The sequence below is a fragment of the Orbicella faveolata genome, unplaced genomic scaffold, assembly GCF_042242905.1.
Source record: "Orbicella faveolata isolate gen_17 unplaced genomic scaffold, um_ofav_v1 contig_48, whole genome shotgun sequence".
NCBI classification, from domain to species: Eukaryota; Metazoa; Cnidaria; class Anthozoa; order Scleractinia; family Merulinidae; genus Orbicella; species Orbicella faveolata.
Genome location: NW_028301578.1, coordinates 17,415,406 through 17,485,743, shown reverse-complemented (window position 1 = coordinate 17,485,743; position 70,338 = coordinate 17,415,406).

The following is a 70,338-nucleotide window of genomic DNA, read 5'->3' as shown; positions in this document are numbered from 1 at the left end:
GTCTGGAAAATATCCCCCAAGTTCCGGGAAATCGAGGTGTAGTTTGTCAAAATCACGATTCGCATAAGGCGGTCTCGGCTACTCTTTCAGTCTTAAAGTGAAGTGGGGCTAAACTTTTGGGCCCAGAAGCTGGAAAGTCAGCGTTCAAAAAGTTTTGCTGTTTCCATTTCACTCCAAAGCAAGACAAGCAGGAGTTAGTTTAGAGTCCCCGGGACTGGAAAATATCCCCCAAGTTTCCGAAAATCGAGCTTAAGCTTGTCAAAGTTACGATGCGCGTAAGGCGGCCTCGGCTACTCTTTCAATCTTAAAATGAAGTGGGGCTAAACTTTTGGGCCCAGAAGCTGGAAAGTCAGCGTTCAAAAAGTTTTTCTGTTTCCATTTCACTCCAAACCAAGACAAGCAGGAGTTAGTTTATAGTCCCCGGGACTGGAAAATATCCCCCAAGTTCCGGGAAATCAACCCGAAGTTTGTCAAAATCACGATGCGCGTAAGGCGGTCTCGGCTACCCTTTTAGTGTTAAAGTAAAGTGGGGCTATATTTTGGCGCAGAAGCGCGAAATTGAGCTTTCAAAAAGTTTTGCTGTGTCCATTTCACTGCAAACCAAGGCCATCAGGCGTTAGTTTAGAGTACGCGCAAGTAGAAAAGATTCCCCCAGTTCCGGGAAATCGAGCCCAAGTTGGTCAAAATCACGATGCGCGCAAGGCGGTCCGGGCTACTCTTTCAGTCTTAAAGTGAAGTTGCGCTATATTTGGGCCCAGAGGCTCGAAAGTGCGCATTCGAAAAGTTTTGCTGTGTCCATTTCACTGCAAAGCAAGGCCATCAGGAGTTAGTTTAGAGCCCTTGGGACTAGAAAATATTTCCCAAGTTCCGCCAGATCGAGCCGAAGTTGGTCAAAGTCACGATGCACGTAAGGCGCTCTCGGTTAGTCTTTCAGTCTTAAAGTGAAGTTGGGCTATAGTTCGGCCAAGAAGCTCGAAAGTGCGCGTTCAGAAAGTTTTGCTCTTTCCCTTTCACTGGAAGCCAAGGCCATCAGGAATTAGTTTAGAGTCCCCGAGGGTGGAAAATATTCTCCAAGTTCCAGGAAATCGCGCCGAAGTTGATCAAAATCACCATGCGCGTAACGGGCTCTCGGCTATTCTTTCAGTCTTGAATTTAAGTAGGGCTATATTTCGGCCCTGAAGCTCGAAGGTGAGCGTTCAGAGTGTTTTGCTGTGTTCATTAAACTGCAAACCAAGGTCATCGGGAGTTAGTTTAGCGTCCCCGGGACTTGAAATTATTCGCCAACTTCCGGGAAATCGAGCAAAAGTGGCCCAAAATCACGATGCGCGTAAGGCGGTCTCGGCTACTCTTTCAGTCTTAAAATTAAGGGGGGCTATATTTCGACCTAGAAGCTCGAGACCGGGCGTGCGCTAATTTTACCTGTGTCCATTTCACTGACATCTTAGGCGATCAGGTGTTAGTTTAGAGTCCTTGGGACTGGAAAATATTTCCCAAATTCTGGCAGATCGAGCCAAAGTTGCTCAAAATCACGACGCGCGTAAGGCGGTCTCGGCTACTCTTTCAGTCTTAAAATGAAGTGGGGCTATATTTCGGCCGAGAAGCTCGACACCGAGCGTGCGCTCCTTTTGCCTGTGTACATATCACTGAAAACTAAGTTCATCATGAGTTAGCATAGAGTCCTCGGGACTGGAAAATATTGCCCGAATTCCGGCAAATCGAGCCAAAGATGCTCAAAATCAAGATTTGAGTAAGCCGGTGTGGGCTACTCTTTCACTCTGAAAATGAAGTTGGGCCATATTTCGGTTCTACAAGCTCGACACCGAGCGTGCGGTCATTTTGCCTGTATCCTTTTCACTAAGAACTAAGTCCATCAGGAGATACTTTAGAGTCCTCGAGACTGGAAACTATCCTCCAAGTTTCGGCAAATTGAGCCATAGTTTCTTAAAATTACGATAAGCGTACGGCAGTTTCGTTTACTTTTTCAGTCTTAAAATGAAGTGGGGCTTTATTTCGACCTAGAAGCTCGACAGGGAGCGTGCGCTCCTGTTACCTGTGACCATTTTACTGAAAACTAAGGTTATCAGGAGTTAGCTTAGAGTCCCCGGGACTGGAAAATATCCCCCAGGTTTTGGGAGATGGAGCCATAGTGGCTAAAAATTTCGATGGGCTTAAGGCGGTTTCGTCTACCCTTTCAGTCTTAAAATAAAGTGGGGCTACATTTCGGCCTACAACCTGGAAACCTAGCGTGCGCTCCTTTTACCTGTGTCCATTTCACTGAAAACCAAGGCAATCAGGAGTTAGTTTAGAGCTTCCGGGACTGGAAAATATCCCCCAAACCCCGAGAAATCAAGCCGAAGTTGAACAAATTTACCATGCGCGTAAGGCGGTCTCGGCTACTCTTTCAGTCTTAAAGTGAAGTGGGGCTATATTTCGGCCCAGAAGCTCGAAAGTGAACGTTCAAAAAGTTTGGCTGTGTCCATTTCACTGAAAACCAAGGCAATCAGGAATTAGTTTAGAGTGCCCGGGACTGGGAATTATTTCCCAAGCTCCGGGAAATCGAGCCGAAATAACCCAAAATCACGATGCGCGTAAGGCAATCTCAGCTACTCTTTCAGTCTTAAAGTGAAGTAGGGCTATGCTTCGGCCCAGAAGCTCGAAAGTGAGCGTTCAAAAAGTTATCCTGTGTCCAATTCACTGCAAACCAAGGCCATCAGGAGTTAGTTTAGAGTCCCCGGAACTGGAAAATATATCCCAAGTTCCGCGAAATCGAGAGGAAGTTGGTCAAAATCACGATGCGCGTAAGGCGGTCTCGGCTACTCTCTCAGTCTTAAAGTGAAGTAGGGCTATATTTCGGTCCAGAAGCTCGAAAATGAGCGTTGAAAAAGTTTTGCTCTCTCAATTTCACTGAAAACCAAGGCAATCGCGAGTTAGTTCAGAGTCCCCGGGACTGAAAAATATCCCTTAAGATCCGGAAACTCGAGCCGAAGTTGGTCAAAATCACGATGCGCCTAAGGCGGTCTAGGCTACTCTTTGAGTTTTAAAGTGAAGTGGGGCTATATTTTTCCCCAGAATTTCGAAAGTATGCGTTCAAAACAATTGGCTGTGTCCATTTCACTGCAAACCAAGGCCATCAGGAATTACTTTCGAGTCCTTGGGACTGGAATATGTCCCCGAAGTTTCGGGAAATCTAGCCGAAGTTGGTCAAAACCACGATGCGCGTAGGACGGTCTCGGCTAGTCTTTCATTCTTAAAGTGATGTGGGGCTATATTTCGGCTCAGAAGCTCGAAGGGGAACGTTCAAAAAGTTTTTCTGTGTCCACTTTACTGCAGACCAAGGATGTCGGGGGCCAGTTTAGAGTCCCCGGGAATGGAAAATATCCCCGAAGTTCCGCGAAATTTAGCCAAAGTTGGTGAAAATCACGACGCGCGTACAGCGGTCTCGGCTACTCTTTCAGTCTTAAAGTGAAGTGGGGTAATATTTCGGCCCAGAAGCTGGAAACTGAGTGTTTAAAAAGTTTTGCTGTCTCAATTTCACTGCAAACCAAGGCCATCAGGAGTTAGTTTAGAGACCCAGGGAGTGGAAAATATCCCCCAAATTCCTTGAAATTTAGCCGAAGTTTGTCAAAATCATCAGGGCGTAAGGCGGTCTTGGCTAATCTTTCAGTCTTAAAGTGAAGTGGGGCTATATTTCGCCCCACAAGCTCGAAAGTGAGCGTTCAAAAAGTTTTCCTGTGTCAATTTCACTTCGAACCAAAGCCATCAAGAGTTAGTTAAGCGTCCCAGGGACTGGAAAATATCCCGTAAGTACCGAAAAATCGAGACAAAGTTTGGCAAAATAAACAAGCGCGTAAGGCCGTCTCGGCTACTCTTTTATTGTTAAAATAAAGTGGGGCTCTATTTCGGCCCAGAAGCTCCAAACTAAGGGTTCAAAAAAAATTGCTGTGTCCATTTCACTGGAAACCAAGGCCATCAGGAGTTAGTTTAGTGTTGCCGGGACTGCAATATATCCCCCAGGTTCAGGGAAATCGAGCCGAAGTTAGTCAAAATCACGATTTGCGTAAGACAGACTCGGCTACTCTTACTCTTAAAAAGAAGTGGGGCTATATTTCGGCACAGAAGCTCGAAGGTGAGTCTTCACAACGTTTTCCTCTGTCAGTTTCAATGTAAAGCAAGGCGATCAGGAGTTAGTTTAGAGTCCCCGAGATTGAAAATATCCCCCAAGTTCCGGGATATCGATCCGAAGTTGGTCAAAATCACGATGCGCGAAACGCGATCTCGGCTATTGTTTCAGTCTTAAAGTGAAGTGGGGCTATATTTCGGCCCAGAAGCTCGAAAGTGACCGTTTAAAAAGTTACGCTTTGTGCATTTAACGGCAAAAAAAGGCCATCAGGAGTTAGTTTAAAGCTCCCCGGACTGGAAAATATCCGCCAAGTTCCGGGAAATCGAGCTGAAGTTGGTCAAAATCACGATGCCTGTAAGGCGGTCTCCGCTACTCTTTCAGTCTTAAAGTGAAGTGGGGATATATTTCGGCCCAAAAGCTGCAAAGTGATCGTTATAAAAATTTGTGCTCTGTGCATTTCACTTCAAACCAAAGCCATCAGGAGTTAGTTTAGAGTCCCCCGGACTGGAAAATATCCCCCAAGTTCTGGGAAATCGAGCTGAACTTGGTCAAAATCACGATGCGCATAAGGCGGTCTCGGCTACTATTTCAGGGTTAAAGTGAAGTGGGCTTCTATTTAAGCACACAAGCTAGAAGGTGAGTGTTAAAAAAGTTCTGCTCTGTCCATTTCTCCGAAAACCAAGGCCATAAGGAGTTAATTTAGAGCTCACGGGACTCGAATATATCCGCCAAGCTCTGGGAAATCGACCCGAAGTCGGTCAAAATCATGATTCGCGCAAGACGGTTTCGGCTACTCTTTCAGTCTTAAAGTAAAGTGGGCTATATTTCGGGCCAGAAGCTCGAAAGTGACCGTTTAAAAAGTTACGCTTCGTGCATTTAACTGCAAAAAAGGCCATCAGGAGTTATTTTAAGGTCCCCCGGACTGGAAAATATCCCTTAAGTTCCGGGAAATCGAGCTGAACTTGGTCAAAATCACGATGTCTGTAAGGCGGTCTCGGCTATTCTTTCAGTCTTCAAGTGAAGTGGGGCTATATTTTGGTGCAGAAGCTCGAACATGAGCGTTTAAAAAGTTTTGCTCTGTCCATTTCATATCAAACCAAGTCCATCAGGAATTAGTTTAGAATCGACAGAACTGGAAAATATTCCCTAATTTCCGGCCAATGGAGCCGAAGTTGGTCAAAATCACGATGCGCGTAAGGCGGACTCGGCTCATCTTTCACTCCTCAAGTGAAGTGGGGCTATATTTCGGCCCAGAAGCTCGAAACTCTGCTTTCAGAAACTTTTGCTGTTTCAATTTCACTGCAAAACAAGGTCATCACGACTTAGCTTAAAGTCCCCGGGACTAGAAAATATCCCCCAAGTCCCGGGAAATCAAGCCGAAGATGGTCAAAATCACGATGCGCGTAAAGCGGTCTCGGCAACTCTTTAAGTCTTAAAGTGAAGTGGGGTTATATTTCGGCCCAGAAGCTCCAAAGTGAGCGTTCAAAAAGTTTTGCTGTGTCCATTTCACTGCAAAGCAAGGCCATCAGGATTTAGTTTAGAGTCCCCGGGACTGGAAAATATCCCCCAAGTTCCGGAAAATCAAGCCAAAGTTGGTCAAAATCACGATGCGCGTAAGACGGTCTCGGCTACTCTTTCAGGCTTAAAGTGAAGTGGGGCTATATTCGGCTCAGAAGCTTGAAGGTGAGCGTTGAAAATGTTTTGCTCTGTCCATTTCAATGCAAACCAAGGCGATCGGGAGTTAGTTTACAGTCCCTGGGACTGAAAAATATCCCACAGGTTCCGGCAAATTGAGCCAGAGTTGCTCAAAATCACGATGCGCGTAAGGGCGTTTCGTCTATTTTTTCAGTCTTAAAATGAAGTGGGGCTATATTTCGACCTAGAAGCTCGGCACCGAGCGTGCGCTAATTTAATCTGTGTCGATTTCACTGAGAAGTAAGGCAATCAGGAGTTAGTTTAGAGCTCCCAAAGCTGGAAACTATCCCCCAAGTTCCGGGAAATCGAGCCATAGAGGCTCAAAATCACGATGCGCGTAAGGCGGTCTCGTCTACTCTTTACCCCTTCAAATGAAATGGGCTATATTTCGGCCCAAAGGCTCGAAAGTGAGCGTTCAAAAAGTTTTCCTGTTTCTATTTCACTGCAAACCAAGGCCAAGAGGAAATACGTTAGAGTCCGCGAGACTCTAAAATATCCCCCAAGTTCCAGGAAATCAAGCGGAAGTTGGTCAAAATCACGTTGCGCGTAAGGCGGTCTAGGCTACTCTTTCAGTTTTAAAGTGAAGTGGGGCTATATTTCGACCCAGCAGCTCGAAAGTGAGCGTTCAAAAAGTTTTCCTGTGTCCATTGCTCGGCCAACCAAGGCAATCAGGAGTTAGTTTAGAGTCCCCGGGACTGGAAAATATCCCCCCAGTTCCGGGAAATGGAGCCGAACTTGGTCAAAATCACGATGCGCTTAAGACGGTCTCGGCTACTCTTTAAGTCTTAAAGTCAAGTGGGGCTATGTGTTGGCCCAGAAGCTTTAAAGTGAGCGTTGAAAAAGTTTTGCCGTTTCCATTTTACTGCAAACCAAGGCAATCAGGAGTTAGTTTCAAGTTCCCGGGTCTGGAAAATATCCCCCAAGTTCCAGGAAATCGAGGCGTAGTTTGTCAAAATCACGATTCGCATAAGGCGGTCTCGGCTACTCTTTCAGTCTTAAAGTGAAGTGTGGCTATATTTTGGCCCAGAAGCTCACACAAGAGCGTTAAAAAAGTTTTCCTGTGTCCATTTCACTGCAAAGCAAGGCCATCAGGAGTTAGTTTAGAGTCCCCGGGACTGGAAAATATCCCCAAGTTTCCGAAAATCGAGCTTAAGTTAGTCAAAATTACGATGCGCGTAGGGCGGCCTCGGCTACTCTTTCAATCTTAAAATGACGTGGGGCTAAACTTTTGGGCCCAGAAGCTGGAAAGTCAGCGTTGAAAGAGTTTTGCTGTTTCCATTTCACTCCAAACCAAGAAAAGCAGGAGTTAGTTTAGAGTCCCCGGGACTGGAAAATATCCCCCAAGTTCCGGGAAATCAACCCGAAGTTTGTCAAAATGACCATGCGCGTAAGGCGGTCTCGGCTACTCTTTAGTCTTAAAGTCAAGTAGGGCTATATTTCGGTCCAGAAGCTCGAAAGTGAGCGTTCAAAAAGTTTTCTTCTCTGAATTTCACCGAAAACTAAGGCCATCATGAGTTAGTTTACAGTCCCCGGGACTGGAAAATATCTTTGAAGTTCTGGCAACTTAAGCCGAAGTTGGTCAAAATCACGATGCGCCTAAGGCGGCCTCGGCTACTCTTTCAGTTTTAAAGTGAAGTGGGGTTCTATTTAGGCCCAGAAGCTCCAAAGTGAGCGCTGCAAAAAATTTGCTGTGTCCATTTCACTGCAAACCAAGGCCATCAGGACTTAGTTTAGAGTCCCCGGGACTGCAATATATTTCCCAAGTTCCGGAAAATGGATTCGAAGTTCGTCAAAATTACGATGCGCGTAAGGAGGTCTCATCTACTCTTTCAGTCTTAAAGTAAAGTGGGGATATATTTCGGCCCAGAAGCTTGAAGGTGAGCGTTCAAAAAGTTTTGCTGTCTCCATTTCACTGCAAACCAAGGCCATCAAGAGTTAGTTTACAGTCCCTGGGACTGGAAAATATCCCCCAAGTTCCGGAATATCGACCCGAAGTCAGTCAAAATCACGATGCGCGCACGCCGGTCTCGGCTACTCTTTAAGTCGTAAGTGATATGGGACTATATTTCGGCCTAGAAGCTCGAAAGTGTGCGTTCAAAAACTTGTGCTGTGTGAATTTCACTGCAAACCATGGCCATCAGGAGTTAGTTTAGAGTGCCCGGGACTGGAAAATATTCCCCAAGTTCCACGAAAGCGAGCAGAAGTTGATCAAAATCACGATGCGCGTAACGCGGTCTCGGCTACTGTTTCAGTCTTAAAGTGAAGTGTGGCTATATTTAGGCCCACAAGCTCGACAGTGCGCGTTCAAAAAGTTTCGCTGTGTCCATTTCACTGCAAACCAAGGACATCAGGAGTTAGTTTAGAGTCCCCGGGACTGGAAAATATTCTCCAAGTTCCAGGAAATGGCGCCGAAGTTGATGAAAATTACCATGCGCGTAACGTGCTCTCGGCTATTCTTTCAGTCTTAAATTTAAGTAGGGTTATATTTCGGCCCTGAAGCTCGAAGGTGAGCGTTCAGAATGTTTTGCTGTGTTCATTAAACTGCAAACCAAGGTCATCGGGAGTTAGTTTAGCGTCCCCGGGACTTGAAATTATTCGCCAACTTCCGGGAAATCGAGCAAAAGTGGCCCAAAATCACGATGCGCGTAAGGCGGTCTCGGCTACTCTTTCAGTCTTAAAATTAAGGGGGGTTATATTTCGACCTAGAAGCTCGAGACCGGGCGTGCGCTAATTTTACCTGTGTCCATTTCACTGACATCTTAGGCCATCAGGAGTTAGTTTAGAGTCCTTGGAACTGGAAAATATTTCCCAAATTCTGGCAGATCGAGCCAAAGTTGCTCAAAATCACGATGCGCGTAAGGCGGTCTCGGCTACTCTTTCAGTCTTAAAATGAAGTGGGGCTATATTTCGGCCGACAACCTGGAAACCTAACGTGCTCTCCTTTTACCAGTGTCCATTTCACTAAAAACCAAGGCATTCAGGAGTTAGTTTAGAGCTTCCGGGACTGGAAAATATCCCCCAAGTCCCAGGAAATCAAGACGAAGCTCGACAAAATTACCACGCGCGTAAGGCGGTCCCGGCTACTCTTTCAGTCTTAAAGTGAAGTGGGGCTATATTTCGGCCGAAAAGCTCGAAAGTGAACGTTCAAAGAGTTTGGCTGTGTCCATTTCACTGAAAACCAAGGCCAGCAGGAATTAGTTTAGAGTGCCCGGGACTGGGAATGATTTCCCAAGTTCCGGGAAATCGAGCCGAAGTAGCCCAAAATCACGATGCGCGTAAGGCGGTCTCGGGAAGTCTTTTAGTCTTAAAGTGAAGTAGGGCTATGCTTCGGCCCAGAAGTTCAAACGTGAGCGTTCAAAAAGTTGTGCTGTGTCCATTTCACTGCAAACCAAGGCAATCAGGAGTTAGTTTAGAGTCCCCGGTAGCGGAAAATATCCCCCATTTTCCGGCAAATCCAGCCAAAGTTGGTCAAAATCACGATGCGCGTAAGGCGGTCCCGGTTACTCTTTCATTCTTAAAGTGAACTGGGGCAATATTTCCGCCCAGAAGCTCGAAAGTGAGCGTTCAAAAAGTTTTGCTGTGTCCATTTCACTCCAGAGCAAGGCCATCAGGAGTTACTTAAGAGTCCGCGGGACTGATAAATATCCCCCAAGTTGCGGGAAATCGAGCCGAAGTTGGTCAAAATTACGATGGGCGTAAGGCGGTCTCGGCTACTCTTTCACTCTTAAAGTGAAGTGGAGCTATATTTCGGCCCAGAAGCTCAAAAGTGAGCGTTCAAAAAATTTTGCTGTGTCCATTTTACTGCAGACCAAGGACGTCGGGGGTCAGTTTAGAGTTCCCGGGACTGGAAAATATCCCCCAAGTTCCGGGAAATTTCACCGAAGTTGGTCAAAATCACGACGCGCGTACGGCGGTCTCGGCTACTCTTTCAGTCTTAAAGTGAAGTGGGGCAATATTTCGGCCCAGAAGCTCGAAACTGAGTGTTTAAAAAGTTTTGCTGTGTCCATTTCACTGCAAAACAAGGCCATCACGACTTAGTTTAGCGTCCAAGGGACTGGAAATATCCCCCAAGTTACGGGAAATCCACCCGAAGTTAGTCAAAATCACGATGCGCTTAAGGGGGTCTCGGCTACTCTTTTAGTCTTAAGGTAAAGTGGGCTTAGATTTAACTCCAGAAGCTCGAAAGTAAGGGTTCAAAAAGTTTTGTCTCTATTTCACTCACATCTTAGACAATCAGGAGTGAGTTTAGAGACTTTGGAACTGGAAAATATCTCCCAAGTTTCGCCATATCGAGCCGAAGATCCTCAAAATCACAATGCGCATAATGGGCTCCCGCCTACTCTTTCAGTCTTAAAAAGAAGTAGGGCTATATTTCGGCCAGCAAGCTCGAAAGTGCGCATTCAAAAAGTGTTCCTGTGTCCATTTCACTTGAAACCAAGGCCATCAGGAGTTAGTTTAGAGTCCCCGGGACTGGAAAATATCCGCCTATTTGCGGGAAATCCAGCCGAAGTATCCCAAAATCACGATGCGCGTAAGGCGGTCTCAGCTACTCTTTCAGTCTTAAAGTTAAGTGGGGCTATATTTCGACCAATAAGCTCGAAATTGAGCGTTCAACAAGTTTTGCTGCGTCCATTTGACCGGAAACTAAGGCCATCGGAAGTTAGTTTAGCTTCCCCGGGAATTGAAAATATTGGCTAACTTCCGGGAAATCGAGCCGAAGTTGGTCAAAATTACGATGCGCGTAAGGCGGTCTCGGCTACTCTTTCAGTCTTAAAGTGAAGTAGGGCTATATTTCGGCCGATAAGCTCGAAAGTGAGCGTTCAAACAAATGTGCTGTGTCCATTTCACTGCAAACCAAGGCCATCAGCAGTTAGTTTAGAGTCCCCGGGACTGGAATATATCCCCGAAGTTCCGGGAAATCGAACGAAAGTTCGTCAAAATCACCATGCGCGTAAGACGGTCTCGGCTACTCTTTCAGTCTTAAAGTAAAGTGGTGCTATATTTCGGCCCAGAAGCTCGAAAATGACCCTTTAAAAAGTTACGCTTTCTGCATTTAAGTGCAAACCAAGGCCATCAGGAGTTAGTTTAAAGTCCCCCGGACTGGAAAATATCCCCCAAGTTCCGGGAAATCGAGCTGAACTTGGTCAAAATTACGATGCTCGTAAGGCGGTCTCGGCTACTATTTCAGTCTTAAAGTGAAGTAAGGTTGTACTTCGGCCCAGAAGGTCGAAGCTGAGCGTTCAAAAAGTTTTCCTGCGTCCATTTCACTGCAAACCAAGGCCATCAGGACTCAGTTTACAGTCCCCGGGACTTGAAAATATCGCCAAAGTTCTAGAAAATCGAGCGGAAGTTGCTCAAAATTACGATGCGCGTAAGGCGGTCTCGCCTACTCTTTCAGTCTAAAAGTGAAGTGGGGCTATATTTCATCCCAGAAGCTGGAAAATAAGCCTTCAAAAAGTTTTACTGTGTTCATTTCACTGCAAACCAAGGCCATCAGGAGTTAGTTTAGACTCCTCGGGACTGGAAAATATCGCCCAAGTTCGGGGAAATCGAGCCGAAGTTTGTCAAAATCACGATGCGCGTAAGGCGGTCTCGGCTACTCTTGCATTCTGAAAGTGAACTGGGGCTATATTTCGGTCCAGAAGCTAGAAAGTGAAAGTTCAAAAAGTTTTGCTGTGTTCATTTCACTGCAAACCAAGGCAATCAGGAGTTAGTTTAGAGTCCTCGGGACTGGAAAATATCGCCCAAGTTCGGGGAAATCGAGCCGAATTGTGTCAAAATCACGATGCGCATAAGGCGGTCTCGGCTACTCTTTCATTCTTAAAGTGAACTGGGGCTATATTTCGGCCCAGAAGCTAGAAAGTGAAAGTTCGAAAAGTTTTGCTGTGTCCATTTCACCGCAAACCAAGCCACATCAGAGGATATTTAACAGTGTCCGTGACATCAAAATATCCCCCAAGTCCCGGGAAATCGAGCCGAAGTTTGTCAAAATCACGATGCGCGTAAAGCAGTCTCGGCTACTCTTTTAGTCTTAAAGTGACGTGACTGTATATTTGGGCCCAGAAGCTCGAAAGTGAGCGTTCAAAAAGTTATGCTGTGCCCATTTCACTGCAAAGCAAGGCCCTCAGGAAGTAGTTTACAGTGCCCGGAACTGGAAAAGAGCCCCCAAGCTCCGCGAAATCGAGACGAAGTTGGTCAAAATAACGATTCGCGTAAGGCGGTGTCGGCTACTCTTTCAGTCTTAAAGTGAAGTAGGGCTATATTTCGGTCCAGAAGCTCGAAAGTGAGCGTTCAAAAAGTTTTCCTCCCTGAATTTCACTGAAAACCAAGGCCATCATGAGTTAGTTTAGAGTCCGCGGGACTGGAAAATATCTTGTAAGTTCTGGCAGATGAAGCCGAAGTTGGTCAAAATCACGATGCGCCTAAGGCGGCCTCGGCTACTCTTTCAGTCTTTAAGTGAAGTGGGGCTCTATTTAGGCCCAGAAGCTCCAAAGTGAGCGCTGCAAAAAATTTGCTGTGTCCATTTCACTGCAAACCAAGGCCATCAGGACTTAGTTTAGAGTCCCCGGGACTGCAATATATTTCCCAAGTTCCGGAAAATCGAGAAGACGTTGGTCAAAATCACGATGCGCGCAAGACGGTCTTGGCTAGTCTTTCAGTCTTAAAGTGAAGTGGGGCTATATTTCGGCCCATAAGCTCAAAAGTGAGCCTGAAAAAGTTTTGCTGTATCCATTTCAATGCAAACCAAGGCCAGCAGGGGTTACTTAAGAGTCTTCGGGACTAGAAAATATCCCCAAAGTTCAGGGAAATTTAGCCGAACTTGGTCAAAATCACGGTGCGCGTTAGGCGGTATCGCTTACTGTTTCAGTCTTAAAGTGAAGTGAGGCTTTATTCCTACCCAGGAACTTGAAAGTGAGCGTTCAAAAAGTTTCCCTGTGTTTATTTCACTGCAAACCAAAGCCATCAGGAGCTAGTTTAGAGTCCCCGGGACTGGAAAACATCCCCCAACTTCCGGGAAATCGAGCCGAAGTTGGTCAAAATCACGATTTGCGTAAGGTAGTCTCGGCTACTCTTTCAGTCTTAAAGTGAAGTGGGGCTATATTTCGGGGCAGAAGCCCGAAAGTGAGCGTTCAAAAAGTTTCCCTGTGTTTATTTCACTGCAAACCAAAGCCATCAGGAGCTAGTTTAGAGTCCCCGGGACTGGAAAATATCCCCCAAATTCCGGGAAATCGAGCCGAAGTTGGTCAAAATCACGATTTGCGTAAGGTAGTCTCGGCTATTCTTTCAGTCTTAAAGTAAAATGGGGCTATATTTCGGGCCAGAAGCCCGAAAGTGAGCGTTCAAAAAGTTTTGCTGTGTCCATTTCACTTCAAAACAAGGCCATCAGGACTTAGTTTAGCGTCCAAGGGACTGGAAAATATACGCCAAGTTCCTGGAAATCCATTCGAAGTTCGTCAAAATGACGATATACCTAAGGCGGTTTCGGCTACTCTTTCAGTCTTAAAGTAAAGTCGGGCTATATTTCTGTCCAGAAGCTCGAAAGTGAGCGTTCAAAAAGTTTTGCTGTGTGCATTTCACTGCAAACCAAAGCTATCAAAAGTTAGTTTAGGGTCCCCGGGACTGGAAAATATTCCCCAAGTTCCGAGAAATCGATCCGAAAATGGTCAAAATCACGATGCGCGTAAGGCGATCTCGGCTACTGTTTCAGTCTTAAAGTGAAGTGGGGCTATATTTCGGCCAAGAAGCTCCAAAGTAAGCGTTCAAAAAGTTATGCTGTGCGCATTTCAGTGCAAACCAAGGCCATCCGGAGTTAGTTTAGCGTCCAAGGGACTGGAAAATATACGCCAAGTTCCAGGAAATCCATTCGAAGTTCGTCAAAATGACGATGCGCGAAATGCGGTCTCGGCTACTGTTTGAGTCTTAAAGTAAAGTGTGGCTATATTTCGGCCCACAAGCTCGAAAGTGAGCGTTCAAAAAGCTTTGTTGTGTCCATTTCAATGCAAAGGAAGCCGATCAGGAGTTAGTTTAGAGTCCCCGGGACTGGAAAATATGCCCCAAGTTCCGAGAAATCGATCCGAAAATGGTCAAAATCACGATGCGCGTAAGGCGATCTCGGCTACTCTTTCAGTCTTAAAGTGAAGTGGGGCTATATTTCGGCCCAGAAGCTCCAAAGTGGGCGTTCAAAAAGTTATGCTGTGCGCATTTCAGTGCAAACCAAGGCCATCCGGAGTTAGTTTAGAGTCCCCCGGGCTGGAAAATATCCCAAAAGTTGCGTGAAATCGAGCTGAACTTGGTCTAACTCACGATGCGCGTGAGGCGGTCTTGGCTACTATTTCAGTCTGAAAGTGAAGTGGGATTCTATTTCGGCCCAGAAGCTACAAAGAGAGTGTTCAAAAAGCTTGCCTTTGTCCATTTCACTGAAAACCAAGGCCATCAGGAGTTAGTTTAGAGCCCGCGGAAATGGAATATATCCCCCAAGCTCCGGGAAACCGACCCGAAGTTGGTCAAAATCACGATTTGCGCAAGACGGTCTCGGCTACTCTTTCAGTCTTAAAGTAAAGTGGGGCTATATTTCGGTCCAGAAGCTCCAGAGTGAGCGTTCAAAAACTTTCGCTGTGTCCATTTCACTGAAAACCAAGACAATCAGGAGTTAGTTTAGAGTCCCCGGGACTGGAAAATATCTCCCAAGTTCCGGCAAATCGAGCCGAAGTTGGTCAAAATCACGGTGCGCTTAAGGCGGTGTCGGCTACTCCTTCAGTCTTAAAGTGAAGTGGGAATATATTTCGGCCCACAAGCTCAAAGCTCAAAAAATATTACTGTGTCTATTTCACTGCAAACCAAGGCTTTCAGGAGTTAGTTTAGAGTCCCCGGGAGTGGAATGTATTTCCCAAGTTCCGGAAAATCGAGAAGACGTTGGTCAAAATCACGATGCGCGTAAGACGGTCTCGGCTACTCTTTCAGTCTTAAAGTGAAGTGGGGCTATATTTCGGCCCAGAAGCTCAAAAGTGAGCGTTCAAAAAGTTTTGCTGTATCCATTTCAATGCAAACCAAGGCCATCAGGGGTTACTTAAGAGTCCCCAGGCCTCGAAAATATCTCCCAAGTTCCGGTAAATCGAGCCGAAGTTGGTCAAAATCACGATGTGCGTAAGGTGGTCTCGGCTACTCTTTCAGTCTTAAAGTGAAGTGGGGCAATATTTGGGCCCAGAAGCTCGAAAGTGAGTGTTTAAAAAGTTTTGCTCTGTCACTTTCAGTGCAAACCAAGGCCATCAGGACTTAGTTTAGCGTCCAAGGGACTGCAAAATATCCCCCAAGTTCCGGGAAATCCATTCGAAGTTCGTCAAAATTACGATGCGCGTAAGGCGGTCTCATCTACTCTTTCAGTCTTTAAGTAAAGTGGGGATATATTTCTGCCCAGAAGCTCCAAAGTTGTGCTCTGTCCATTTCACTGAAAACCATGGCCATCAGGAGTTACTTTAGAGTCCCTTTGACTGGAATATATCCCCCAAGTTTCGGGAAGTAAAGGCGAAATTGGTCAAAATCACGATTCGCTCAAGACGGTCTCGCCTACTCTTTCAGTCTTAAAGTAAAATGGGGCTCTATTTCGGCCCAGAAGCTCGAGAGTGAGCGTTCAAAAACTTTCGCTGTGTCCATTTCACTGCAAACCAAGACAAGCAAGAGTTAGTTGAGAGTCCCCGGGAGTGGAAAATATCCCCCATGTTCCGGGAAATCCACCCCAAGTTTGTCAAAATCACGATGCGCATAAGGCGGTCTCGGGTACTCTTTCAGTGTTAAAGTAATCGGGGAGCTATATTTTGGCCCAGAAGCTCAAAAGTGAGCGTTCAAAAAGTTTTGCTGGGTCCATTTTACTGCAAACCAAGGCCATCAGGAATTAGTTTAGAGTCCTCACAAATGGAATATATCCCCTTAGCTCCGACAAATCGAGCCGAAGTTGCTCAAAATCACGATGCATGTAAGGCGGTCTCGGCTACTCTTTCAGTCTTCAAGTGAAGTGGGGTTCTATTTCAGTCCAGAAGCTCGAAAGTATGCGTTGAAAAACTTTTTCTGTTTCCGTTTCACTGCAAGCCAAGACCAGTACGAGTTAGTTTAGAGTCCCTGGGACTGGAAAATATTTCGCAAGTTCCGGGAAATCGAGCCGAAGTTGATCAAAATCACGATGCGCGAAACGTAGTCTCGGCTACTGTTTCAGTCTTAAAGTGAAGTATGACTATATTTTGGCCCACAAGCTCCAAAGTGAGCGTTCAAAAAGCTTTGCTGTGTCCATTTCACTGCAAAACAAGGACATCGGCACCTAGTTTAGCGTCCAAGGGACTGGAGAATATCGCCCAAGTTCCGGGAAATCCACCCATAATTTGTCAAAATCACGATGTGCGTAAGGCGGTCTCGGCTACTTTTTCAGTATTAAAGTAAAGTGGGCTATATTTCGGCCCAGAAGCTCAAAAGTGAGCGTTCAAAAAGTTTTGCTGTGTCCATTTTACTGCAGACCAAGGACGTCGGGGGTCAGTTTAGAGTCCCCGGGACTGGAAAATATCCCCCAAGTTCCGGGAAATTTAACCGAAGTTGGTCAAAATCACGACACGCGTACGGCGGTCTCGGCTACTCTTTCAGTCTTAAAGTGAAGTGGGGCAATATTTCGGCCCAGAAGCTCGAAACTGAGTGTTTAAAATGTTTTGCTGTGTCTATTTCACTGCAAAACAAGGCCATCACGACTTAGTTTAGCGTCCAAGGGACTGGAAATATCCCCCAAGTTACGGGAAATCCACCCGAAGTTAGTCAAAATCACGATGCGCTTAAGGGGGTCTCGGCTACTCTTTCAGTCTTAAGGTAAAGTGGGCTTAGATTTAACTCCAGAAGCTCGAAAGTAAGGGTTCAAAAAGTTTTGTCTCTATTTCACTCACATCTTAGACAATCAGGAGTGAGTTTAGATACTTTGGAACTGGAAAATATCTCCCAAGTCTCGCCATATCGAGCCGAAGATCCTCAAAATCACAATGCGCGTAAGGCGCTCCCGCCTACTCTTTCAGTCTTGAAAAGAAGTAGGGCTATATTTCGGCCAGCAAGCTCGAAAGTGCGCGTTCAAAAAGTGTTCCTATGTCCATTTCACTTGAAACCCAGGCCATCAGCACTTAGTTTAGAGTCCCCGAGACTGGAATATATCCCCGAAGTTCCGGGAAATCGAACGAAAGTTGGTCAAAATCACCATGCGCCTAAGACGGTCTCGGCTACTCTTTCAGTCTTTAAGTAAAGTGGGGCTATATTTTGGCCCAGAAGCTCGAAAGTGACCCTTCCAAAAGTTACGCTTTCTGCATTTAAGTGCAAACGAAGGCCATCAGGAGTAAGTTTAAAGTCCCCCGGACTGGAAAATATCCCCCAAGTTCCGGGAAATCGAGCTGAACTTGGTTAAAATCACCATGCTCGTAAGGCGGTCTCGGCTACTATTTCAGTCTTAAAGTGAAATACGGTTGTATTTCGGCCCAGAAGCTCGAAACTGAGCGTTCAAAAAGTTTTCCTGCGTCCATTTCACTGCAAACCAAGGCCATCACGAGTTAGTTTAGAGTCCCCGGGACTTGAAAATATCGCCAAACTTCTAGAAAATCGAGCGGAAGTTGCTCAAAATCACGATGCGCGTAAGGCGGTCTCGGCTACTCTTTTAGTCTTAAAGTGAAGTGGCACTATATTTCATCCGAGAAGCTCGAAAATAAGCGTTCAAAAAGTGTTACTGTGTTCATTTCACTGCAAACCAAGGCCATCAGGAGTTAGTTTAGAGTCCATGGGACTGGAAAATATCCCTTAAGTTCTGGCAACTTAAGCCGAAGTTGGTCAAAATCACGATGCGCCTAAGGCGGCCTCGGCTACTCTTTCAGTCTTAAAGTGAAGTGGGGCTCTATTTCGGCCAAGAAGCTCCAAAGTGAGGGCCGAAAAAAATTTGCTGTGTCCATTTCACATCAGACCAAGCCCATCAGGGGTTAGTTTAGGGTCTTTGGGACTTGAATATATCCCCGAAGTTTCGGGAAATCGAGCCGAAGTTGGTCAAAATCACGATGCGCCTAAGGCGGCCTCGGCTACTCTTTCAGTCTTAAAGTGAAGTGGGGCTCTATTTCGGCCCAGAAGCTCCAAAGTGAGCGCTCCAAAAAAATTGCTGTGTCCATTTCACAGCAAACCAAGGCCATCAGGAGTTAGTTTAGAGTCCTCGGAACTGCAATATATTTCCCAAGTTCAGAAAATGGAGAAGACGTTGGTCAAAATCACGATGCGCGCAAGTCTTTCAGTCTTAAAGTGAAGTGGGGCTATATTTCGCCCCAGAAGCTCAAAAGTGAGCTTCAAAAAGTTTTGCTGTATCCATTTCAATGCAAACCAAGGCCAGCAGGGGTTACTTAAGAGTCTTCGGGACTGCAAAATATCCCCCAAGTTCAGGGAAATTTAGCCGAACTTGGTCAAAATCACGGTGCGCGTTAGGCGGTATCGCTTACTGTTTCAGTCTTAAAGTGAAGTGAGGCTTTATTCCTCCCCAGGAGCTTGAAAGTGAGCATTTAAAAAGTTTCCCTGTGTTTTTTTCACTGCAAACCAAAGCCATCAGGAGCTAGTTTAGAGTCCCCGGGACTGGAAAACATCCCCCAACTTCCGGGAAATCGAGCCGAAGTTGGTCAAAATCACGATTTGCGTAAGGTAGTCTCGGCTATTCTTTCAGTCTTAAAGTAAAATGGGGCTATATTTCGGGCCAGAAGCCCGAAAGTGAGCGTTCAAAGAGTTTTGCTGTGTTCATTTCACTGCAAACCAAGGCCATCAGGAGTTAGTTTAGCGTCCCCGGGACAAGAAAATATGCCCCAAGGTCCGGGAAATTCTTTGACTGAAAAAGAAGGTCATCACGAGTTAGTTTAGCGTCCTTGGGACTGGAAAATATTCCCCAAGTTCCGGTAAATCGAGGTGAAGTTGGTCAAAATCACGATGCTCCCAAAGCGGTCTCGGCTACCCTTTCAGTCTTAAAGTGAAGTGGGGCTATATTCCTGTCCAGAAGCTTGAAAGTGAGCGTTCAAAAAGTTTTGCTGTGTGCATTTCACTGCAAAGCAAAGCTATCAAAAGTTAGTTTAGGGTCCCCTGGGACTGGAAATATTCTCCAAGTTCCGGGAAAGCAAGCCGAAGTTGATCAAAATCACGATGCGCGAAATGCGGTCTCGGCTACTGTTTCAGTCTTAAAGTAAAGTGTGGCTATATTTCGGCCCACAAGCTCGAAAGTGAGCGTTCACAAAGTTTTGCTCTGTCCATTTCAATGCAAAGCAAGGCGATCAGGAGTTAGTTTAGAGTCCCCGCGACTGGAAAATATCCCCCAATCTCCGAGAAATCGATCCGAAAATGGTCAAAATCACGATGCGCGTAAGGCGATCTCGGCTACTCTTTCAGTCTTAAAGTGAAGTGGGGCTATATTTCGGCCCACATGCTCCAAAGTGGGCGTGCAAAAAGTTATGCTGTGCGCATTTCAGTGCAAACCAAGGCCATCCGGAGTTAGTTTAGAGTCTCCCGGACTGGAAAATATCCCAAAAGTTGCGTGAAATCGAGCTGAACTTGGTCGAACTCACGATGCGCGTGAGGCGGTCTCGGTTACTATTTCAGTCTGAAAGTGAAGTGGGATTCTGTTTCGGGCCAGAAGCTACAAAGAGAGTGTTCAAAAAGCTTTCCTTTGTCCATTTTACTGAGAACCAAGGCCATCAGGAGTTAGTTTAAGGCCCGCGGAAATGGAATATATCCCCCAAGCTCCGGGAAACCGACCCGAAGTTGGTCAAAATCACGATTTGCGCAAGACGGTCTCGGCTACTCTTTCAGTCTTAAAGTAAAGTGGGGCTATATTTCGGTCCAGAAGCTCCAGAGTGAGCGTTCAAAAACTTTCGCTGTGTCCATTGCACTGAAAACCAAGACAATCAGGAGTTAGTTTAGAGTCCCCGGGACTGGGAAATATCCCCCAAGTTCCGGCAAATCGAGCCGAAGTTGGTCAAAATCACGGTGCGCTTAAGGCGGTGTCGGCTACTCCTTCAGTCTTAAAGTGAAGTGGGGCTCTATTTCGGCCCACAAGCTCAAAGCTCAAAAAATACTACTGTGTCTATTTCACTGCAAACCAAGGCTATCAGGAGTTAGTTTAGAGTCCCCGGGAGTGGAATGTATTTCCCAAGTTCCGGAAAATCGAGAAGACGTTGGTCAAAATCACGATGCGCGTAAGACGGTCTCTGCTACTCTTTCAGTCTTAAAGTGAAGTGGGGCTATATTTCGGCCCAGAAGCTCAAAAGTGAGCGTTCAAAAGGTTTTGCTGTATCCATTTCAATGCAAACCAAGGCCATCAGGGGTTACTTAAGAGTCCTCGGGACTGGAAAATATCCCCCAAGTTCCGGTAAATCGAGCCGAAGTTGCTCAAAATCACGATGTGCGTAAGGTGGTCTCGGCTACTCTTTCAGTCTTAAAGTGAAGTGGGGCAATATTTGGGCCCAGAAGCTCGAAAGTGAGTGTTTAAAAAGTTTTGCTCTGTCACTTTCAGTGCAAACCAAGGCCATCAGAAGTTAGTTTAGAGTCCCCGGGACTGGAGAATATCCCCCAAGTCCCGGGAAATCGAGCCGAAGTTGATCAAATTCATGATGCGCGTAACGTGGTCTCGGCTACTGTGTCACTCCTAAAGTGAAGTGTGGCTATATATCGGCCCACAAGCTAGAAAGTGAGCGTTCAAAAAGTTATGTTGTGTCCATTTTACTTCAAAACAAGGCCATCAGGACTTAGTTTAGCGTCCAAGGGACTGCAAAATATCCCTCAAGCTCCGGGAAATCCATTCGAAGTTCGTCAAAATTACGATGCGCGTAAGGCGGTCTCATCTATTCTTTCAGTCTTAAAGTAAAGGGGGGCTACAATTCTGCCTAGAAGCTCCAAAGTTTTACTCTGTCCATTTCACTGAAAACCAAGGCCATCAGGGGTTACTTTAGCGTCCCTTTGACTGGAATATATCCCCCAAGTTTCGGGAAATAAACGCGAAATTGGTCAAAATCACGATTCGCTCAAGACGGTCTCGCCTACTCTTTCAGTCTTAAAGTAAAATGGGGCTCTATTTCGGCCCAGAAGCTCGAGAGTGAGCGTTCAAAAACTTTCGCTGTGTCCATTTCACTGCAAACCAAGACAAGCAGGAGTTAGTTGAGAGTCCCCGGGTCTGGAAAATATCCCCCATGTTCAGGGAAATCAACCCAAAGTTTGTCAAAATCACGATGCGCGTAAGGCGGTCTCGGCTACTCTTTCAGTGTTAAAGTAATGGGGGGCTATATTTTGGCCCAGAAGCTCGAAATTGAGCGTTCAAAAAGTTTTGCTGGGTCCATTTTACTGCAAGCCAAGGCCATCAGGAATTAGTTTACAGTCCCCGGGACTGGAAAATATTTCGCAAGTTCCGGGAAATCGAGCCGAAGTTGATCAAAATCACGATGCGCGAAACGTGGTGTCGGCTACAGTTTCAGTCTTTAAGTGAAGTATGGCTATATTTCGGCCCACAAGCTCGAAAGTGAGCGTTCAAAAAGCTTTGCTGTGTCCATTTCACTGCAAAACAAGGCCATCGAAACCTACTTTAGCGTCCAAGGGACTGGAAAATATCGCCCAAGTTCCGGGAAAACCACCCGAAGTTAGTCAAAATCACGATGCGCGTAAGGCGGTCTCGGCTACTTTTTCAGTATTAAAGTAAAGTGGGCTATATTTTGGCCCAGAAGCTTGAAGGTGAGCGTTCAAAAAGTTTTGCTGTCTCCATTTCACTGCAAACCAAGGCCATGAAGAGTTAGTTTAGAGGCCCTGGGACTGGAAAATATCCCCCAAGTTCCGGAATATCGACCCGAAGTTGGTCGAAATCACGATGCGCGCACGCTGGTCTCGGCTACTCTTTAAGTCGTTAGTGATGTGGGACTATATTTCGGCCTAGAAGCTCGAAAGTGTGCGTTCAAAAACTTGTGCTGTGTGAATTTCACTGCAAACCATGGCTATCAGGAGTTAGTTTAGAGTGCCCGGGACTGGAAAATATTCCCCAAGTTCCACGAAAGTGAGCAGAAGTTGATCAAAATCACGATGCGCGGAACGCGGTCTCGGCTACTGTTTCAGTCTAAAAGTGAAGTGTGGCTATATTTAGGCCCACAAGCTCGAAAGTGAGCGCTGAAAAAGTTTTGCTGTGTCCATTTCACTGGAAACGAAGCCCAACATGAGTTAGTATAGAGTCAACGGGACTGGAGAATATTGTCCAAGTTCCAGGAAATGGCGCCGAAGTTGATGAAAACTACGATGCGCGTAACGGGCTCTCGGCTATTCTTTCAGTCTTAAATTTAAGTAGGGCTATATTTCGGCCCTGAAGCTCGAAGGTGAGCGTTCAGAATGTTTTGCTGTGTTAATTAAACTGCAAACCAAGGTCATCGGGAGTTAGTTTAGCGTCCCCGGGACATGAAATTATTCGCCAACTTCCGGGAAATCGAGCAAAAGTGGCCCAAAATCACGATGCGTGCAAGGCGGTCTCGGCTACTCTTTCAGTCTTAAAATTAAGGGGGGCTATATTTCGACCTAGAAGCTCGAGACCGGGCGTGCGCTAATTTTACCTGTGTCCATTTCACTGACATCTTATGCCCTCAGGAGTTAGTTTAGAGTCCTTGGGACTGGAAAATATTTCCCAAATTCTGGCAGATCGAGCCAAAGTTGCTCAAAATCACGATGCGCGTAAGGCGGTCTCGGCTACTCTTTCAGTCTTAAAATGAAGTGGGGCTATATTTCGGCCGAGAAGCTCAACACCGAGCGTGCGCTCCTTTTGCCTGTGTACATATCACTGAAAACTAAGTTCATCAGGAGTTAGCATAGAGTCCTCGGGACTGGAAAATATTCCCCGAATCCGGCAAATCGAGCCAAAGATGCTGAAAATCACGATGCGCGTAAGGCGGTCTCGGCTACTCGTTTACTCCGAAAATGAAGTGGGGCTATATTTCGGTTCTACAAGCTCGACACCGAGCGTGCTCTCCTTTTACCTGTGTCCATTTCACTAAGAACTAAGTCCAGCAGGAGATAGTTTAGAATCCTGGAGACTTGAAGCTATCCTCCAAGTTTCGGCAAATTGAGCCATACTTTCTTAAAATTACGATAAGCGTACGGCAGTTTCGTTTACTCTTTCAGTCTTAAAATGAACTCGGGCTACATTTCGGCCTAGAAGCTCCACACCGAGCGTGCGCTCCTGTTACCTGTGACCATTTGACTGAAAACTAAGGCCATCAAGAGTTAGGGTAGAGTCCCCGGGACTGGAAAATATCCCCCAAGTTTTGGCAGATCGAGCCATAGTGGCTAAAAATTTCGATGCGCTTAAGGCGGTTTCGTGTACACTTTCAGTCTTAAAATAAAGTGGGGCTATATTTCGGCCTACAACCTGGAAACCTAGCGTGCGCCCCTTTTACCTGTGTCCATTTCACTAAAAACCAAGGTATTCAGGTGTTAGTTTAGAGCTTCCGGGACTGGAAAATATCCCCCAAGTCCCAGGAAATCAAGCCGAAGCTCGACAAAATTACCATGCGCGTAAGGCGGTCCCGGCTACTCTTTCAGTCTTAAAGTGAAGTGGGGCTATATTTCGGCCCAGAAGCTCGAAAGTGAACGTTCAAAGAGTTTGGCTGTGTCCATTTCACTGAAAACCAAGGCCATCAGGAATTAGTTTAGAGTGCCCGGGACTGGGAATTATCTCCCGAGTTCCGGGAAATCGAGCCGAAGTAGCTCAAAATCACGCTGCGCGTAAGGCGGTCTCGGCTAGTCTTTCAGTCTTAAAGTGAAGTAGGGCTATGCTTCGGCCCAGAAGCTCAAACGCGAGCGTTCAAAAAGTTGTGCTGTGTCCATTTCACTGCAAACCAAGGCAATCAGGAGTTAGTTTAGAGTCCCCGGTAGCGGAAAATATCCCCCATTTCCCGGGAAATCGAGCCAAACTTGGTCAAAATCACGATGCCCGTAAGGCGGTCCCGGTTACTCTGTCATTCTTAAAGTGAACTGGGGCAATATTTCCGCCAAGAAGCTCGAAAGTGAGCGTTCAAAAAGGTGTGCTGTGTCCATTTCACTCCAGAGCAAGGCCATCAGGAGTTACTTTAGAGTCCGCGGGACTGGAAAATATCCCCCAAGTTGCGGGAAATCGAGCCGAAGTTGGTGAAAATTACGATGGGCGTAAGGCGGTCTCGGCTACTCTTTCAGTCTTAAAGTGAAGTAGGGCTATATTTCGGCCGAGAAGCTCGAAAGATAGCGTTAAGAAAAATGTGCTGTGTCCATTGCAGTGCAAACCATGGCCATCAGCAGTTAGTTTGTAGTCCCCGGGACTGCAATATATCCCCGAAGTTCCGGGAAATCGAACGGAACTTGGTCAAAATCACGATGCTTGTAAGGCGGTCTCGGCTACTATTTCAGTCTTAAAGTGAAGTACGGTTGTATTTCGGCCCAGAAGCTCGAAAATAAGCGTTCAAAAAGTTTTCCTGCGTCCATTTCACTGCAAACCAAGGCCATCAGGAGTTAGTTTAGAGTCCCCGGGACTTGAAAATATCGCCAAAATTCTAGAAAATCGAGCGGAAGTTGCTCAAAATCACGATGCGCGTAAGGCGGTCTCGCCTACTCTTTCAGTCTTAAAGTGAAGTGGGGCTATATTTTATCCCAGAAGCTGGAAAGTAAGCCTTCAAAAAGTGTTACTGTGTTCATTTCACTGCAAACCAAGGCCATCAGGAGTTAGTTTAGACTCCTCGGGACTGGAAAATATCGCCCAAGTTCGGGGAAATCGAGCCGAATTTTGTCAAAATGACGATGCGCGTAAGGCGGTCTCGGCTACTCTTGCATTCTGAAAGTGAACTGGGGCTATATTTCGGTCCAGAAGCTAGAAAGTGAAAGTTCAAAACGTTTTGCTGTGTCCATTTCACAGCGAACCAAGCCACATCAGCATATTGTTTACAGTGTCCGGGACATCAAAATATCCCCCAAGTCCCGGGAAATCGAGCCGAAGTTTGTCAAAATCACGATGCGCGTAAAGCAGTCTCGGCTACTCCTTTAGTCTTAAAATGACGTGGCTGTATATTTCGACCCAGAAGCTGGAAAGTGAGCGTTAAAAAAGTTTTGCTCTCTCAATTTAACTGAAAACCAAGGCCATCATGAGTTAGCTTAGAGTCCCCGGGACTGGAAAATATCTTTTAAGTTCTGGCAACTCAAGCCGAAGTTGGTCAAAATCACGATGCGCCTAAAGCGGCCTCGGCTACTCTTTCAGTCTTAAAGTGAAGTGGGGCTCTATTTCGGCCCAGAACCTCCAAAGTGAGCGCCGGAAAAAATTTGCTGTGTCCATTTCACTGCAAACCAAGGCCATCACCAGTTAGTTTGGGGTCCTCGGGACTGCAATATATTTCCCAAGTTTCGGAAAATGGAGTAGACGTTGGTCAAAATCACGATGCGCGCAAGACGGTCTTGGCTAGTCTTTCAGTCTTAAACTGAAGTGGGGCTATATTTCGGCCCATAAGCTCAAAAGTGAGCTTAAAAAAGTTTTGCTTTATCAATTTCAATGCAAACCAAGGCCATCAGAAGTTACTTAAGAGTCTTCGGGACTGCAAAATATCCCCCAAGTTCAGGGAAATTTAGCCGAACTTGGTCAAAATCACGGTGCGCGTTAGGCGGTCTCGCTTACTGTTTCAGTCTTAAAGTGAAGTGAGGCTTTATTCTTGCCCAGGAGCTTGAAAGTGAGCATTCAAAAAGTCTCCCTGTGTTTATTTCACTGCAAACCAAAGCCATCAGGAGCTAGTTTAGAGTCCCCGGGACTGGAAAACATCCCCCAACTTCCGGGAAATCGAGCCGAAGTTGGTCAAAATCACGATTTGCGTAAGGTAGTCTCGGCTACTCTTTCAGTCTTAAAGTGAAGTGGGGCTATATTTCGGGCCACAAGCCCGAAAGTGAGCGTTCAAAAAGTTTTGCTGTGTCCATTTCACTGCAAACCAAGGCCATCAGGACTTAGTTTAGCGTCCCCGGGACAAGAAAATATGCCCCAAGGTCCGGCAAATTGAGCCGAGGTTGGTCAAAATCACGATGCCCCTAAAGTGGTCTCGGCTACTCTTTCTGTCTTAAAGTGAAGTGGGGCTATATTTCGGGCCAGAAGCCCGAAAGTGAGCGTTCAAAATGTTTTGCTGTGTCCATTTCACTGCAAACCAAGGCCATCAGGGGTTAGTTTAGAGTCCCCGAGACTAAAAAAGATTGCCCAAGTTCCGGGGAATGGAACCGAAGTTGATCAAAATCACGAAGCGCGAAATGCGTTATCGGCTACTGTTTCAGTCTTAAAGTGAAGTGGGGCTATATTTCGGCCCCGAAGCCCGAAAGTGAGCGTTCAAAAAGTTTTGCTGTGTCCTTTGACTGAAAAACAAGGCCATCATGAGTTAGTTTAGGGTCCCAGGGAGTGGAAAATATTCCCCAAGTTCCGGTAAATCGAGCTGAAGTTGGTCAAAATCACGATGCTCCCAAAGCGGTCTCGACTACCCTTTCAGTCTTAAAGTGAAGTGGGGCTATATTTCTGTCCAGAAGCTCGAAAGTGAGCGTTCAAAAAGTTTTGCTGTGTGCATTTCACTGTAAACCAAAGCTATCAAAAGTTAGTTTAGGGTCCCCGGGACTGGCAAATATTCCCCAAGTCCCGGGAATTGGAGCCGAAGCTGATTAAATTCATGATGCGCGTAACGTGGTGTCGGCTACTTTTTCAGTCTTAAAGTCAAGTGTGCCTATATTTCGGCCCACAAGCTAGAAAGTGAGGGTTCAAAAAGTTTTGCTTTGTCCATTTCACTGCAAAACAAGGCCATCAGGACTTAGTTTAGCGTCCAAGGGACTGGAAATGTTCCCCAAGTTCCGGGAGATCCACCCGAAGTTTGTCAAAATCGCAATGCACGTAAGGTGGTCTCGGTTACTCTTTAAGTTTTAAAGTAAAGTGGGGCTTTATTTCGGCCAGGAAGCTCGAAGGTGAGCGTTCAAAAAGTTTTGTTCTGTCCATTTCACTGCAAACCAAGGCCATCAGGAGTTAGTTTAGAGCTCCTGGGACTGGAAAATATCCCCCAAGTTCCGCAATATCGACCCGAAGTTTGTCAAACTCACGATGCGAGCAAGGCGGTCTCGGCTACCCTTTCAGTCTTAAGTGAAGTGGGGGCTATATTTTGGCCCAGAATCTCCAAAGTGTGCTTTATAACAATTGTGCTGTGTCCATGTCAATGCAAACCAAGGCCATCAGGAGTTAGTTTAGAGTCCCCGGGACTGGAAAATATCCCCCAAGTCCCGGGAATTGGAGCCGAAGCTGATCAAATTCATGATGCGCGTAACGTGGTGTCGGCTACCGTTTCAGTCTTAAAGTCAAGTGTGCCTATATTTCGGCCCACAAGCTAGAAAGTGAGCGTTCAAAAAGTTTTGCTGTGTCCATTTCACTTCAAAACAAGGCCATCAGGACTTAGTTTAGTGTCCAAGGGACTGGAAAATATCCCCCAAGTTCCGGGAAATCCATTCGAAGTTCGTCAAAATGACGATATACGTAAGGCGGTTTCGGCTACTCTTTCAGTCTTAAAGTAAAGTCGGGCTATATTTCTGTCCAGAAGCTCGAAAGTGAGCGTTCAAAAAGTTTTGCTGTGTGCAGTTCACTGCAAACCAAAGCTATCAAAAGTTAATTTAGGGTCCCCGGGACTGGAAAATATTCCCCAAGTTCCGGGAAAGCGAGCCGAAGTTGATCAAAATCACGATGCGCGAAATGCGATCTCGGCTACTGTTTCAGTCTTAAAGTAAAGTGTGGCTATATTTCGGCCCACAAGCTCGAAAGTAAGCGTTCAAAAAGTTTTACTCTGTCCATTTCAATGCAAAGCAAGGCCATCAGGAGTTAGTTTCGAGTCCCCGGGACTGGAAAATATCCCCCAAGTTCCGAGAAATCGATCCGAAAATGGTCAAAATCACGATGCGCGTATGGTGATCTCGGCTACTCTTTCAGTCTTAAAGTGAAGTGGGGCTATATTTCGGCCCACAAGCTCCAAAGTGGGCGTTCAAAAAGTTATGCTGTGCGCATTTCAGTGCAAACCAAGGCCATCCGGAGTTAGTTTAGGGTCCCCCGGACTGGAAAATATCCCAAAAGTTGCGTGAAATCGAGCTGAACTTGGTCTAACTCACGATGCGCGTGAGGCGGTCTCGGCTACTATTTCAGTCTGAAAGTGAAGTGGGATTCTATTTCGGCCCAGAAGCTACAAAGAGAGTGTTCAAAAAGCTTTCCTTTATCCATTTCACTGAGAACCAAGGCCATCAGAAGTTAGTTTAGAGCCCGCGGAAACGGAATATATCCCCCAAGTTCCGGGAAACCAACCCGAAGTTGGTCAAAATCACGATTTGCGCAAGACGGTCTCGGCTACTCTTTCAGTCTTAAAGTAAAGTGGGGCTATATTTCGGTCCAGAAGCTCGAGAGTGAGCGTTCAAAAAGTTTCGCCGTGTCCATTTCACTGAAAACCAAGACAATCAGGAGTTAGTTTAGAATCCCCAGGACTGGAAAATATCTCCCAAGTTCCGGCAAATCGAGCCGAAGTTGGTCAAAATCACGGTGCGCTTAAGGTGGTGTCGGCTACTCCTTCAGTCTTAAAGTGAAGTGGGGCTCTATTTCGGCCCACAAGCTCAAAGCTCAAAAAAAATTACTGTGTCTATTTCACTGCAAACCAAGGCTATCAGGAGTTAGTTTAGAGTCCCCAGGAGTTGAATGTATTTCCCAAGTTCCGGAAAATCGAGAAGACGTTGGTCAAAATCACGATGCGCGTAAGACGGTCTCGGCTACTCTTTCAGTCTTAAAGTGAAGTGGGGCTATATTTCGGGCCAGAAGCTCAAAAGTGAGCGTTCAAAAGGTTTTGCTGTATCCATTTCAATGCAAACCAAGGCCATCAGGGGTTACTTAAGAGTCCTCGGGACTGGAAAATATCCCCCAAGTTCCGGTAAATCGAGCCGAAGTTGGTCAAAATTACGATGTGCGTAAGGTGGTCTCGGCTACTCTTTCAGTCTTAAAGTGAAGTGGGGCAATATTTCGGCCTAGAAGCTCGAAAGTGAGTGTTTAAAAAGTTTTGCTCTGTCACTTTCAGTGCAAACCAAGGCCATCAGAAGTTACTTTAGAGTCCCCGGGACTGGAGAATATCTCCCAAGTCCCGGGAATTGCAGCAGAAGTTGATCAAATTCATGATGCGCGTAACGTGGTCTCGGCTACTGTGTCACTCCTAAAGTGAAGTGTGACTATATTTCGGCCCACAAGCTAGAAAGTGAGCGTTCAAAAAGTTTTGTTGTGTCCATTTTACTTCAAAACAAGGCCATCAGGACTTAGTTTAGCGTCCAAGGGACTGCAAAATATCCCCCAAGTTCCGGGAAATCCATTTGAAGTTCGTCAAAATTACGATGCGCGTAAGGCGGTCTTATCTACTCTTTCAGTCTTAAAGTAAAGTGGGGCTATATTTCTGCCCAGAAGCTCCAAAGTTGTGCTCTGTCCATTTCACTAAAAACCAAGGCCATCAGGAGTTACTTTAGAATCCCTTTGACTGGAATATATCCCCCAAGTTTCGGGAAATAAAGGCGAAATTGGTCAAAATGACGATTCGCTCAAGACGGTCTCGCCTACTCTTTCAGTCTTAAAGTAAAATGGGGCTCTATTTCGGCCCAGAAGCTCGAGAGTGAGCGTTCAAAAACTTTCGCTGTGTCCATTTCACTGCAAACCAAGACAAGCAGGAGTTAGTTGAGAGTCCCCGGGACTGGAAAATATCCCCCAAGTTCCGGGAAATCAACCCGAAGTTTGTCAAAATCACGATGCCCGTAAGGCGGTCTCGGCTACTCTTTCAGTGTTAAAGTAATGGGGGGGCTATATTTTGGCCCAGAAGCTTGAAATTGAGCGTTCAAAAAGTTTTGCTGGGTCCATTTTACTGCAAACCAAGGCCATCAGGAATTAGTTTAGAGTCCTCAGAACTGGAATATATCCCCTTAGTTCCGGCAAATCGAGCCGAAGTTGCTCAAAATCACGATGCATGTAAGGCGGTCTCGGCTACTCTTTCAGTCTTCAAGTGAAGTGGGGTTCTATTTCGGTCCAGAAGCTCGAAAGTATGCGTTCAAAAACTTTTTCTGTTTCCGTTTCACTTCAAACCAAGACCAGCACGAGCTAGTTTAGAGTCCCCGGGACTAGAAAATATTACGCAAGTTCCGGGAAATCGAGCCGAAGTTGATCAAAATCACGGTGCGCGAAACGTGGTGTCGGCTACTGTCTCAGTCTTAAAGTGAAGTATGGCTATATTTCGGCCCACAACCTGGAAAGTGAGTGTTCAAAAACCTTTGCTGTGTCCATTTCACTGCAAAACAAGGCCATCGGCACATAGTTTAGCGTCCAAGGGACTGGAAAATATCCCCCAAGTTCCAGGAAAGCCACCCGAAGTTTGTCAAAATCACGATGCGTCTAAGGCGGTCTCGGCTACTATTTCAGTCTTAAAGTGAAGTGGGGCTATATTTCGGCTGAGAATTTCGAAAGTAAGCGTTCAAAAAGATTTGCTGTGTCCATTTGAATGCAGACCAAGGCCATCAGGGGTTAGTTTTGGGTCCTTGGAACTTGAATATATTCCCGAAGTTTCGGGAAATCGAGCCGAAGTTGGTCAAAATCACGACGCGCGTAAGAGGGTGTCGGCTACTCTTTCAGTCTTAAACTGAAGTGGGGCTATATTTCGGCTCAGAAGCCCGAAGGGGAGCGTTGAAAAAGTTTTGCTCTCTCCATTTCAATGCAAACCAAGGCAATCAGGAGTTACTTTAGAGTCCCCGGTACCGGAAAATATTCCCCATTTCCCGGGAAATCGAGCCAATTTTGGTCAAAATCACGAAGCGCGTAAGGCGGTGTCGTCTATTCTTTCATTCTTAAAGTGAACTCGGGCTATATATCGGCCCAGAAGCTCCAAAGTGAAAGTTCAAAAAGTTTTCCTGTGTGCATTTCACCGCGAACCAAGCCACATCAGGAGATAGTTTACAGTATCCGGGACATCAAAATATCCCCCAAGTTTCGGGAAATAGAGCCGAAGTTTGTCAAAATCAGGATTTCCGTAAAGCAGTCTCAGCTACTCTTTGAGTCTTAAAGTGAAGTGGGGCTATGTTTCGGGCCAGAAGCCCGAAAGTGAGCGTTCAAAAAATTTTGCTGTGTTCATTTCACTGCAAACCAAGGCCATCAGGAGTTAGTTTAGCGTCCCCGGGACAAGAAAATATGCCCCAAGGTCCCGGAAATTGAGCCGAGGTTGGTCAAAATCACGATACCCCTAAAGTGGTCTCGGCTACTCTTTCTGTCTTAAAGTGAAGTGGGGCTATATTTCGGGCCAGAAGCCCGAAAGTGAGCGTTCAAAAAGTTTTGCTGTGTCCATTTCACTGCAAACCAAGGCCATCAGGGGTTAGTTTAGAGTCCCCGAGACTGAAAAATATTGCCCAAGTTCCGGGGAATCGAACCGAAGTTGATCAAAATCACGATGCGCGAAATGCGGTATCGACTACTGTTTCAGTCTTAAAGTGAAGTGGGGCTATATTTCGGCCCAGATGCCCGAAAGTGAGCGCTCAAAAAGTTTTGGTGTGTTCTTTGACTGAAAAACAAGGCGATCACGAGTTAGTTTATTGTCCCTGCGACTGGAAAATATCCCCCAAGTTGCGGTAAATCGAGCTGAAGTTGGTCAAAATCACGATGCTCCCAAAGCGGTCTCGGCTACCGTTTCAGTCTTAAAGTGAAGTGGGGCTATATTTCTGTCCAGAAGGTCGAAAGTGAGCGTTCAAAAACTTTTGCTGTGTCCATTTCACTGCAAAACAAGGCCATGAGGACTTAGTTTAGCGTGCAAGGGACTGGAAATGTTCCCCAAGTTCCGGGAGATCAAAGCGAAGTTTGTCAAAATCGCAATGCGCGTAAGGTGGCCTCGGTTATTCTTTAAGTCTTAAAGTAAAGCGGGGCTTTATTTCGGCCAGGAAGCTCGAAGGTGAGCGTTCAAAAAGTTTTGCTCTGTCCATTTCACTGCAAACCAAGGCCATCAGGAGTTAGTTTAGAGCTCCTGGGACTGGAAAATATCCCCCAAGCTCCGGAATATCGACCCGAAGTTTGTCAAACTCACGATGCGAGCAAGGGGGTGTCCGCTACTCTTTCAGTCTTAAGTTAAGTGGGGCTATATTTCGGCCCAGAATCTCGAAAGTGTGCTTTCAAAAAATTGTGCTGTATCCATTTCAATGCAAACCAAGGCCATCAGGAGTTAGTTTAGAGTCCCCGGGACTGGAAAATATCCCCCAACTCCCGGGATTTGGAGCCGAAGTTGATCAAATTTATGATGCGCGTAACGTGGTCTCTGCTACTGTTTCAGTCTTAAAGTCAAGTGTGCCTATATTTCGGCCCACAAGCTAGAAAGTGAGGGTTCAAAAAGTTTTGCTGTGTCCATTTCACTTCAAAACAAGGCCATCAGGACTTAGTTTAGCGTCCAAGGGACTGGAAAATATCCCCCAAGTTCCGGGAAATCCATTCGAAATTCGTCAAAATTACGATATACGTAAGGCGGTTTCGGCTACTCTTTCAGTCTTAAAATAAAGTCGGGCTATATTTCTGTCAAGAGGCTCGAAAGTGAGCGTTCAAAAAGTTTTGCTGTGTACATTTCACTGCAAACCAAAGCTACAAAAAGTTAGTTTATGGTCCCCGGGACTAGAAAATATTCCCCAAGTTCCGGGAAAGCGAGCCGAAGTTGATCAAAATCACGATGCGCGAAATGAGGTCTCGGCTACTGTTTCATTCTTAAAGTATGGCTATATTTCGGCCCACAACCTCGAAAGTGAGCGTTCAAAAAGCTTTGCTGTGTCCATTTCACTACAAAACAAGGCCATCGGCCGCTAGTTTAGCGTCCAGGGGACTGGAAAATATCGCCCAAGTTCCGCGAAATCCACCCGAAGTTTGTCAAGATCACGATGCGCGTAAGGTGATCTCGGCTACTTTTTTAGTATTAAAGTAAAGTGGGCTATATTTCGGCCAAGAAGCTTGAAGGTGAACGTACAAAACGATTTGCTGTCTCCATTTCACTGCAAACCAAGGCCATCAAGAGTTAGTTTAGAGTCCCTGGGACTGGAAAATATCCCCCAAGTTCCGGAAAATCGACCCGAAGTTGATCAAAATCACGATGGGCGCACGCCGGTCTCGGCTACTCTTTAAGTCGTAAGTGATGTGGGACTATATTTCGGCCTAGAAGCTCGAAAGTGTGCGTTCAAAAACGTGTGCTGTGTGAACTTCACTGCAAACCATGGCCATCAGGAGTTAGTTTAGAGTGCCCGGGACTGGAAAATATTCCCCAAGTTCCAGGAAAGCGAGCAGAAGTTGATCAAAATCACGATGCGCGTAACGCGGTCTCGGCTACTGTTTCAGTCTTAAAGTGAAGTGTGGCTATATTTAGGCCCACAAGCTCGAAAGTGAGCGTTCAAAAAGTTTTGCTGTGTCCATTTCACTGCAAACCAAAGCCATCAGGAGTTAGTATAGAGTCCCCGGGATTGGAAAATATTCTCCAAGTTCCAGGAAATGGCGCCGAAGTTGATGAAAATTATCATGCGCGTAACGGGCTCTCGGCTATTCTTTCAGTCTTTAATTTAAGTAGGGCTATATTTCGGCCCTGAAGCTCGAAGGTGAGCGTTCAGAATGTTTTGCTGTGTTCATTAAACTGCAAACCAAGGTCATCGGGAGTTAGTTTAGCGTCCCCGGGACTTGAAATTATTCGCCAACTTTCGGGAAATCGAGCAAAAGTGGCCCAAAATCACGATGCGCGTAAGGCGGTCTCGGCTACTCTTTCAGTCTTAAAATTAAGGAGGGCTATATTTCGACCTAGAAGCTCGAGACCGGGCGTGCGCTAATTTTACCTGTGTCCATTTCACTGACATCTTAGGCCATCAAGAGTTAGTTTAGAGTCCTTGGGACTGGAAAATATTTCCCAAATTCTGGCAGATCGAGCCAAAGTTGCTCAAAATCACGATGCGCGTAAGGCGGTCTCGGCTACTCTTTCAGTCTTAAAATGAAGTAGGGCTATATTTCGGCCGACAAGCTCAACACCGAGCGTGCGCTCCTTTTGCCTGTGTACATATCACTGAAAACTAAGTTCATCAGGAGTGAGCATAGAGTCCTCGGGACTGGAAAATACTCCCCGAATTCCGGCAAATCGAGCCAAAGATGCTGAAAATCACGATGCGCGTAAGGCGGTCTCGGCTACTCGTTTACTCCGAAAATGAAGTGGGGCTATATTTCGGTTCTACAAGCTCGACACCGAGCGTGCTCTCCTTTTACCTGTGTCCATTTCACTAAGAACTAAGTCCATCAGGAGATAGTTTAGAATCCTGGAGACTTGAAGCTATCCTCCAAGTTTCGGCAAATTGAGCCATACTTTCTTAAAATTACGATAAGCGTACGGCAGTTTCGTTTACTCTTTCAGTCTTAAAATGAACTGGGGCTACATTTCGGCCTAGAAGCTCGACACCGAGCGTGCGCTCCTGTTACCTGTGACCATTTGACTGAAAACTAAGGCCATCAAGAGTTAGGGTAGAGTCCCCGGGACTGGAAAATATCCCCCAAGTTTTGGCAGATCGAGCCATAGTGGCTAAAAATTTCGATGCGCTTAAGGCGGTTTCGTGTACACTTTCAGTCTTAAAATAAAGTGGGGCTATATTTCGGCCTACAACCTGGAAACCTAGCGTGCGCCCCTTTTACCTGTGTCCATTTCACTAAAAACCAAGGCATTCAGGAGTTAGTTTAGAGCTTCCGGGACTGCAAAATATCCCCCAAGTCCCAGGAAATCAAGCCGAAGCTCGACAAAATTACCATGCGTGTAAGGCGGTCCCGGCTACTCTTTCAGTCTTAAAGTGAAGTGGGGCTATATTTCGGCCCAGAAGGTCGAAAGTGAACGTTCAAAGAGTTTGGCTGTGTCCATTTCACTGAAAACCAAGGCCATCAGGAATTAGTTTAGAGTGCCCGGGACTGGGAATGATCTCCCAAGGTGCGAGAAATGGAGCCGAAGTAGCCCAAAGTCACGATGCGCGTAAGGCGGTCTCGGCTAGTCTTTCAGTCTTAAAGTGAAGTAGGGCTATGCTTCGGCCCAGAAGTTCAAACGTGAGCGTTCAAAAAGTTGTGCTGTGTCCATTTCACTGCAAACCAAGGCAATCAGGAGTTAGTTTAGAGTCCCCGGTAGCGGAAAATATCCCCCATTTCCCGGGAAATCGAGCCAAACTTGGTCAAAATCACGATGCGCGTAAGGTGGTCCCGGTTACTCTTTCATTCTTAAAGTGAACTGGGGCAATATTTCCGCCAAGAAGCTCGAAAGTGAGCGTTCAAAAAGTTGTGCTGTGTCCATTTCACTCCAGAGCAAGGCCATCAGGAGTTACTTTTAGAGTCCACGGGACTGGAAAATATCCCCCAAGTTGCGGGAAATCGAGCCGAAGTTGTTCAAAATTACGATGGGCGTAAGGCGGTCTCGGCTACTCTTTCACTCGTAAAGTGAAGTGGAGCTATATTTCGGCCAAGAAGTTCAAAAGTGAGCGTTCAAAAAGTTTTGCTCTGTCTATTTTACTGCAGACCAAGGACGTCGGGGGTCAGTTTGGAGTCCCTGGGACTGGAAAACATCCCCCAAGTTCCGGGAAATTTCACCGAAGTTGGTCAAAATCACGACGCGCGTACGGCGGTCTCGGCTACTCTTTCAGTCTTAAAGTGAAGTGGGGCAATATTTCGGCCCAGAAGCTCGAAACTGAGTGTTTAAAAAGTTTTGCTGTGTCCATTTCACTGCAAAACAAGGCCATCACGACTTAGTTTAGCGTCCAAGGGACTGGAAATATCCCCCAAGTTACGGGAAATCCACCCGAAGTTAGTCAAAATCACGATGCGCTTAAAGGGTTTTTGGGCTACTCTTTCAGTCTTAAGGTAAAGTGGGCTTAGATTTAACTCCAGAAGCTCGAAAGTAAGGGTTCAAAAATTTTTGTCTCTATTTCACTCACATCTTAGACAATCAGGAGTGAGTTTAGAGACTTTGGGACTGGAAAATATCTCCCAAGTTTCGCCAGATCGAGCCGAAGATCCTCAAAATCACAATGCGCGTAAGGCGCTCCCGCCTACTCTTTCAGTCTTAAAAAGAAGTAGGGCTATAGTTCGGCCAGCAAGCTTGAAAGTGCGCGTTCAAAAAGTGTTCCTGTGTCCATTTCACTGGAAACCAAGGCCATCAGGAGTTAGGTTAGAGTCCCCGGGACTGGAAAATATCCCCCTATATGCGGGAAATCCAGCCGAAGTATCCCTAAATCACGATGCGCGTAAGGCGGTCTCGGCTACTCTTTCAGTCTTAAAGTTAAGTGGGGCTATATTTCGACCCATAAGCTCGAAGTTGAGCGTTCAAAAAGTTTTGCTGTGTTCATTTAACTGAAAACTAAAGCCATCGGAAGGTAGTTTAGCTTACCCGGGAATTGAAAATATTCGCCAACTTCCGCGAAATCCAGCCGAAGTTGGTCAAAATTACGATGCGCGTAAGGCGGTCTCGCCTACTCTTTCAGTCTTAAAGTGAAGTAGGGCTATATTTCGGCCGAGAAGCTCGAAAGTGAGCGTTCAAAAAACAGTGCTGTGTCCATTTCACTGCGAACCAAGGCCATCAGCAGTTAGTTTAGAGTCCCCGGGACTGGAATATATCCCCGAAGTTCCGGGAAATCGAACGGAAGTTGGTCAAAATCAGCATGTGCGTAAGACGGTCTCGGCTACTTTTTCAGTCTTAAAGTAAAGTGGGGCTATATTTCGGCCCAGAAGCTCGAAAGTGACCCTTTAAAAAGTTACGCTTTGTGCATTTAACTGCAAACCAAGGCCATCAGCAGTTAGTTTAAAGTCCCCCGGAGTGGAAAATATCCCCCAAGTTCCGGGAAATCGAGCTGAACTTGGTTAAAATCACGATGCTCGTAAGGCGGTCTCGGCTACTATTTCAGTCTTAAAGTGAAATACGGTTGTATTTCGTTCCAGAAGCTCGAAACTGAGCGTTCAAAAGGTTTTCCTGCGTCCATTTCACTGCAAACCAAGGCCATCACGAGTTAGTTTAGAGTCCCCGGGACTTGAAAATATCGCCAAAATTCTAGAAAATCGAGCGGAAGTTGCTCAAAATCACGATGCGCGTAAGGCGGTCTCGCCTACTCTTTCAGTCTTAAAGTGAAGTGGGGCTATATTTCATCCCAGAAGCTCGAAAATAACCCTTCAAAAAGTGTTACTGTGTTCATTTCACTGCAAACCAAGGCCATCAGGAGTTAGTTTAGACTCCTCGGGACTGGAAAATATCGCCCAAGTTCGGGGTTATTGAGCCGAAGTTTGTCAAAATCACGATGCGCGTAAAGCAGTCTCGGCTACTCTTTTAGTCTTAAAGTGACGTGGCTGTATATTTCGGCCCAGAAGCTCGAAATTGAGCTGTCAAAAAGTTTTGCTCTCTCAATTTAACTGAAAACCAAGGCCATCATCAGGTAGTTTAGAGTCCACGGGCCTGGAAAATATCCCTTAAGTTCTGGCAACTCAAGCCGAAGTTTGTCAAAATCACGATGCGCCTAAGGCGGTCTTGGCTACTCTTTCAGTCTTAAGGTGAAGTGGGGTTCTATTTCGGCTTAGAAGCTCCAAAGTGAGCGCCGAAAAAAATTTGCTGTGTCCATTTCACTGCAGACCAAGGCCATCAGGGGTTAGTTTACGGTCCTTGGGACTTGAATATATCCCCGAAGTTTCGGGAAATCGAGCCGAAGTTGGTCAAAATCACGATGCGCGTAAGAGGGTGTCGACTACTCTTTCAGTCTTAAACGGAAGTGGGGCTATATTTCGGCTCAGAAGCTAGAACGGGAGCGTTGAAAAAGTTTTGCTCTCTCCATTTCAATTCAAACCAAGGCAATCAGGAGTTACTTTAGAGTCCCCGGTACCGGAAAATATTCCCCATTTCCCGGGAAATCGAGCCAATTTTGGTCAAAATCACGATGCGCGCAAGGCGGTCTCGGCTATTCTTTCATTCTTTAAAGTGAACTCGGGCTATATTTGGGCCCAGAAGCTCGAAAGTGAAAGTTCAAAAAGTTTTCCTGTGTCCATTTCACCGCGAACCAAGCCACATCAGGAGATAGTTTACAGTCTCCGGGACATCAAAATATCCCCCAAGTTCCGGGAAATCGAGCCGAACTTTGTCAAAATCACGATGCGCGTGAAGCAGTCTCGGCCACTCTTTGAGTCTTAAAGTGACGTGGCTGTATATTTCGGCCCAGAAGCTCGAAAGTGAGCGTTCAAAAAGTTATGCTGTGCCAATTTCACTGTAAAGCAAGGCCCTCAGGAAGTAGTTTAAAGTGCCCGGAACTGGAAAATATCCCCCATGTTCCGCGAAATCGAGACGAAGTTGGTCAAAATAACGATTCGCGTAAGGCGGTCTCGGCTACTCTTTCAGTCTTAAAGTGAAGTAGGGCTATATTTCGGTCTAGAAGCTCGAAAGTGAGCGTTCAAAAGGTTTTCCTCTCTGAATTTCACTTAAAACCAAGGCCATCATGAGTTAGTTTAGAATCCCCGGGACTGGAAAATATCTTTTAAGTTCTGGCAACTCAAGCCGAAGTTGGTCAAAATCACGATGCGCCTAAGGCGGCCTCGGCTACTCTTTCAGTCTTAAAGTGAAGTGGGGCTCTATTTCGGCCCAGAAGCTCCAAAGTGAGCGCTGCAAAAAAAATTGCTGTGTCCATTTCACTGCAAACGAAGGCCATCAGGAGTTAGTTTAGAGTCCCCGGGACTCCAACATATCTCCTAAATTCCGGAAAATGGAGAAGACGTTGCTCAAAATCACGATGCGCGGAAGACGCTCTTGGCTAGTCTTTCAGTATTAAAGTGAAGTTGGGCTATATTTCGGCCCAGAAGCTCAAAAGTGAGCGTTCAAAAAGCTTTGCTGTATCCATTTCAATGCAAACCAAGGCAATCAGGGGTTTCTTAAGAGTCTTCGGGACTGGAAAATATCCCCCAAGTTCAGGGAAATTTAGGCGAAGTTGGTAAAAATCACGGTGCGCGTTAGGCGGTCTCGCTTACTGTTTCAGTCTTAAAGTGAAGTGAGGCTTTATTCCTGCCCAGGAGCTTGAAAGTGAGCGTTCAAAAAGTTTCCCTTTGTTTATTTCACTGCAAACCAAAGCCATCAGGCGCTAGTTTAGAGTCCCCGGGACTGGAAAATATCCCCTATTTGCGGGAAATCCAGCCGAAGTATCCCTAAATCACGATGCGCGTAAGGCGGTCTCGGCTACTCTTTCAGTCTTAAAGTGAAGTGGGGCTATATTTCGGGCCAGAAGCCCGAAAGTGAGCGTTCAAAAAGTTTTGCTGTGTTCATTTCACTGCAAACCAAGGCCATCACGAGTTAGTTTAGCGTCCCCGGGACAAAAAAAATATGCCCCAAGGTCCGGGAAATTGAGCCGAGGTTGGTCAAAATCGCGATGCCCCTAAAGTGGTCTCGGCTACTCTTTCTGTCTTAAAGTGAAGTGGGGCTATATTTCGGGCCAGAAGTCCGAAAGTGAGCGCTCAAAAAGTTTTGCTGTGTCCATTTTAGTGCAAACGAAGGCAATCAGGGGTTAGTTTAGATTGCCCTGGACTGAAAATTATTGCCCAAGTTCCGGTAAATCGAGCTGAAGTTGGTCAAAACCACGATGCTCCCAAAGCGGTCCCGGCTACCCTTTCAGTCTTAAAGTGAAGTGGGGCTATATTTCTGTCCAGAACCTCGAAAGTGAGCGTTCAAAAACGTTTGCTGTGTGCATTTCACTGCAAACCAAAGCTATCAAAAGTTAGTTTAGGGTCCCTGGGACTGGAAAATATTCCCCAAGTTCCGGGAAAGCGAGCCGAAGTTGATCAAAATCACGATGCGCGAAATGCGGTCTCGGCTACCCTTTCAGTCTTAAAGTAAAGTGTGGCTATATTTCGGCCCACAAGCTCGAAAGTGAGCGTTCACAAAGTTTTACTCTGTCCATTTCAATGCAAAGCAAGGCGATCAGGAGTTAGTTTAGAGTCCCCGGGACTGGAAAATATCCCCCAAGTTCCGAGAAATCGATCCAAAATACGTCAAAATCACGATGCGCGTGAGGCGATCTCGGCTACTCCTTCAGTCTTAAAGTGAAGTAGGGCTATAGTTCGGCCCACAAGCTCCAAAGTGGGCGTTTAAAAAGTTATGCTGTGCGCATTTCAGTGCAAACCAAGGCCACCCAGAGTTAGTTTAGAGTCCCCCGGACTGGAAAATATCCCAAAAGTTGCGTGAAATCGAGCTGAACTTGGTCTAACTCACGATGCGCGTGAGGCGGTCTCGGCTACTATTTCAGTCTGAAAGTGAAGTGGGATTCTATTTCGGGCCAGAAGCTACAAAGAGAGTGTTCAAAAAGCTTTCCTTTGTCAATTTCACTGAAAGCCAAGGCCACCAGGAGTTAGTTTAGAGCCCGCGGAAATGCAATATATCCCCCAAGTTCCGGGAAACCGACCCGAAGTTGGTCAAAATCACGATTTGCGCAAGACGGTCTCGGCTACTCTTTCAGTCTTAAAGTAAAGTGGGGCTATATTTCGGTCCAGAAGCTCCAGAGTGAGCGTTCAAAAACTTTCGCTGTGTCCATTGCACTGAAAACCAAGACAATCAGGAGTTAGTTTAGAGTCCCCGGGACTGGAAAATATCCCCCAAGTTCCGGCAAATCGAGCCGAAGTTGGTCAAAATCACGGTGCGCTTAAGGCGGTGTCGGCTACTCCTTCAGTCTTAAAGTGAATTGGGGCTCTATTTCGGCCCACAAGCTCAAAGCTCAAAAAAAATTACTGTCTATTTCACTGCAAACCAAGGCTATCAGGAGTTAGTTGAGAGTCCCCGGGAGTGGAATGTATTTCCCAAGTTCCGGAAAATCGAGAAGACGTTGGTCAAAATCACGATGCGCGAAAGACGGTCTCTGCTACTCTTTCAGTCTTAAAGTGAAGTTGGGCTATATTTCGACCCAGAAGCTCAAAAGTGAGCGTTCAAAAAGTTTTGCTGTATCCATTTCAATGCAAACCAAGGCCATCAGGGGTTAGTTAAGAGTCCTCGGGACTGGAAAATATCTCCCAAGTTCCGGTAAATCGAGCCGAAGTTGGTCAAAATCACGATGTGCGTAAGACGGTCTCGGCTACTCTATCAGTTTTAAAGTGAAGTGGGGCTATATTTCGGCCCAGAAGCTCAAAAGTGAGCGTTCAAAAAGTTTTGCTGTATCCATTTCAATGCAAACCAAGGCCATCAGGGGTTACTTAAGAGTCCTCGGGACTGGAAAATATCCCCGAAGTTCCGGTAAATCGAGCCGAAGTTGGTCAAAATCACGATGTGCGTAAGGTGGTCTCGGCTACTGTGTCAGTTCCAAAGTGAAGTGGGGCAATATTTGGGCCCAGAAGCTCGAAAGTGAGTGTTTAAAAAGTTTTGCTCTGTCACTTTCAGTGCAAACCAAGGGCATCAGAAGTTAGTTTAGAGTCCCCGGTACTGGAGAATATCCCCCAAGTCCCGGGAAATCGAGCCGAATTGATCCAATTCATGATGCGCGTAACGTGGTCTCGGCTACTGTGTCAGTCCTAAAGTGAAGTGTGGCTATATTTCGACCCACAAGCTAGAAAGTGGGTCCATTTTACTGCAAACCAAGGCCATCAAGAATTAGTTTAGAGTCCTCAGAACTGGAATATATCCCCTTAGTTCCGGCAAATCGAGCCGAAGTTGCTCAAAATCACGATGCACGTAAGGCGGTCTCGGCTACTTTTTCAGTCTTCAAGTGAAGTGGGGTTCTATTTCGGTCCGGAAGCTCAAAAGTATGCGTTCAAAAATTTTTTTCTGTTTCCGTTTCACTTCAAACCAAGACCAGCACGAGCTAGTTTAGAGTCCCCGGGACTGAAAAATGTTTCGCAAGTTCCGGGAAATCGAGCCGAAGTTGATCAAAATCACGATGCGCGAAACGTGGTCTCGGCTACTCTTTCAGTCTTAAAGTGAACTATGGCTATTTTCGGCCCACAACCTGGAAAGTGAGCGTTCAAAAAGCTTTGCTGTGTCCATTTCACTGCAAAACAAGGACATCGGCACCTGGTTTTGCGTCCAAGGGACTGGAAAATATCCCCCAAGTTCCAGGAAATCCACCCGAAGTTTGTCAAAATCACGATGGGCGTAAGGCGGTCTCGGCTACTTTTTCAGTATTAAAGTAAAGTGGGCTATATTTCGGCCAAGAAGCTTGAAGGTGAGCGTTCAAAAAGTTTTGCTGTCTCCATTTCACTGCAAACCAAGGCCATCAAGAGTTAGTTTAGAGTCCCTGGGACTGGAAAATATCCCCCAAGTTCCGGAATATTGACCCGAAGTTGGTCGAAATCACGATGCGCGCACGCCGGTCTCGGCTACTCTTTAAGTCGTAAGTGATGTGGGACTATATTTCGGCCTAGAAGCTCGAAAGTGTGCGTTCAAAAACTAGTGCTGTGTGAACTTCACTGGAAACCATGGCCATCAGGAGTTAGTTTAGAGTGCCCGGGACTGGAAAATATTCCCCAAGTTCCAGGAAAGCGAGCAGAAGTTGATCAAAATCACGATGCGCGTAACACGGATTCGGCTACTGTTTCAGTCTTAAAGTGAAGTGTGGCTATATTTAGGCCCACAAGCTCGAAAGTGAGCGTTCAAAAAGTTTTGCTGTGTCCATTTCACTGGAAACCAAGGCCATCAGGAGTTAGTATAGAGTCCCCGGGACTGGAAAATATTCTCCAAGTTCCAGGAAATGGCGCCGAAGTTGATGAAAATTACGATGCGCGTAACGGGCTCTCGGCGGTTCTTTCAGTCTTTAATTTAAGTAGGGCTATATTTCGGCCCTGAAGCTCGAAGGTGAGCATTGAAAATGTTTTGCTGTGTTCATTAAACTGCAAATCAAGGTCATCGGGAGTTAGTTTAGCGTCCCCGGGACTTGAAATTATTCGCCAACTTCCGGGAAATCGAGCAAAAGTGGCCCAAAATCACGATGCGCGTAAGGTGGTCTCGGCTACTCTTTCAGTGTTAAAATTAAGGGGGGCTATATTTCGACCTAGAAGCTCGAGACCGGGCGTGCGCTAATTTTACCTGTGTCCATTTCACTGACATCTTAGGCCATCAGGAGTTAGTTTAGAGTCCTTGGGACTGGAAAATATTTCCCAAATTCTGGCAGATCGAGCCAAAGTTGCTCAAAATCACGATGCGCGTCAGGCGGTCTCGGCTAGTCTTTCAGTCTTAAAGTGAAGTAGGGCTATGCTTCGGCCCAGAAGCTCTAAAGTGAGCGTTCAAAAAGTTGTGCTGTGTCCATTTCACTGCAAACCAAGGCAATCAGGAGTTAGTTTAGAGTCCCCGGTACCGGAAAATATCCCCCATTTCCCGGGAAATCGAGCCAAAGTTCGTCAAAATCACGATGCGCGTAAGGCGGTCCCGGTTACTCTTTCATTCTTAAAGTGAACTGGGGCAATATTTCCGCCCAGAAGCTCGAAAGTGAACGTTCAAAAAGTTGTGCTGTGTCCATTTCACTCCAGAGCAAGGCCATCAGGAGTTACTTTAGAGTGCGCGGGACTGGAAAATATCCCCCAAGTTGCGGGAAATCGAGCCGAAGTTAGTCAAAATTACGATGGGCGTAAGGCGGTCTCGGCTACTCTTTCACTCGTAAAGTGAAGTGGACCTATATTTCGGCCGAGAAGCTCAAAAGTGAGCGTCCAAAACGTTTTGCTGTGTCCATTTTACTGCAGACCAAGGACGTCGGGGTCAGTTTAGAGTTCCCGGGACTGGAAAATATCCCCCAAGTTCCGGGAAATTTCACCGAAGTTGGTCAAAATCACGACGCGCGTACGGCGGTCTCGGCTACTCTTTCAGTCTTAAAGTGAAGTGGGGCAATATTTCGGCCCAGAAGCTCGAAACTGAGTGTTTAAAAAGTTTTGCTTTGTCCATTTCACTGCAAAACAAGGCCATCACGACTTAGTTTAGCGTCCAAGGGACTGGAAATATCCCGAAGTTAGTCAAAATACCGATGCGCTTAAGGGGGTCTCGGCTACTCTTTCAGTCTTAAGGTAAAGTGGGCTTAGATTTAACTCCAGAAGCTCGAAAGTAAGGGTTCAAAAATTTTTGTCTCTATTTCACTCACATCTTAGACAATCAGGAGTGAGTTTAGAGACTTTGGGACTGGAAAATATCTCCCAAGTTTCGCCAGATCGAGCCGAAGATCCTCAAAATCACAATGCGCGTAAGGCGCTCCCGCCTACTCTCTCAGTCTTAAAAACAAGTAGGGCTATATTTCGGCCAACAAGCTCGAAAGTGCGCGTTCAAAAAGTGTTCCTGTGTCCATTTCACTGGAAACCAAGGCCATCAGCAGTTAGTTTAGAGTCCTCGGGACTGCAATATATCCCCGAAGTTCCGGGAAATCGAACGGAAGTTGGTCAAAAATCACGATGCGCCTAAGACGGTCTCGGCTGCTCTTTCAGTCTTAAAGTAAAGTGGGGCTCTATTTCGGCCCAGAAGCTCGAAAGTGACCCTTTAAAAAGTTACGCTTTCTGCATTTAACTGCAAACCAAGGCCATCAGGAGTTAGTTTAAAGTCCCCCAGACTGGAAAATATCCCCCAAGTTCCGGGAAATCGAGCTGAACTTGGTCAAAATCACGATGCTCGTTAGGCGGTCTCCGCTAGTATTTCAGTCTTAAAGTGAAATACGGCTGTATTTCGGCCCAGAAGCTCGCAACTGAGCGTTCAAAAGGTTTTCCTGCGTCCATTTCACTGCAAACCAAGGCCATCAGCAGTTAGTTTAGAGTCCCCGGGACTTGAAAATATCGCCAAAATTCTAGAAATTCGAGCGGAAGTTTCTCAAAATCACGATGCGCGTCAGGCGGTCTCGCCTACTCTTTCAGTCTTAAAGTGAAGTGGGGCTATATTTCATCCCAGAAGCTGAAAAATAAGCGTTCAAAAAGTGTTACTCTGTTCATTTCACTGCAAACCAAGGCCATCAGGAGTTAGTTTAGACTCCTCGGTACTGGAAAATATCGCCCAAGTTCGGGGAAATAGAGCTGAATATTGTCAAAATCACGATGCGCGTAAGGCGGTCTCGGCTACTCTTTTATTCTTAAAGTGAACTGGGGCTATATTTCGTCCGAGAAGCTCGAAAGTGAGCGTTCACAAAGTTCTGCTGTGTCCATGTCACCGCAAACCAAGCCAGATCAGCAGATTGTTTACAGTGTCCGGGACATCAAAATATCCCCCAAGTCCCGAGAAATCGAGCCGAAGTTTGTCAAAATCACGATGCGCGTAAAGCAGTCTCGGCTACTCTTTTAGTTTTAAAGTGACGTGGCTGTATATTTCGGCCCAGAAGCTCAAAAGTGAGCGTTGAAAAAGTTTTGCTCTCTCAATTTAACTGCAAACCAAGGCCATCAGGAGTTAGTTTAAAGTCCCCCAGACTGGAAAATATCCCCCAAGTTCCGGGAAATCGAGCTGAACTTGGTCAAAATCACGATGCTCGTTAGGCGGTCTCCGCTAGTATTTCAGTCTTAAAGTGAAATACGGCTGTATTTCGGCCCAGAAGCTCGAAACTGAGCGTTCAAAAGGTTTTCCTGCGTCCATTTCACTGCAAACCAAGGCCATCAGCAGTTAGTTTAGAGTCCCCGGGACTTGAAAATATCGCCAAAATTCTAGAAATTCGAGCGGAAGTTTCTCAAAATCACGATGCGCGTCAGGCGGTCTCGCCTACTCTTTCAGTCTTAAAGTGAAGTGGGGCTATATTTCATCCCAGAAGCTGAAAAATAAGCGTTCAAAAAGTGTTACTCTGTTCATTTCACTGCAAACCAAGGCCATCAGGAGTTAGTTTAGACTCCTCGGTACTGGAAAATATCGCCCAAGTTCGGGGAAATAGAGCTGAATATTGTCAAAATCACGATGCGCGTAAGGCGGTCTCGGCTACTCTTTTATTCTTAAAGTGAACTGGGGCTATATTTCGTCCGAGAAGCTCGAAAGTGAGCGTTCACAAAGTTCTGCTGTGTCCATGTCACCGCAAACCAAGCCAGATCAGCAGATTGTTTACAGTGTCCGGGACATCAAAATATCCCCCAAGTCCCGAGAAATCGAGCCGAAGTTTGTCAAAATCACGATGCGTGTAAAGCAGTCTCGGCTACTCTTTTAGTTTTAAAGTGACGTGGCTGTATATTTCGGCCCAGAAGCTCAAAAGTGAGCGTTGAAAAAGTTTTGCTCTCTCAATTTAACTGAAAACCAAGGCCATCATGAGTTAGTTTCGAGTCCACGGGACTGGAAAATATGCCTTAAGTTCTGGCAACTCAAGCCGAAGTTGGTCAAAATCACGATGCGTCTAAGGCGGTCTCGGCTACTATTTCAGTCTTAAAGTGAAGTGGCTATATTTCGGCCCAGAATTTCGAAAGTAAGCGTTCAAAAAAAAAAATTGGTGTGTCCATTTCACTGCAGACCAAGGCCATCAGGGGTTAGTTTAGAGCCCTTGGGACTTGAATATATACCCGAAGCTTCGGGAAATCGAGCCGAAGTTGGTCAAAATCACGATGCGCGTAAGACGGTGTCGGCTACTCTTTCAGTCTTAAAGTAAAGTGGGGCTATATTTCTGTCCTGAAGCTCCAGAGTGAGCGTTCAAAAACTTTCGCTGTGTCCATTTTGCTGAAAACCAAGACAATCAGGAGTTAGTTTAGAGTCCCCGGGACTGGAAAATATCCCCCAAGTTCCGGCAAATCGAGCCGAAGTTGGTCAAAATCACGGTGCGCTTAAGGCGGTGTCGGCTACTCCTTCAGTCTTAAGGTGAAGTGGGCTCTATTTCGGCCCACAAGCTCAAAGCTCAAAAAAAATTACTGTGTCTATTTCACTGCAAACCAAGGCCATCAGCACTTAGCTTAGAGTCCCCGGGAGTGGAATGTATTTCCCAAGTTCCGGAAAATCGAGAAGACGTTGGTCAAAATCACGATGCGCGTAAGACGGTCTCGACTAGTCTTTCAGTCTTAAAGTGAAGTGGGGCTATATTTCGGCCCAGAAGCTCAAAAGTGAGCGTTCAAAAAGTTTTGCTGTATCCATTTCAATGCAAACCAAGGCCATCAGGGGTTACTTAAGAGTCCTCGGGACTGGAAAATATCCCCCAAGTTCCGGTAAATCGAGCCGAAGTTGGTCAAAATCACGATGTGCGTAAGGTGGTTTCGGCTACTCTTTCAGTCTTAAGGTGGAGTGGGGCAATATTTCGGCCCAGAAGCTCGAAAGTGAGTGTTAAAAAAGTTTTGCTCTGTCACTTTCAGTGCAAACCAAGGCCATCAGAAGTTAGTTTAGAATTCCCGGGACTGAAGAATATCCCCCAAGTCCCGGGAAATCGAGCCGAAGTTGATCAAATTCATGATGCGCGTAACGTGGTCTCGGCTACTGTGTCAGTCCTAAAGTGAAGTGTGGCTATATTTCGGCCCACAAGCTAGAAAGTGAGCGTTCAAAAAGTTTTGTTGTGTCCATTTTACTTCAAAACAAGGCCATCAGGACTTAGTTTAGCGTCAAAGGGACCGCAAAATATCTCCCAAGTTCCGGGAAATCCATTCGAAGTTCTGCAAAATTACGATGCGCGTAAGGCCGTCTCGCCTACTCTTTTAGTCTTAAAGTAAAGTGGGGCTATATTTCTGCCCAGAAGCTCCAAAGTTGTGCTCTGTCCATTTCACTGAAAGCCAAGACCATCAGCAGTTACTTTAGAGTCCCTTTGACTGGAATATATCCCCCAAGTTTCGGGAAATAAACGCGAAATTGGTCAAAATCACGATTCGCTCAAGACGGTCTCGCCTACTCTTTCAGTCTTAAAGTAAAATGGGGCTCTATTTCGCCCCAGAAGCTCGAAATTGAGCGTTCAAAAACTTTCGCTGTGTCCATTTCACTGCAAACCAAGACAAGCAGGAGTTAGTTGAGAGTCCCCGGGACTGGAAAATATCCCCCAAGTTCCGGGAAATCAACCCGAAGTTTGTCAAAATCACGATGCGCGTAAGGCGGTCTCGGCTACTCTTTCAGTGTTAAAGTAATGGGGGGCTATATTTTGGCCCAGAAGCTCGAAATTGAGCGTTCAAAAAGTTTTGCTGGGTCCATTTTACTGCAAACCAAGGCCATCAGGAATTAGTTTCGAGTCCTCAGAACTGGAATATATCCCTTTAGTTCCGGCAAATCGAGCCGAAGTTGCTCAAAATCACCATGCACGTAAGGCGGTCTCGGCTACTCTTTCAGTCTTCAAGTGAAGTGGGGTTCTATTTCGGTCCAGAAGCTCGAAAGTATGCGTTCAAAAACTTTTTCTGTTTCCGTTTCACTGCAAGCCAAGACCAGCACGAGTTAGTTTAGAGTCCCCAGGACTGGAAAATATTTCGCAAGTTCCGGGAAATCGAGCCGAAGTTGATCAAAATCACGATGCGCAAAACGTGGTGTCGGCTACTGTTTCACTCTTAAAGTGAAGTATGGCTATATTTCGGCCCACAAAATCGAAAGTGAGCGTTGAAAAGGCTTTGCTGTGTCCATTTCACTGCAAAACAAGGCCATCGGAACCTAGTTTAGCGTCCAAGGCACAGGAAAATATCGCGGAAGTTCCGGGAAATCCACCCGAAGTTTGTCAAAATCACGATGCTGGTAAGGCGGTCTCGGCTACTTTTTCAGTGTTAAAGTAAAGTGGGCTACATTTCGGCCCAGAAGCTTGAAGGTGAGCGTTCAAAAAGTTTTGCTGTCTCCATTTCACTGCAAACCAAGGCCATCAAGAGTTAGTTTAGAGTTCCTGGGACTGGAAAATATCCCCCAAGTTCCGGAATATCGACCCGAAGTTGGTCAAAATCACGATGCGCGCACGCCGGTCTCGGCTACTCTTTAAGTCGTAAGTGATGTTGGACTATATTTCGGCCTAGAAGCTCGAAAGTGTGCGTTCAAAAACTAGTGCTGTGTGAATTTCACTGCAAACCATGGCCATCAGGAGTTAGTTTAGAGTGCCCGGGACTGGAAAATATTCCCCAAGTTCCAGGAAAGCGGGCAGAAGTTGATCAAAATCACGATGCGCGTAACGCGGTCTCGGCTACTGTTTCAGTCTTAAAGTGAAGTGTGGCTATATTTAGGCCCACAAGCTCGAAAGTGAGCGTTCAAAATGTTTTGCTGTGTCCATTTCACTGGAAACCAAGGCCATCAGGAGTTAGTTTAGAGTCCCCGGGACTGGAAAATATTCTCCAAGTTCCAGGAAATGGCGCCGAAGTTGATGAAAATTACCATGCGCGTAACGGGCTCTCGGCTATTCTTTCAGTCTTTAATTTAAGTAGGGCTATATTTCGGCCCTGAAGCTCGAAGGTGAGCGTTGAGAATGTTTTGCTGTGTTCATTAAACTGCAAATCAAGGTCATCGGGATTTAATTTAGCGTTCCCAGGACTTTAAATTATTCGGCAACTTCCGGGAAATCGAGCAAAAGGGGCCCAAAATCCTGATGCGCGTAAGGCGGTCTCGGCTACTCTTTCAGTCTTAAAATTAAGGGGGGCTATATTTCGACCTAGAAGCTCGAGACCGGGCGTACGGTAGATTTACCTGTGTCCATTTCACTGACATCTTAGGCAATCAGGAGTTAGTTTAGAGTCCTTGGGACTGGAAAATATTTCCCAAATTCTGGCAGATCGAGCCAAAGTTGCTCAAAATCACGATGCGCGTAAGGCGGTCTCGGCTACTCTTTCAGTCTTAAAATGAAGTGGGGCGATACTTCGGGCGACAAGCTCAACACCGAGCGTGCGCTACTTTTGCCTGTGTACATATCACTGAAAACTAAGTTCATCAGGAGTTAGCATAGAGTCCTCGGGACTGGAAAATATTCCCCGAATTCCGGCAAATCGAGCCAAAGATGCTGAAAATCACGATGCGCGTAAGGCGGTCTCGCCTACTGTTTCAGTCTTAAAGTGAAGTGGGGCTATATTTCATCCCAGAAGCTCGAAAATAACCCTTCAAAAAGTGTTACTGTGTTCATTTCACTGCAAACCAAGGCCATCAGGAGTTAGTTTAGACTCCTCGGGACTGGAAAATATCGCCCAAGTTCGGGGTTATTGAGCCGAAGTTTGTCAAAATCACGATGCGCGTAAAGCAGTCTCGGCTACTCTTTTAGTCTTAAAGTGACGTGGCTGTATATTTCGGCCCAGAAGCTCGAAATTGAGCTGTCAAAAAGTTTTGCTCTCTCAATTTAACTGAAAACCAAGGCCATCATCAGGTAGTTTAGAGTCCACGGGCCTGGAAAATATCCCTTAAGTTCTGGCAACTCAAGCCGAAGTTTGTCAAAATCACGATGCGCCTAAGGCGGTCTTGGCTACTCTTTCAGTCTTAAGGTGAAGTGGGGTTCTATTTCGGCTTAGAAGCTCCAAAGTGAGCGCCGAAAAAAATTTGCTGTGTCCATTTCACTGCAGACCAAGGCCATCAGGGGTTAGTTTACGGTCCTTGGGACTTGAATATATCCCCGAAGTTTCGGGAAATCGAGCCGAAGTTGGTCAAAATCACGATGCGCGTAAGAGGGTGTCGACTACTCTTTCAGTCTTAAACGGAAGTGGGGCTATATTTCGGCTCAGAAGCTAGAACGGGAGCGTTGAAAAAGTTTTGCTCTCTCCATTTCAATTCAAACCAAGGCAATCAGGAGTTACTTTAGAGTCCCCGGTACCGGAAAATATTCCCCATTTCCCGGGAAATCGAGCCAAAGTTGGTCAAAATCACGATGCGCGCAAGGCGGTCTCGGCTATTCTTTCATTCTTTAAAGTGAACTCGGGCTATATTTGGGCCCAGAAGCTCGAAAGTGAAAGTTCAAAAAGTTTTCCTGTGTCCATTTCACCGCGAACCAAGCCACATCAGGAGATAGTTTACAGTCTCCGGGACATCAAAATATCCCCCAAGTTCCGGGAAATCGAGCCGAACTTTGTCAAAATCACGATGCGCGTGAAGCAGTCTCGGCCACTCTTTGAGTCTTAAAGTGACGTGGCTGTATATTTCGGCCCAGAAGCTCGAAAGTGAGCGTTCAAAAAGTTATGCTGTGCCAATTTCACTGTAAAGCAAGGCCCTCAGGAAGTAGTTTAAAGTGCCTGGAACTGGAAAATATCCCCCATGTTCCGCGAAATCGAGACGAAGTTGGTCAAAATAACGATTCGCGTAAGGCGGTCTCGGCTACTCTTTCAGTCTTAAAGTGAAGTAGGGCTATATTTCGGTCTAGAAGCTCGAAAGTGAGCGTTCAAAAGGTTTTTCTCTCTGAATTTCACTTAAAACCAAGGCCATCATGAGTTAGTTTAGAATCCCCGGGACTGGAAAATATCTTTTAAGTTCTGGCAACTCAAGCCGAAGTTGGTCAAAATCACGATGCGCCTAAGGCGGCCTCGGCTACTCTTTCAGTCTTAAAGTGAAGTGGGGCTCTATTTCGGCCCAGAAGCTCCAAAGTGAGCGCTGCAAAAAAAAATTGCTGTGTCCATTTCACTGCAAACGAAGGCCATCAGGAGTTAGTTTAGAGTCCCCGGGACTCCAACATATCTCCTAAATTCCGGAAAATGGAGAAGACGTTGCTCAAAATCACGATGCGCGGAAGACGCTCTTGGCTAGTCTTTCAGTATTAAAGTGAAGTTGGGCTATATTTCGGCCCAGAAGCTCAAAAGTGAGCGTTCAAAAAGCTTTGCTGTATCCATTTCAATGCAAACCAAGGCAATCAGGGGTTTCTTAAGAGTCTTCGGGACTGGAAAATATCCCCCAAGTTCAGGGAAATTTAGGCGAAGTTGGTAAAAATCACGGTGCGCGTTAGGCGGTCTCGCTTACTGTTTCAGTCTTAAAGTGAAGTGAGGCTTTATTCCTGCCCAGGAGCTTGAAAGTGAGCGTTCAAAAAGTTTCCCTTTGTTTATTTCACTGCAAACCAAAGCCATCAGGCGCTAGTTTAGAATCCCCGGGACTGGAAAATATCCCCTATTTGCGGGAAATCCAGCCGAAGTATCCCTAAATCACGATGCGCGTAAGGCGGTCTCGGCTACTCTTTCAGTCTTAAAGTGAAGTGGGGCTATATTTCGGGCCAGAAGCCCGAAAGTGAGCGTTCAAAAAGTTTTGCTGTGTTCATTTCACTGCAAACCAAGGCCATCACGAGTTAGTTTAGCGTCCCCGGGACAAAAAAAATATGCCCCAAGGTCCGGGAAATTGAGCCGAGGTTGGTCAAAATCGCGATGCCCCTAAAGTGGTCTCGGCTACTCTTTCTGTCTTAAAGTGAAGTGGGGCTATATTTCGGGCCAGAAGCCCGAAAGTGAGCGCTCAAAAAGTTTTGCTGTGTCCATTTCAGTGCAAACGAAGGCAATCAGGGGTTAGTTTAGATTGCCCTGGACTGAAAATTATTGCCCAAGTTCCGGTAAATCGAGCTGAAGTTGGTCAAAACCACGATGCTCCCAAAGCGGTCCCGGCTACCCTTTCAGTCTTAAAGTGAAGTGGGGCTATATTTCTGTCCAGAACCTCGAAAGTGAGCGTTCAAAAACGTTTGCTGTGTGCATTTCACTGCAAACCAAAGCTATCAAAAGTTAGTTTAGGGTCCCTGGGACTGGAAAATATTCCCCAAGTTCCGGGAAAGCGAGCCGAAGTTGATCAAAATCACGATGCGCGAAATGCGGTCTCGGCTACCCTTTCAGTCTTAAAGTAAAGTGTGGCTATATTTCGGCCCACAAGCTCGAAAGTGAGCGTTCACAAAGTTTTGCTCTGTCCATTTCAATGCAAAGCAAGGCGATCAGGAGTTAGTTTAGAGTCCCCGGGACTGGAAAATATCCCCCAAGTTCCGAGAAATCGATCCAAAATACGTCAAAATCACGATGCGCGTGAGGCGATCTCGGCTACTCTTTCAGTCTTAAAGTGAAGTAGGGCTATAGTTCGGCCCACAAGCTCCAAAGTGGGCGTTTAAAAAGTTATGCTGTGCGCATTTCAGTGCAAACCAAGGCCACCCAGAGTTAGTTTAGAGTCCCCCGGACTGGAAAATATCCCAAAAGTTGCGTGAAATCGAGCTGAACTTGGTCTAACTCACGATGCGCGTGAGGCGGTCTCGGCTACTATTTCAGTCTGAAAGTGAAGTGGGATTCTATTTCGGGCCAGAAGCTACAAAGAGAGTGTTCAAAAAGCTTTCCTTTGTCAATTTCACTGAAAGCCAAGGCCACCAGGAGTTAGTTTAGAGCCCGCGGAAATGCAATATATCCCCCAAGTTCCGGGAAACCGACCCGAAGTTGGTCAAAATCACGATTTGCGCAAGACGGTCTCGGCTACTCTTTCAGTCTTAAAGTAAAGTGGGGCTATATTTCGGTCCAGAAGCTCCAGAGTGAGCGTTCAAAAACTTTCGCTGTGTCCATTGCACTGAAAACCAAGACAATCAGGAGTTAGTTTAGAGTCCCCGGGACTGGAAAATATCCCCCAAGTTCCGGCAAATCGAGCCGAAGTTGGTCAAAATCACGGTGCGCTTAAGGCGGTGTCGGCTACTCCTTCAGTCTTAAAGTGAATTGGGGCTCTATTTCGGCCCACAAGCTCAAAGCTCAAAAAAAATTACTGTCTATTTCACTGCAAACCAAGGCTATCAGGAGTTAGTTGAGAGTCCCCGGGAGTGGAATGTATTTCCCAAGTTCCGGAAAATCGAGAAGACGTTGGTCAAAATCACGATGCGCGAAAGACGGTCTCTGCTACTCTTTCAGTCTTAAAGTGAAGTTGGGCTATATTTCGACCCAGAAGCTCAAAAGTGAGCGTTCAAAAAGTTTTGCTGTATCCATTTCAATGCAAACCAAGGCCATCAGGGGTTAGTTAAGAGTCCTCGGGACTGGAAAATATCTCCCAAGTTCCGGTAAATCGAGCCGAAGTTGGTCAAAATCACGATGTGCGTAAGACGGTCTCGGCTACTCTATCAGTTTTAAAGTGAAGTGGGGCTATATTTCGGCCCAGAAGCTCAAAAGTGAGCGTTCAAAAAGTTTTGCTGTATCCATTTCAATGCAAACCAAGGCCATCAGGGGTTACTTAAGAGTCCTCGGGACTGGAAAATATCCCCGAAGTTCCGGTAAATCGAGCCGAAGTTGGTCAAAATCACGATGTGCGTAAGGTGGTCTCGGCTACTGTGTCAGTTCCAAAGTGAAGTGGGGCAATATTTGGGCCCAGAAGCTCGAAAGTGAGTGTTTAAAAAGTTTTGCTCTGTCACTTTCAGTGCAAACCAAGGGCATCAGAAGTTAGTTTAGAGTCCCCGGTACTGGAGAATATCCCCCAAGTCCCGGGAAATCGAGCCGAATTGATCCAATTCATGATGCGCGTAACGTGGTCTCGGCTACTGTGTCAGTCCTAAAGTGAAGTGTGGCTATATTTCGACCCACAAGCTAGAAAGTGGGTCCATTTTACTGCAAACCAAGGCCATCAAGAATTAGTTTAGAGTCCTCAGAACTGGAATATATCCCCTTAGTTCCGGCAAATCGAGCCGAAGTTGCTCAAAATCACGATGCACGTAAGGCGGTCTCGGCTACTTTTTCAGTCTTCAAGTGAAGTGGGGTTCTATTTCGGTCCGGAAGCTCAAAAGTATGCGTTCAAAAATTTTTTTCTGTTTCCGTTTCACTTCAAACCAAGACCAGCACGAGCTAGTTTAGAGTCCCCGGGACTGAAAAATGTTTCGCAAGTTCCGGGAAATCGAGCCGAAGTTGATCAAAATCACGATGCGCGAAACGTGGTCTCGGCTACTCTTTCAGTCTTAAAGTGAACTATGGCTATTTTCGGCCCACAACCTGGAAAGTGAGCGTTCAAAAAGCTTTGCTGTGTCCATTTCACTGCAAAACAAGGACATCGGCACCTGGTTTTGCGTCCAAGGGACTGGAAAATATCCCCCAAGTTCCAGGAAATCCACCCGAAGTTTGTCAAAATCACGATGGGCGTAAGGCGGTCTCGGCTACTTTTTCAGTATTAAAGTAAAGTGGGCTATATTTCGGCCAAGAAGCTTGAAGGTGAGCGTTCAAAAAGTTTTGCTGTCTCCATTTCACTGCAAACCAAGGCCATCAAGAGTTAGTTTAGAGTCCCTGGGACTGGAAAATATCCCCCAAGTTCCGGAATATTGACCCGAAGTTGGTCGAAATCACGATGCGCGCACGCCGGTCTCGGCTACTCTTTAAGTCGTAAGTGATGTGGGACTATATTTCGGCCTAGAAGCTCGAAAGTGTGCGTTCAAAAACTAGTGCTGTGTGAACTTCACTGGAAACCATGGCCATCAGGAGTTAGTTTAGAGTGCCCGGGACTGGAAAATATTCCCCAAGTTCCAGGAAAGCGAGCAGAAGTTGATCAAAATCACGATGCGCGTAACACGGATTCGGCTACTGTTTCAGTCTTAAAGTGAAGTGTGGCTATATTTAGGCCCACAAGCTCGAAAGTGAACGTTCAAAAAGTTTTGCTGTGTCCATTTCACTGGAAACCAAGGCCATCAGGAGTTAGTATAGAGTCCCCGGGACTGGAAAATATTCTCCAAGTTCCAGGAAATGGCGCCGAAGTTGATGAAAATTACGATGCGCGTAACGGGCTCTCGGCGGTTCTTTCAGTCTTTAATTTAAGTAGGGCTATATTTCGGCCCTGAAGCTCGAAGGTGAGCATTGAAAATGTTTTGCTGTGTTCATTAAACTCCAAATCAAGGTCATCGGGAGTTAGTTTAGCGTCCCCGGGACTTGAAATTATTCGCCAACTTCCGGGAAATCGAGCAAAAGTGGCCCAAAATCACGATGCGCGTAAGGCGGTCTCGGCTACTCTTTCAGTGTTAAAATTAAGGGGGGCTATATTTCGACCTAGAAGCTCGAGACCGGGCGTGCGCTAATTTTACCTGTGTCCATTTCACTGACATCTTAGGCCATCAGGAGTTAGTTTAGAGTCCTTGGGACTGGAAAATATTTCCCAAATTCTGGCAGATCGAGCCAAAGTTGCTCAAAATCACGATGCGCGTCAGGCGGTCTCGGCTAGTCTTTCAGTCTTAAAGTGAAGTAGGGCTATGCTTCGGCCCAGAAGCTCTAAAGTGAGCGTTCAAAAAGTTGTGCTGTGTCCATTTCACTGCAAACCAAGGCAATCAGGAGTTAGTTTAGAGTCCCCGGTACCGGAAAATATCCCCCATTTCCCGGGAAATCGAGCCAAAGTTCGTCAAAATCACGATGCGCGTAAGGCGGTCCCGGTTACTCTTTCATTCTTAAAGTGAACTGGGGCAATATTTCCGCCCAGAAGCTCGAAAGTGAACGTTCAAAAAGTTGTGCTGTGTCCATTTCACTCCAGAGCAAGGCCATCAGGAGTTACTTTAGAGTGCGCGGGACTGGAAAATATCCCCCAAGTTGCGGGAAATCGAGCCGAAGTTAGTCAAAATTACGATGGGCGTAAGGCGGTCTCGGCTACTCTTTCACTCGTAAAGTGAAGTGGACCTATATTTCGGCCGAGAAGCTCAAAAGTGAGCGTCCAAAACGTTTTGCTGTGTCCATTTTACTGCAGACCAAGGACGTCGGGGTCAGTTTAGAGTTCCCGGGACTGGAAAATATCCCCCAAGTTCCGGGAAATTTAACCGAAGTTGGTCAAAATCACGACGCGCGTACGGCGGTCTCGGCTACTCTTTCAGTCTTAAAGTGAAGTGGGGCAATATTTCGGCCCAGAAGCTCGAAACTGAGTGTTTAAAAAGTTTTGCTTTGTCCATTTCACTGCAAAACAAGGCCATCACGACTTAGTTTAGCGTCCAAGGGACTGGAAATATCCCGAAGTTAGTCAAAATACCGATGCGCTTAAGGGGGTCTCGGCTACTCTTTCAGTCTTAAGGTAAAGTGGGCTTAGATTTAACTCCAGAAGCTCGAAAGTAAGGGTTCAAAAATTTTTGTCTCTATTTCACTCACATCTTAGACAATCAGGAGTGAGTTTAGAGACTTTGGGACTGGAAAATATCTCCCAAGTTTCGCCAGATCGAGCCGAAGATCCTCAAAATCACAATGCGCGTAAGGCGCTCCCGCCTACTCTCTCAGTCTTAAAAACAAGTAGGGCTATATTTCGGCCAACAAGCTCGAAAGTGCGCGTTCAAAAAGTGTTCCTGTGTCCATTTCACTGGAAACCAAGGCCATCAGCAGTTAGTTTAGAGTCCTCGGGACTGCAATATATCCCCGAAGTTCCGGGAAATCGAACGGAAGTTGGTCAAAAATCACGATGCGCCTAAGACGGTCTCGGCTGCTCTTTCAGTCTTAAAGTAAAGTGGGGCTCTATTTCGGCCCAGAAGCTCGAAAGTGACCCTTTAAAAAGTTACGCTTTCTGCATTTAACTGCAAACCAAGGCCATCAGGAGTTAGTTTAAAGTCCCCCAGACTGGAAAATATCCCCCAAGTTCCGGGAAATCGAGCTGAACTTGGTCAAAATCACGATGCTCGTTAGGCGGTCTCCGCTAGTATTTCAGTCTTAAAGTGAAATACGGCTGTATTTCGGCCCAGAAGCTCGCAACTGAGCGTTCAAAAGGTTTTCCTGCGTCCATTTCACTGCAAACCAAGGCCATCAGCAGTTAGTTTAGAGTCCCCGGGACTTGAAAATATCGCCAAAATTCTAGAAATTCGAGCGGAAGTTTCTCAAAATCACGATGCGCGTCAGGCGGTCTCGCCTACTCTTTCAGTCTTAAAGTGAAGTGGGGCTATATTTCATCCCAGAAGCTGAAAAATAAGCGTTCAAAAAGTGTTACTCTGTTCATTTCACTGCAAACCAAGGCCATCAGGAGTTAGTTTAGACTCCTCGGTACTGGAAAATATCGCCCAAGTTCGGGGAAATAGAGCTGAATATTGTCAAAATCACGATGCGCGTAAGGCGGTCTCGGCTACTCTTTTATTCTTAAAGTGAACTGGGGCTATATTTCGTCCGAGAAGCTCGAAAGTGAGCGTTCACAAAGTTCTGCTGTGTCCATGTCACCGCAAACCAAGCCAGATCAGCAGATTGTTTACAGTGTCCGGGACATCAAAATATCCCCCAAGTCCCGAGAAATCGAGCCGAAGTTTGTCAAAATCACGATGCGCGTAAAGCAGTCTCGGCTACTCTTTTAGTTTTAAAGTGACGTGGCTGTATATTTCGGCCCAGAAGCTCAAAAGTGAGCGTTGAAAAAGTTTTGCTCTCTCAATTTAACTGAAAACCAAGGCCATCATGAGTTAGTTTCGAGTCCACGGGACTGGAAAATATGCCTTAAGTTCTGGCAACTCAAGCCGAAGTTGGTCAAAATCACGATGCGTCTAAGGCGGTCTCGGCTACTCTTTCAGTCTTAAAGTGAAGTGGCTATATTTCGGCCCAGAATTTCGAAAGTAAGCGTTCAAAAAAAAAAATTGGTGTGTCCATTTCACTGCAGACCAAGGCCATCAGGGGTTAGTTTAGAGCCCTTGGGACTTGAATATATACCCGAAGCTTCGGGAAATCGAGCCGAAGTTGGTCAAAATCACGATGCGCGTAAGACGGTGTCGGCTACTCTTTCAGTCTTAAAGTAAAGTGGGGCTATATTTCTGTCCTGAAGCTCCAGAGTGAGCGTTCAAAAACTTTCGCTGTGTCCATTTTGCTGAAAACCAAGACAATCAGGAGTTAGTTTAGAGTCCCCGGGACTGGAAAATATCCCCCAAGTTCCGGCAAATCGAGCCGAAGTTGGTCAAAATCACGGTGCGCTTAAGGCGGTGTCGGCTACTCCTTCAGTCTTAAGGTGAAGTGGGCTCTATTTCGGCCCACAAGCTCAAAGCTCAAAAAAAATTACTGTGTCTATTTCACTGCAAACCAAGGCCATCAGCACTTAGCTTAGAGTCCCCGGGAGTGGAATGTATTTCCCAAGTTCCGGAAAATCGAGAAGACGTTGGTCAAAATCACGATGCGCGTAAGACGGTCTCGACTAGTCTTTCAGTCTTAAAGTGAAGTGGGGCGATATTTCGGCCCAGAAGCTCAAAAGTGAGCGTTCAAAAAGTTTTGCTGTATCCATTTCAATGCAAACCAAGGCCATCAGGGGTTACTTAAGAGTCCTCGGGACTGGAAAATATCCCCCAAGTTCCGGTAAATCGAGCCGAAGTTGGTCAAAATTACGATGTGCGTAAGGTGGTTTCGGCTACTCTTTCAGTCTTAAGGTGGAGTGGGGCAATATTTCGGCCCAGAAGCTCGAAAGTGAGTGTTAAAAAAGTTTTGCTCTGTCACTTTCAGTGCAAACCAAGGCCATCAGAAGTTAGTTTAGAATTCCCGGGACTGAAGAATATCCCCCAAGTCCCGGGAAATCGAGCCGAAGTTGATCAAATTCATGATGCGCGTAACGTGGTCTCGGCTACTGTGTCAGTCCTAAAGTGAAGTGTGGCTATATTTCGGCCCACAAGCTAGAAAGTGAGCGTTCAAAAAGTTTTGTTGTGTCCATTTTACTTCAAAACAAGGCCATCAGGACTTAGTTTAGCGTCAAAGGGACCGCAAAATATCTCCCAAGTTCCGGGAAATCCATTCGAAGTTCTGCAAAATTACGATGCGCGTAAGGCCGTCTCGCCTACTCTTTTAGTCTTAAAGTAAAGTGGGGCTATATTTCTGCCCAGAAGCTCCAAAGTTGTGCTCTGTCCATTTCACTGAAAGCCAAGACCATCAGCAGTTACTTTAGAGTCCCTTTGACTGGAATATATCCCCCAAGTTTCGGGAAATAAACGCGAAATTGGTCAAAATCACGATTCGCTCAAGACGGTCTCGCCTACTCTTTCAGTCTTAAAGTAAAATGGGGCTCTATTTCGCCCCAGAAGCTCGAAATTGAGCGTTCAAAAACTTTCGCTGTGTCCATTTCACTGCAAACCAAGACAAGCAGGAGTTAGTTGAGAGTCCCCGGGACTGGAAAATATCCCCCAAGTTCCGGGAAATCAACCCGAAGTTTGTCAAAATCACGATGCGCGTAAGGCGGTCTCGGCTACTCTTTCAGTGTTAAAGTAATGGGGGGCTATATTTTGGCCCAGAAGCTCGAAATTGAGCGTTCAAAAAGTTTTGCTGGGTCCATTTTACTGCAAACCAAGGCCATCAGGAATTAGTTTCGAGTCCTCAGAACTGGAATATATCCCTTTAGTTCCGGCAAATCGAGCCGAAGTTGCTCAAAATCACCATGCACGTAAGGCGGTCTCGGCTACTCTTTCAGTCTTCAAGTGAAGTGGGGTTCTATTTCGGTCCAGAAGCTCGAAAGTATGCGTTCAAAAACTTTTTCTGTTTCCGTTTCACTGCAAGCCAAGACCAGCACGAGTTAGTTTAGAGTCCCCAGGACTGGAAAATATTTCGCAAGTTCCGGGAAATCGAGCCGAAGTTGATCAAAATCACGATGCGCAAAACGTGGTGTCGGCTACTGTTTCACTCTTAAAGTGAAGTATGGCTATATTTCGGCCCACAAAATCGAAAGTGAGCGTTGAAAAGGCTTTGCTGTGTCCATTTCACTGCAAAACAAGGCCATCGGAACCTAGTTTAGCGTCCAAGGCACAGGAAAATATCGCGGAAGTTCCGGGAAATCCACCCGAAGTTTGTCAAAATCACGATGCTGGTAAGGCGGTCTCGGCTACTTTTTCAGTGTTAAAGTAAAGTGGGCTACATTTCGGCCCAGAAGCTTGAAGGTGAGCGTTCAAAAAGTTTTGCTGTCTCCATTTCACTGCAAACCAAGGCCATCAAGAGTTAGTTTAGAGTTCCTGGGACTGGAAAATATCCCCCAAGTTCCGGAATATCGACCCGAAGTTGGTCAAAATCACGATGCGCGCACGCCGGTCTCGGCTACTCTTTAAGTCGTAAGTGATGTTGGACTATATTTCGGCCTAGAAGCTCGAAAGTGTGCGTTCAAAAACTAGTGCTGTGTGAATTTCACTGCAAACCATGGCCATCAGGAGTTAGTTTAGAGTGCCCGGGACTGGAAAATATTCCCCAAGTTCCAGGAAAGCGGGCAGAAGTTGATCAAAATCACGATGCGCGTAACGCGGTCTCGGCTACTGTTTCAGTCTTAAAGTGAAGTGTGGCTATATTTAGGCCCACAAGCTCGAAAGTGAGCGTTCAAAATGTTTTGCTGTGTCCATTTCACTGGAAACCAAGGCCATCAGGAGTTAGTTTAGAGTCCCCGGGACTGGAAAATATTCTCCAAGTTCCAGGAAATGGCGCCGAAGTTGATGAAAATTACCATGCGCGTAACGGGCTCTCGGCTATTCTTTCAGTCTTTAATTTAAGTAGGGCTATATTTCGGCCCTGAAGCTCGAAGGTGAGCGTTGAGAATGTTTTGCTGTGTTCATTAAACTGCAAATCAAGGTCATCGGGATTTAATTTAGCGTTCCCAGGACTTTAAATTATTCGGCAACTTCCGGGAAATCGAGCAAAAGGGGCCCAAAATCCTGATGCGCGTAAGGCGGTCTCGGCTACTCTTTCAGTCTTAAAATTAAGGGGGGCTATATTTCGACCTAGAAGCTCGAGACCGGGCGTACGCTAGATTTACCTGTGTCCATTTCACTGACATCTTAGGCAATCAGGAGTTAGTTTAGAGTCCTTGGGACTGGAAAATATTTCCCAAATTCTGGCAGATCGAGCCAAAGTTGCTCAAAATCACGATGCGCGTAAGGCGGTCTCGGCTACTCTTTCAGTCTTAAAATGAAGTGGGGCGATACTTCGGGCGACAAGCTCAACACCGAGCGTGCGCTACTTTTGCCTGTGTACATATCACTGAAAACTAAGTTCATCAGGAGTTAGCATAGAGTCCTCGGGACTGGAAAATATTCCCCGAATTCCGGCAAATCGAGCCAAAGATGCTGAAAATCACGATGCGCGTAAGGCGGTCTCGCCTACTGTTTCAGTCTTAAACTGAACTGGGGCTATATTTCATCCCAGAAGCTCGAAAATAACCCTTCAAAAAGTGTTACTGTGTTCATTTCACTGCAAACCAAGGCCATCAGGAGTTAGTTTAGACTCCTCGGGACTGGAAAATATCGCCCAAGTTCGGGGAAATCGAGCCGAAGTTTGTCAAAATCACGATGCGCATAGGGCGGTCTCAGCTACTCTTTCAGTCTTAAAGTGACGTGGCTGTATATTTCGGCCCAGAAGCTCGAAAGTGAGCGTTCAAAAAGTTATGCTGTGCCTATTTCACTGCAAAGCAAGGCCTTCAGGAAGTAGTTTACAGTGCCCGGAACTGGAAAATATCCCCCAAGTTCCGCGAAATCGAGACCAAGTTGGTCAAAATAACGATTCGCGTAAGGCGGTCTCGGCTACTCTTTCAGTCTTAAAGTGAAGTAGCGCTATATTTCGGTCTAGAAGCTCGAAAGTGAGCGTTCAAAAAGTTTTCCTCTCTGAATTTCACTGAAAACCAAGGCCATCATAAGTTAGTTTAGAGTCCCCGGGACTGGAAAATATCTTTTCAGTTCTGGCAACTGAAGCCGAAGTTGGTCAAAATCACGATGCGCTTAAGGCGGCCTCGGCTACTCTTTCAGTCTTAAATTGAAGTAGGGCTCTATTTCGGCCCAGAAGCTACAAAGCGAGCGCTGCAAAAAATTTCCTGTGTCCATTTCAGTGCAAACCAAGGCCATCAGGAGTTAGTTTAGAGTCCCCGGAACTCCAATATATTTCCCAAGTTCCGGAAAATCGAGAAGACGTTGGTCAAAATCACGATGCGCGCAAGACGCTCTTGGCTAGTCTTTCAGTCTTAAAGTGAAGTGGGGCTATATTTCGGCCCAGAAGCTTAAAAGTGAGCGTTCAAAAAGTTTTGCTTTATCCATTTCAATGTAAACGAAGGCCATCAGGGGTTACTTAAGAGTCTTCGGGACTGGAAAATATCCCTCAAGTTCAGGAAAATTTAGCCGAAGTTGGTGAAAATCACGGTGCGAGTTAGGCGGTCTCGCTTACTGTTTCAGTCTTAAAGTAATGGGGGGGGGGGCTATATTTCGGCCCAGAAGCTCGAAAGTGAACGTTCAAAGAGTTTGGCTGTGTCCATTTCACTGAAAACCAAGGCCATCAGGAATTAGTTTAGAGTGCCCGGAACTGGGAATTATCTCCCAAGTTCCGGGAAATCGAGCCCAAGTAGCCCAAAATCACGATGCGCGTAAGGCGGTCTCGGCTAGTCTTTCAGTCTTAAAGTGAAGTAGGGCTATGCTTCGGCCCAGAAGCTCAAAAGTGAGCGTTCAAAAAGTTGTGTTGTGTCCATTTCACTGCAAACCAAGGCAATCAGGAGTTAGTTTAGAGTCCCCGGTACCGGAAAATATCTCCCATTTCCCGGGAAATCGAGCCAAAGTTGGTCAAAATCACGATGCGTCTAAGGCGGTCCCGGTTACTCTTTCATTCTTAAAGTGAACTGGGGCAATATTTCCGCCCAGAAGGTGGAAAGTGAGCGTTCAAAAAGCTTCGCTGTGTCCATTTCTCTCCAGAGCAAGGCCATCAGGAGTTACTTTTAGACTCCGCGGGACTGGAAAATATCCGCCAAGTTGCGGGAAATCGAGCCCAAGTAGGTCAAAATTACGATGGGGGTAAGGCGGTCTCGGCAACTCTTTCACTCTTAAGGTGAAGTGGAGCTATATTTTTGCCAAGAAGCTCAAAAGTGAGCGGTCAAAAAGTTTTGCTGTGTCCATTTTACTGCAGACCAAGGACGTCAGCGGTCAGTTTAGAGTCCCTGGGACTGGAAAATATCCACCAAGTTCCGGGAAATTTAACCGAACTTGGTCAAAATCACGACGCGCGTACGGCGGTCTCGGCTACTCTTTCAGTCTTAAAGTGAAGTGGGGCAATATTTCGGCCCAGAAGCTCGAAACTGTGTGTTTAAAACGTTTTGCTGTGTCCATTTCACTGCAAAACAAGGCCATCACGACTTAGTTTAGCGTCCAAGGGACTGGAAATATCCCCCAAGTTACGGGAAATCCACCCGAAGTTAGTCAAAATCAAGATGCGCTAAGGGGGTCTCGGCTACTCTTTCAGTCTTAAGGTAAAGTGGGCTTAGATTTAACTCCAGAAGCTCGAAAGTAAGGGTTCAAAAATTTTTGTCTCTATTTCACTCACATCTTAGACAATCGGGAGTGAGTTTAGAGACTTTGGGACTGGAAAATATCTCCCAAGTTTCGCCATATCGAGCCGAAGATCCTCAAAATCACAATGCGCGTAAGGCGCTCCCGCCTACTCTTTCAGTCTTAAAAAGAAGTAGGGCTATAGTTCGGCCAGCAAGCTCGACAGTGCGCGTTCAAAAAGTGTTCCTGTGTCCATTTCACTAGAAACCAAGGCTATCAGGAGTTAGTTCAGAGTCCCCGGGACTGGAAAATATCCCCCTATTTGCGGGAAATCCAGCCGAAGTATCCCAAAGTCACGATGCGCGTAAGGCGGTCTCGGCTACTCTTTCAGTCTTAAAGGTAAGTGGGGCTATATTTCGACCCATAAGCTCGAAAGTGAGCGTTCAAAAAGTTTTGCTGTGTCCATTTAACTGCAAACTAAGGCCATCGGAAGTTAGTTTAGCTTCCCCGGGAATTGAAAATATTCGCCAACTTCCAGGAAATCGAGCCGAAGTTGGTCAAAATTACGATGCGCGTAAGGCGGTCTCGGCTACTCTTTCAGTCTTAAAGTGAAGTAGGGCTATATTTCGGCCGACAAGCTCGAAAGTGAGCATTCAAAAAATGTGCTGTGCCCATTTCACTGCAAACCAAGGCTATCAGCAGTTAGTTTAGAGTTCCCGGGACTGGAATATATCCCCGAAGTTCCGCGAAATCGAACGGAGGTTGGTTAAAATCACGATGCGCCTAAGACGGTCTCGGCTACTCTTTCAGTCTTAAAGTAAAGTGGGGCTGTATTTCGGCTCAGAAGCTCGAAAGTGATCCTTTAAAAAGTTACGCTTTGTGCATTTAACTTCAAACCAAGGCCATCAGGAGTTAGTTTAAAGTCCCCCGGACTGGAAAATATCCCCCAAGTTCCGGGAAATCGAGCTGAACTTGGTCAAAATCACGATGCTCGGCTACTATTTCAGTCTTAAAGTGAAATACGGTTGTATTTCGGCCCAGAAGCTCGCAACTGAGCGTTCAAAAAGTTTTCCTGCGTCCATTTCACTGCAAACCAAGGCCATCAGGAGTTAGTTTAGAGTCCCCGCGACTTGAAAATATCGCCAAAATTCTAGAAAATTGAGCGGAAGTTGCTCAAAATCACGATGCGCGTCAGGCGGTCTCGCCTACTCTTTCAGTCTTAAAGTGAAGTGGGACTATATTTCATCCCAGAAGGTCGAAAATAAGCCTTCAAAAAGTGTTACTGTTTTCATTTCACTGCAAGCCAAGGCCATCAGGAGTTAGTTTAGAGTCCTCGGGACTGGAAAATATCGCCCAAGCTCGGGCAAATCGAGCCCAATTTTGTCAAAATCACCATGCGCGTAAGGCGGTCTCGGCTACTCTTTCATTCTTAAAGTGAACTGGGGCTATATTTCGGCCGAGAAGCTAGAAAGTGAAAGTTCAAAAAGTTTTCCTGTGTTCATTTCACTGCAAACCAAGGCCATCAGCAGTTAGTTTAGACTCCTCGGGACTGGAAAATATCGCCCAAGTTCGGGCAAATCGAGCCCAATTTTGTCAAAATCACGATGCGCGTAAGGCGGTCTCGGCTACTCTTTCATTCTTAAAGTGAACTGGGGCTATATTTCGGCCGAGAAGCTAGAAAGTGAAAGTTCAAAAAGTTTTGCTGTGTTCATTTCACTGCAAACCAAGGCAATCAGGAGTTAGTTTAGACTCCTCGGGAGTGGAAAATATCGCCCAAGTTCGGGGAAATGGAGCCGAATTTTGTCAAAATCACGATGCGCATAGGGCGGTCTCGGCTACTCTTTCATTCTTAAAGTGAACTGGGGCTATATTTCGGCCCAGAAGCTGGAAAGTGAAAGTTCAAAAAGTTTTGCTGTGTCCATTTCACCGCAAACCAAGCCACATCAGCAGATTGTTTACAGTGTCCGGGACATCAAAATATCCCCCAAGTACCGGTAAATCGAGCCGAAGTTTGTCAAAATCACGATGCGCGTAAAGCAGTCTCGGCTACTCTTTTAGTCTTAAAGTGACGTGGCTGTATATTTCGGCCCAGAAGCTCGAAAGTGAGCTTTCAAAAAGTTTTGCTCTCTCAATTTAACTGAAAACCAAGGCCATCATGAGTTAGTTTAGAGTCCACGGGACTGGAAAATATGCCTTAAGTTCTGGCAACTCAAGCCGAAGTTGGTCAAAATCACGATGCGTCTAAGGCGGTCTCGGCTACTGTTTCAGTCTTAAAGTGAAGTGGGGCTATATTTCGGCCCAGAATTTCGAAAGTAAGCGTTCAAAAAAATTTGCTGTGTCCATATCACTGCAGACCAAAGCCATCACGGGTTAGTTTAGAGTCCTTGGGACTTGAATATATCCCCGAGGCTTCGGGAAATCGAGCCGAAGTTGGTCAAAATCACGATGCGCCGAAGACGGTGTCGGCTACTCTTTCAGTCTTAAACTGAAGTGGGGCTATATTTCGGCTCAGAAGCCCGAAGGGGAGCGTTGAAAAAGTTTTGCTCTCTCCATTTCAATACAAACCAAGGCAATCAGGAGTTACTTTAGAGTCCCCTGTACCGGAAAATATTCCCCATTTCCCGGGAAATCGAGCCAAAGTTGGTCAAAATCACGATGCGCGTAAGGCGGTGTCGGCTATTCTTTCATTCTTAAAGTGAACTCGGGCTATATTTGGGCCCAGAAGCTCCGAAGTGAATGTTCAAAAAGTTTTGCTGTGTCCATTTCACCGCGAACCAAGCCATAACAGGAGATAGTTTATAGTCTCCGGGACATCAAAATATCCCCCAAGTTCCGGGAAATCGAGCCGAAGTTTGTCAAAATCACGAATCGCGTAAAGCAGTCTCGGCTACTCTTTTAGTCTTAAACTGACGTGGCTGTATATTTCGGCCCAGAAGCTCGAAAGTGAGCGTTCCAAAAGTTATGCTGTCCCTATTTCACTGCAAAGCAAGGCCCTCAGGAAGTAGTTTACAGTGCCCGGAACTGGAAAATATGCCCCAAGTTTCGCGAAATCGAGACGAAGTTGGTCAAAATAACGATTCGCGTAAGGCGGTGTCGGCTACTCTTTCAGTCTTAAAGTGAAGTAGGGCTATATTTCGGTCTAGAAGCTCGAAAGTGAGCGTTAAAAAAGTTTTCCTCTCTGAATTTCACTGAAAACCAAGGCCATCATGAGTTAGTTTAGAGTCCCCGGGATTGGAAAATATCTTTTAAGTTCTGGCAACTGAAGCCGAAGTTGGTCAAAATCACGATGCGCCTAAAGCGGCCTCGGCTACTCTTTCAGTCTTAAAGTGTAGTGGGGCTCTATCTCGGCCCAGAAGCTCCAAAGTGAGTGCTGCAAAAAATTTGCTGTGTCCATTTCAGTGCAAACCAAGGCCATCAGGAGTTAGTTTAGAGTCCCCGGGACTGCAATATATTTCCCAAGTTCCGGAAAATGGAGAAGAAGTTGGTCAAAATCACGATGCGCGGAAGACGGTCCTGGCTAGGCTTTCAGTCTTAAAGTGAAGTGGGGCTATATTTCGGCCCAGAAGCTCAAAAGTGAGCGTTCAAAAAGTTTTGCTTTATCCATTTCAATGCAAACCAAGGCCATCAGGGGTTACTTAAGAGTCCTCGGGACTGGAAAATATCCCCCAAGTTCCGGTAAATCGAGCCGAAGTTGGTCAAAATCACGATGCCCCTAAATTTGTCTCGGCTACTCTTTCTGTCTTAAAGTGAAGTGGGGCTGTATTTCGGGCCAGAAGCCCGAAAGTGAGCGTTCAAAAAGTTTTGCTCTGTCCATTTCAATGCAAAGCAAGGCGATCATGAGTTAGTTTAGAGTCATCGGGACTGGAAAATATCCCCGAAGCTCCAAGAAATCGATCCGAAGATGGTCAAAATCACGATACGCGTAAGGCGATCTCGGCTACTCTTTTAGTCTTAAAGTGAAGTGGCGCTATATTTCCGCCCAGAAGCTCCAAAGTGGGAGTTGAAAAAGTTATGCTGTGCGCATTTCACTGCAAACCAAGGCCATCCGGAGTTAGTTTAGAGTCCCACAATGCGCGTAAGGTGGTCTTGGTTACTCTTTAAGTCTTAAAGTAAAGTGGGGCTTTATTTCGGCTAGGAAGCTCGAAGGTGAGCGTTCAAAAAGTTTTGCTCTGTCCATTTCACTGGAAACCAAGGCCATCAGGAGTTAGTTTAGAGTTCCTGGGACTGGAAAATATCCCCCAAGTTCCGGAATATGGACCCGAAGTTTGTCAAACTCACGATGCGAGCAAGACGGTCTCGGCTACTCTTTCAGTCTTAAAGTAAAGTGGGGCTATATTTCGGTCCAGAAGCTCGAGAGTGAGCGTTCAAAAAGTTTCGCTTTGTCCATTTCGCTGAAAACCAAGACAATCAGGAGTTAGTCTAGAGTCCCCGGGACTGGAAAATATCCCCCAAGGTCCGGCAAATCAAGCCGAAGTTGGTCAAAATCACGGTGTTCTTAAGGCGGTGTCGGCTACTGCTTCAGTCTTAAAGTGAAGTGGTGCTCTATTTCGGCCCACAAGCTCAAAGCTCAAAAAAAATTACTGTCTGTTTCACTGCAAACCAAGGCTATCAGGAGTTAGTTTAGAGTCCCCAGGAGTGGAATGTATTTCCCAAGTTCCGGAAAATCGAGAAGACGTTGGTCAAAATCACGATGCGCTTAGGGCGGTCTCGGCTGCTCTTTCAGTCTTAAAGTGAAGTTGGGCTATATTTCGACCCAGAAGCTCAAAAGTGAGCGTTCAAAAAGTTTTGCTGTATCCATTTCAATGCAAACCAAGGCCATCAGGGGTTACTTAAGAGTCCTCGGGACTGGAAAATATCCCCCAAGTTCCGGTAAATCGAGCCGAAGTTGGTCAAAATCACGATGTGCGTAAGTGGTTTCGGCTGCTCTTTCAGTCTTAAAGTGAAGTGGGGCAATATTTCGGTCCAGAAGCTCGAAAGTGAGCGTTTAAAAAGTTTTGCTCTGTAAGTTTCAGTGCAAACCAAGGCCATCAGAAGTTAGTTTAGAGCCCCCGGGACTGGAGAATATCTCCCAAGTCCCAGGAAATCGAGCCGAAGTTGATCAAATTCATGATGCGCGTAACGTGGTCTCGGCTACCGTGTCAGTCCTAAAGTGAAGTGTGGCTATATTTCGCCCCAGAAGCTAGAAAGTGAGCGTTCAAAAAGTTTCGTTGTGTCCATTTTACTTCAAAACAAGGTCATCAGGACTTAGTTTAGCGTCCAAGGGACTGCAAAATATCCCCCAAGCTCCGGGAAATCCATTCGAAGTTCGTCAAAATTACGATGCGCGTAAGGCGGTCTCATCTACTCTTTCAGTCTTAAAGTAATGTGGGGCTATATTTCTGCCCAGAAGCTCCAAAGTTGTGCTCTGTCCATTTCACTGAAAGCCAAGGCCATCAGGAGTTACTTTAGAATCCCTTTGACTGGAATATATCCCCTAAGTTTCGGGAAATAAACGCGAAATTGGTCAAAATGACGATTCGCTCAAGACGGTCTCGCCTACTCTTTCAGTCTTAAAGTAAAATGGGGCTCTATTGCGGCCCAGAAGCTCGAGAGTGAGCGTTCAAAAACTTTCGCTGTGTCCATTTCACTGCATACCAAGACAAGGAGGAGTTAGTTGAGAGTCCCCGGGACTGGAAAATATCCCCCAAGTTCCGGGAAATCAACCCGAAGTTTGTCAAAATCACGATGCGCGTAAGGCGGTCTCGGCTACTCTTTCAGTGTTAAAGTAATGGGGGGCTATATTTTGGCCCAGAAGCTCGAAATTGAGCGTTCAAAAAGTTTTGCTGGGTCCATGTTACTGCAAACCAAGGCCATCAGGAATTAGTTTAGAGTCCTGACAACTGGAATATATCCCCTTAGTTCCGGGAAATTGAGCCGAAGTTGCTCAAAATCACGATGCAGGTAAGGCGGTCTCGGCTACTCTTTCAGTCTTCAAGTGAAGTGGGGCTCTATTTCGGTCCAGAAGCTCGAAAGTATGCGTCCAAAAACTTTTTCTGTTTCCGTTTCACTGCAAACTAAGACCAGCGCGAGCTAGTTTAGAGTCCCCGGGACTGGAAAATATTTCGCAAGTTCCGGGAAATCGAGCCGAAGTTGATCAAAATTACGATGCCCGAAACGTGGTCTCGGCTACTGTTTCAGTCTTAGAGTGAAGTATGGCTATATTTCGGCCCACAACCTGGAAAGTGAGCGTTCAAAAAGTTTTGCTGTCTCCATTTCACTGCAAACCAAGGCCATCAGGAGTTAGGTTAGAGTCCCCGGGACTGGAAAATATTCTCCAAATTCCAGGAAATGGCGCGGAAGTTGATGAAAATTACGATGCGCGTAACGGGCTCTCGGCTATTCTTTCAATCTTAAATTTAGGTAGGGCTATATTTCGGCCCTGAAGCTCGAAGGTGAGCGTTCAGAATGTTTTGCTGTGTTCATTAAACTGCAAACCAAGGTCATCGGGAGTTAGTTTAGCGTCCCTGGGACTTGAAATTATTCGCCAACTTCCGGGAAATCGAGCAAAAGTGGCCCAAAAT